The sequence below is a fragment of the Cynocephalus volans genome, chromosome 3 (assembly GCF_027409185.1).
Source record: "Cynocephalus volans isolate mCynVol1 chromosome 3, mCynVol1.pri, whole genome shotgun sequence".
Taxonomy (NCBI): domain Eukaryota; kingdom Metazoa; phylum Chordata; class Mammalia; order Dermoptera; family Cynocephalidae; genus Cynocephalus; species Cynocephalus volans.
The window spans coordinates 70,552,970-70,614,460 of record NC_084462.1 but is presented as its reverse complement, the minus strand read 5'-3'; the positions used below and the strand labels follow the sequence as shown (position 1 = coordinate 70,614,460).

General features: G+C 40.6%; 2 protein-coding genes and 1 non-coding gene across 3 annotated transcripts; all 3 read left to right on the top strand.

Annotated features, from left to right (window-relative positions):
- The first annotated feature begins 980 nt into the window (after positions 1-980).
- KIF23 (kinesin family member 23) lies at positions 981-30,257 on the top strand. Its single transcript, XM_063088932.1, has 24 exons — positions 981-1,050; positions 2,643-2,712; positions 3,890-4,018; positions 8,687-8,792; positions 9,037-9,173; positions 9,396-9,505; positions 9,932-10,102; positions 12,001-12,042; positions 12,714-12,826; positions 12,990-13,111; positions 14,535-14,637; positions 19,010-19,089; positions 19,177-19,296; positions 19,507-19,633; positions 19,940-20,098; positions 21,609-21,766; positions 22,704-22,877; positions 23,084-23,263; positions 23,538-23,842; positions 26,864-27,122; positions 28,039-28,121; positions 28,307-28,388; positions 29,061-29,131; positions 29,921-30,257. Exons 1-24 carry the CDS (start codon positions 1,040-1,042, stop codon positions 29,934-29,936), a joined length of 2,928 nt encoding a protein of 975 aa, XP_062945002.1. The 5' UTR covers positions 981-1,039; the 3' UTR covers positions 29,937-30,257.
- Positions 30,258-36,304: 6,047 nt separating this feature from the next.
- On the top strand, positions 36,305-38,909 carry RPLP1 (ribosomal protein lateral stalk subunit P1). Its single transcript, XM_063088933.1, has 4 exons — positions 36,305-36,517; positions 37,371-37,445; positions 38,446-38,563; positions 38,785-38,909. Exons 1-4 carry the CDS (start codon positions 36,446-36,448, stop codon positions 38,862-38,864), a joined length of 345 nt encoding a protein of 114 aa, XP_062945003.1. The 5' UTR covers positions 36,305-36,445; the 3' UTR covers positions 38,865-38,909.
- Positions 36,754-36,902, top strand: LOC134374395 (small nucleolar RNA SNORA57). The gene has a single exon (XR_010023244.1). It is a non-coding gene; the product is annotated as a small nucleolar RNA SNORA57 (small nucleolar RNA).
- Positions 38,910-61,491: the final 22,582 nt, after the last annotated feature.

The window sequence follows — 61,491 nt, the reverse complement described above, 5'->3', positions numbered from 1 at the left end:
TAGAAGGTGTGGAAGGACAGAGTAATATTTCTAGGTTTTATGACTTGCTTTGGGGGAGACAGGTTTTAGTTTCTCTGACTCACTTTGGGGAAGAAAGAGGTGCGGGAGACAGGAGGACAGGAGAAGTTCAGAGAGAGACTTTGCTTTTGAGGCCTTTCAGTCTCCTTTAGTTCAAAATACTCAGCATGCCAAAGCGCCATTCTTTGGGGTATCGCTTTCTGAGCCCCAAACCAACAATATGGGCCAAGGATAATAAATTATCACTCTCCTTACCAGTGCCCTGGTCCTGTAGGAAGTTGAGAAGGAGCTAGGGTTCCATGAAAGCGTGGATGTAGATGTATACTTGGTAGTCATCAGCTTAGGGGCAAAGGTTGAGGTGAGATAGAATTAGTTCATCTAAGACAACAGTAGGTTGTGGAACTTATTCCTCAAGGGCAAGGAGCACATTGTATTCATCTCTGGATGCCCAGAATCAACACAATCAAGATAATGTATATATAGAAAGAGATGGAGGAACCAGAGAGGGAAACCCAGGAAAGACGAATCAGAGGGAGAAAGGACGCCAAGATGATGTGGTGACATGGAAGCCAAAGAGAGAGCGACACTCCGAGCAGGGCACAGAACAAGAACAGAACACTCCTGCACCGGAACGACATTGCTGACCTCCGTATCAACCCTGGAACAGCCTTCCATTGAACTTCTAGTGATGCAGGAAAAGAAATCCTCAGTTTCTTCATCGGAAAATGAAAGGGGTTGGACTTCATATCTGATGTCTCTCTCCAGCCTAGGCGACGACCGTGGTGACGTCACTTCCTCCGAGGCCCCGCCCCTTCCCCGCGGACGGGCGCCGATTGGCCCGTTTGAAATGCGCCGGGCGCCAGCTCACCTGGGTTCGCAGCGGCCCCGCCGAGCATTAGGGAGCGCCGCGCCGGAGCCAGAGGCCGGCTGCCCGCGGCCCGTCCCGCCGTCCCGCCGTCCCGCCGTCTTCGCCAGCCCACCCCATTGAGCCCGGCGTTTGGGCAGCGCAGAGGCTGCTAACATGAAGCCAGCGTGAGTACCGGGCCGCCGAGCGGGAGGGCGGGCGGGGGCGGGGGCCCGCGTCTCTGTTCACGCCGCGCCGGCGCAGCCGTCTGCACCCGCCCCGCGGTCCCCAAAGTGGGCGTCTCCACGTGGGGCCGCGCCAGGTGAGCCCCGGCGTGGAGACCCCGGCCACAGCGGTCCCCGGCCCCCGCCGCCCAGAAAGGACGGCCCGAAGCCGGGGGTCGCGGGGTTGTGCCGTGACCCCGGTTCCTGTTAGCCGGGTTGTCATTCTCCTGGCTCCAGGACCGCCTTCCCCACCCCTTTCTCAGGTCTTCTCCCTCCCTGGCCGCCCGCGCTCCCAGATCTCATTTGGCAGAGTTAGCGTGGGTTGGAAGGCGACTGTGGTCGGCGGTCGTCTCGCGTGTGAAGCCGAGTGTTGTGTTCTGGGAATTGGGGTTGGTTAGGTGGTCTCAATCCCTGGAGAGCCCTGGCTTTCCTCTGCACTGCGTGCTTTTCTTAGCTCAGCACCTTGGTCTCGAGGCCGAGACCACGACCTTACATAGGGCAGTTATATTTGCTCTATTCTTTGGCCTTAAACAGTCCCCGCCCTCATACACAAATGCACACGCCCACATTCCTCACTGAGTTGGTGACATTTTTTGTACAGCATCATTCCTGTGTAAAGAAGTGTTTGTCACGTAAAGAAGAGGGTTGACTTTATAATTACTGCCATTTAGCTAGTTGTTTGCAAAAGGTAATTTGTTTTATTAAGAGGCCAAAGTCAAAATCTTTCTAATAAAAAATATATTGAGTTTAATTAAACCTACCACAATATTTTGCACTTAAGGACACTAAATTGCTTCTGTTTCATCTGAGAATATGTTGAGAAATATATTAATAATCTACAGTCCAAGCTAATTTCACTTAATCTTAGTGTTAAATGTTCATCTAGCCTATAGATAAATGTGAAGAAAAAAAGCGGTATGTTAGAGAAATGGTGAAATAAACCAAAATACCTTTTTCTTTTGTCCCTACTTAAGAGATCAATAAACTGGTAGTTTGGGACCACATTTTGTTTGGGGACAAAGGGTGATAGTTTTGGGCATTTAATGATTACTTTTTCCTTGAAAGTATAGACATAAATCTTGATGAAAGAATGTTCCTCCATGTGCCTTTTTATAATTTATTGAAGTTAATCGCTTGTCAGTCTGCCTTGGTAATAACTGTTGGCACAGTTGTGTGCTTGAACCATATAAATGTCTTTAAAATATAAGTGTGGGCAGTTATTTGTAGATTTTTCAAATTTGTAGTGCTTCTGTAACATTGTTGCTTAAGAAAATATGCAAGCTATTTTAAATACAGAACTTTTCAAAGACAAAGTCGGTACATTTGGTACCAAAAATGTATTCTAAATGAAATTTTAATTACTTTTGGATTACAAATGCCACAAACACTCTTCTAATGCAGTTTATTAGTCATGTTATCTGGATGCAGTGTTTTGGGAATGGCTAAGCAATAATTTTATAAACCCTAGAAAGGTTGTCTTTTAATGAGTTACAGGATAGGTTTTTGTATGTTAGTGTTGAACTGAATTTTTTTTTTGTTGTTTAATCTATGACCAGGAAGGCTAAGACACCCAGGAAACCTCTAGTGAAAAAAGGATCCCAAACGAACCTTAAAGACCCAGTTGGGGTAAGGTCTCCCTGTGGATTTGTGTGTGTGTATTCTTCAGTCCTTTCTGTCTTATGTGTATGCTTGGTAGGGAAGGAAGAAGAGATGGGGAAGTGCAGTCAAAGAACATTTAGCTATTTAAATGGATTTACTAACTTGTGTAAAACTGGTTCTAGCTGTGAAATTTTCTCTATAGAATTAATTAGTCTGGTTAATGAAGTCTTTGGTTATCGACTGCATACCTCCTATAATTATAATTTGAAAAATTAGGTAATTAAAAATCTTTAATTGGCTTTATACTCTCTGGGATGGAGGGAAACATTCTGCTCAGATGAATGTCCTCTCCCACCTGCATACAGTAACTGATGGCTTGCTTCAGGAGGAGAGTCCCAAACTCCATGCTTCTTGGGACCAAGGTTCTAAAGACTCTGGTATAGAAGAGCTTGATTCAGTCTAATGCCTGCTAAAAATTGCAGATACTTCACTAGTTTCAGGCTTGGGAACCTGCTTTTAAGAGAAAATGGCAAATAAAGAGGGTTAGTTTGCTCTGAGTTATTTTATTTTATTTTATTTATTTTTTAAAAGATGACTAGTAAGGGGATCTTAACCCTTAACTTGGTGTTGTCAGTACCATGCTCTCCAAGTGAGCTAACTGGCCATCCCTATATAGGGATCCGAACCCGTGGCTTTGGGGTTATCAGCACCACACTCTCCCAAGTGAGCCACAGGCCGGCCCTGCTCTGAGTTATTTTAAATCCCCCCACTCACTGCCACTGGAGTGGGTCTTGAGGGACCCAGGTGCTTTGCACACAACTGAACGGGTTTTCTTCAAACCCCCAGCCCCCTTTATTTAGCTTCCTTTTATATTAAGTATTAGATTAAGCTGGCATTTTTATTAGTAGTATAAATTTATTTATTATTTGTAGTATATTTATTATTTGTACATGATATAATAGTGAAGACAAGCTATACAATTGGACCCTTTTGTTATTAAAATTTATTTTAGGTGCATTTAAAATCTCATATCTAATAAATCTGTTTGCCTTTATCAATCTTGAATAGCAGATTTTGATTTTCATAGCTCTAGGTTTATACAGGTCTCCTAAATTAAGAGACTAAAAGTTCGAATGGGAAGCTTAAATGAAAAATCAGGCAAAGAGTCAACCTTTGTTCTTTAAGCACGTTCCTCTTTTTCCAGGTATACTGTAGGGTGCGCCCACTGAGCTTTCCTGATCAAGAGTGTTGCATAGAAGTGATCAATAATACAACTGTTCAGCTTCATACTCCTGAGGGTTATAGACTTAACCGAAATGGAGACTATAAGGAGGTAATTCCTATTGGTACCACGTTGTTTTTACTTGATATGTTTCCTGAATGGCTTTTACATTTTTATTTGTTTTTTTATTTTTTTAAATTTTTAAATTTTTATTATTTTTATTTTTTTAAAGATGACCAATAAGGGGATCTCAACCCTTGGCTTGGTGTTCTGAGCACCATGCTGAGCAAGTGAGCCAACTGGCCATCCCTATGTAGGATCCGAACCCGTGGCCTTGGTGTTATTAGCACCACACTCTCCCAAGTGAGCCACGGGCCGGCCTGGCTTTTACATTTTTAAATCTAACAAAAGTTCATATGTGATCCCACTTTATTGAAAAACTTAATTTACTGCACTATAACCACTGTATCTAAAGTTTTTGATTTCTGGGATGCACAGATACATCTTTGGTATGCTGGAATTAGAGGATTGCTTTTAGGAGATAATTTCTTATACAGGATATTTATTGTTTTTTTAGAGGTTACATTAGGGATAGTATAATGTGAAATGATATATGATTGTGCTGGGTAGTTTTACACACACATACACACACACACACACACTCACACACACACACACAAATTTTGCATGTGAAGATTAAAATAACATTTAATAATAGGCATTGTATACTTGTATCGACCTCTTATGAAGTGTTTTTATTTTCAGTAAAGTATTGAGCAAACTTAAAAATATTAAAAATTAAAAATATTGAGTTCAAATTCGGTTAAGTAACTCGGTTCAACAAAGGTTGCTCTAAGCTAGTAGCTGGAGGGTAGAAGGAGATTTTTTAAAAAAGGGGATAGGTGGTAAACAAAACCCTTATATAGATAAGACAAAGTCAGATGTGTTAAATGGGGGTGGGGTGGGGGGTGGGGTTTGAAACATGGGAATACCAAAGGAAGACTAATTCAGGCTGTCATTTCTACTTTCTAGCTGCCATTCATTTGTCTGTGCACATGACTCCAATGAAATTGCTCTTCAGAAGACCACCAGTGGCCTTTTTGCTGCTAAATTTGATGTATGCCTCTCTGTCCTCATTATAATCTATTTCTCAGCAGCACCCTCCTTCCTGAAGCACCCTCCTGTTTCCCCCTCCAACTCTTCATGTTCTCTTCTCTCACTGGCCACCCTTTGCTGGCTCCTCCTTTTCCATCCTCCAGATACTGACTTGAGCTACACCCAGGGCTCTATGGCTCTGTTCTCTACCTGCACTTTTCCATGGCTTTAAATGTCAATTATATGGTAAAAACTCTGGAATTTTTATCTCTAGCCTAAACCTTTTCTCTAGCTCCAATCTCGAGCATCTAACCACTTATTTGATATCTCTGCTTGGACATCACATAGGCATCTCAAAATTTACATGTCCAGAAAGGAGCTCTTGATGACTCCCCTTCCCATCCTCCCCCAAATCACTTCTTCCCTTGTCTTAAGTAATAGTGCCATCATCTGTCCAGTTGCTCAGGCCAGAACCCGGGTACCTACCTTTCACCTGCCCCTCCTCATATCTAGTTTGTTAGTAGATCCTGTAAGTTCTACTTCAAAGTACAGATGACTCTTGAACAAGGCTGGGGTTAGGGGTGCTGACTCCCTGCACAGTGAAAAAATTTGTGTATAATTTTTGACTGCCCCAAAACTATACTGCTATAGTATACTGGTAGACTGGAAGCCTTACTGATAGCATAAACTGTCAATTAACACATAGTTTGTATGTTAGATGTATTATATACTATATTCTTACGGTAAGTTAGAGAAAAGAAAATGTTATTAAAGAAACATAAAGAAGATGGGCTGAGCCCGTGGTGCACTCGGTAGCGTGCTGCGCTAGCAGCGCGGCGACGCTCCCGCCGCCGCAGGTTCAGATCCTATATAAGGATGAGCGGTGCACTCCCTGGCTGAGCACCGGTCACGGAAAAAAAAAAAAAAAAGAAACATAAAGAAGAGAAAATACATTTACAATACTGTATATTTATTGGGAAAAAAACTGCATACAAGTGGACCCATGCATTTCAAACCTGTGTTGTTCAAGGGTCAACTGTATATCTTGAAACTGTTCTTTCATTTCTGTCTCCATTGCCACCACTCTAGGCTGAGCTCCTTTAATCATTGAGACCCGTGCTTCTCAAACTGTCTGTAGCGAAGGAATAGCTTTTTTAGTTTCTGCGTATCACAGCTGGATACCTTTGTATAATTTGTGCTAGATGGAACTAACCATGAGTTAGACAACAGGGAATTGGTTTATAATCTGTTCAAGAGATGAGCCCATTGAACACCTGCTGTGAGGTTGCAGCAATGATAAATGGCCACAAGAGTTTCTGAACATTCAAGTTGACTGGTAACAGAGTTCTCAAACAGGCATTGGTTTGCTGACCATGCTTCCAGTAGCACTGATAAGACTGCCAAAGCCTTACTGGACTGCCTGCTTGCACTCTTCTTTAACCCATTTTCCACAGAGCAGCCACAGTAATCTTTTAAAGCTTAAATGAGAGCTCATAGTTTTCCTGTTTAAAGCCTTTTAAGGAATAAAATCGTTAAATGGGCAGAATCCTTCTTAATCTGTCTCCTGTCTATCTCTGCCTTCATCTTTTAGTACAGTACTCATCTAATCCTTTGAGTTCTGTGGTTAAGCCAGGCTCCTCCCTGACAGCCCTTGCGTTAGCCTGGATGTCTCTTTCCCTTGGATGTTAGCATGGATGGCTCCTCATCCTTGGGTTTCAACTTAAATATTGCCTCATCAGGGTGTCCAGACTACCGCATCAGAAATAATACCCCCACCATCCCTTTTCCCCTGGTCTGCACCCTGTGCCTCCTTTATAGCACTTTCCACAAATATTTACTTGTTATTATCGCTTACCATCACTCTAATGTACTTCAACGGGATATGCAGCTTATATGAGTATACTTCAAAAAGTTCATGGAGAGATTCGTATTATCTTTCAATTTTGTTTTTCCATGAATTTTTTTTTAATCCCCCACGCCCTCCATGAACTTTTTGAAGTGCTCTCATATATCCTGTTTGTCAAACACTTAATAAATAAGGGTTGATAATGAATGAATGAATGGTCTGGGAAGGCTTTATGGAGGAGCGGATCTTTCAGGATATAAGAGTTGAACACTGACTTAACTGAATTTCACTTCTTTATTGAAGTAAACTTCAAGGATGCGTAAATAAAGGTTTCAAGTAGGTATAAACAAAAGGTTTGGTGAGGATTAGAAATTTTCACTGCCTTTTGATGGAAGGCAATATTGTATAATGGAAAGAACACTGGAAAAGTCATTGATGCTAATGAGCTACATGGGCTTAGGCAAGTTCTTCCTTTGGGCCTCAGTTTTCTTTACCTTGAAAGTAGAGAGTTTGTTCATGAGGACTGGGAAGTCATTTGCCTAACCTCTCACCACTATTCTGTGTGCATCCTTTCAGTTATAAGATTCTTTTTGTGAACTCCAAAGCTGTTTTACAGGATTAGACTGAAAACTTCCACAAAGTGAGAGCTAGCCTAGCTGAAGTAGGTGTGTGGTCTTTGACAGATTATTTAACCTGTTTTCTCATTTACAAAATGAGCATAATAATTAACAGTATCTACATCAGAGGTTATAAGAACAAAATTATTCACTGTGTAGGCTTTGTCTGGGACATGGTCAGTGCCTGGTTTCAGCTGATATTATTATTATCATTATTATATTTGAGTGCTAACTTATACATGTCTCCTTTTAGTCAACAAAACTGCTAATTTTTTTCTTTATTTTAGTAAAGAGGTAAAAGCAAGGAAAACTGCTAATTTTAAAGATGTCAAGGGTCATGATATTAATATCTGAGCAGGTTGAATTTAAGGTAAAGATTGTAAAACAGGAAAAAGGACATTTTTGACAAAGGTTATAATCCATAATAAATTCTAATGGATACTCATGCACCACATAACTTCGTTTTGAAATTCATGTAGCAAAAACTGCAAGAAATTCAGGGAACCTGCAGAAACAATTGCAGTGTCTACAGTCCAATAAAACTAGAAATTACAAAAATAGAAATCACAGAAATCCAGCCCACGAAAAAGTAAGATTTAAATTTACATTAAAAAAATATATATTCCAGTCCAATTTTCCAAGTAGGAGTTTGGTAATATTTTTGGTAATGTAGTTATACTTTATAATAATCATATTTTGAAAGAGATTTGATATTAAAGTATTCTTGCTTTCTTAAAGGTCACAATTTATTTAAAATTTATTTTGTATAAGAACTCAGAGATTATATGTACTGTTTGTTTCTGGTTTTAAAATACAGTGTGTCAAAACATTTGGTATTATTCTGCTATGCCATTTTAAATGACATCTTTATAAAGAAAAAATAGAAAACAATGATATAGTGTATGGAGTAATGCTTGAAGATTTTCAAAAATCTTTGACTATGAATCATTATTATACCTTTTGATCTTCTTTGTCAGTTAAAACAAAATCAGCCTTAGCCTATAAAGCATTAGTGAACTTAAGACTTTTCTACATTCTCTTTAGTAGTTGTGACTGAAAATATTTACTGGTTTATAATTGGTGTACTTTAGGTATGACATGACTTTTTAGTGAGTTACTAAGAAAATAAGGATTCTAAGTTTAAAGATTAAACAGATATATTTCTAGCCTGGATATAGTGGAATTCCATTTAAGTTCATTTTATTTTTTCTCTCTCCACAGACTCAATATTCATTTAAACAAGTATTTGGCACGCACACTACCCAGAAGGAGCTCTTTGATGTTGTGGCTAGTCCCTTGGTAGATGACCTCATTCATGGCAAAAATGGTATGATTCTTGAAGTTTTGTTGTATTTTCCTTTTTCTCCTCTTCTGATAAAACCTTTTCATATTATATATTTGGTTTATGTTTGGCATTGAATTCAGATTTAATTTGTAAGGGTGGTGTTAAACCTTTTTTTGAGCTGGTTAATTTTTAGTGTTTTTTAATACAGTGAAGAAATATTACAAGTGGAGGACTTTTAAGAAAGTCCTCCAAACTAAATGACTCATTGTAACTTGCCACACTGTAGGTCTTCTTTTTACGTATGGTGTGACAGGAAGTGGAAAAACTCACACAATGACCGGTTCTCCAGGGGAAGGAGGGCTGCTTCCTCGTTGTTTGGACATGATCTTTAACAGCATAGGGTCATTTCAAGCTAAACGATACGTAAGTATGATTCTTTTGTTTGTGTTGTGACTATTTCACTGTGGACACGGGACTAAGTCACCTACAGATACAGTAGTATTAAGGAAAAACCAAAGCATTGGATCCATTCTGAAACCTTAAATATATTTAAATATTAAATGTTTCTTATTTTTTAAAATATGTTTCTTACTATTTAAGTCAAATTCTAAAAAAAGATGGTCTGATTTTTACCCCCCACTGCAGGTTTTTAAATCTAATGATAGGAATAGTATGGACATACAGTGTGAGGTTGATGCTTTATTAGAACGTCAGAAAAGAGAAGCCATGCCCAATCCAAAGACTCCCTCGAGCAAGTAAGTAATTTGGTTTGTATGGAATGCTGTCTTAAGTGGCACAGGATTCTGTCCTGTGCTTTCTCCAGGCATAGGGAATGGTGAACACTAAGGAGAGAAGGTGTTCTGACAGTTGACTTTTGTGAGATTAAAGCTGAGTAAAATATTTGCTCAGATGTTCTCTTTGGCTTTGAACATTGTTTGAATCACTGTTTTGAGAAGGTACCACTCTGGGTGGGGAGAGGGTATAAAAGTCATTGCTGTGTATCTGGAGGAATGGAGGTACTACTGGCATACCATGAGTAGGAATAAAGTTACTTTGTGCATTTCTGTGAGTAATGGCAGATAACTTATTTTATACTCGTATCTTTTAGTTTCCTCTTGTGATCATTTACTTTTGATGTTGACTTCACAATGTATAACATCAGACTTTTTAAATTTTTTTAGACGACAAGTAGATCCAGAGTTTGCAGATATGATAAATGTTCAAGAATTCTGCAAAGCTGAAGAGGTTGATGAAGATAGTGTCTATGGTGTATTTGTTTCTTATATTGAAATATATAATAATTACATATATGATCTGTTGGAAGAGGTGCCATTTGATCCCATAAAACCTAAGTAAGTAGTGAAGAGAGCCCCCTTATCTGTTAACCTTGGAGGAGTAACTTTTCCTTAATGAGCCTTTGTTTCTTCACCTGTAAATGGGGATAATGCTTGTGTTTGTTTTCAGAATGAAATGATATAGCTTGTATATCATGTGGTGGCATTCAATGAGTACTTTTATTATTAACTAGACATGTAGCTACATTAGGGAACCAGTGGGTTAAGGTCTAAGGAGAAGAGTGACCTGAATATTCATCTTGGAGATTACTTTTAAAATCTCTTGGCCCTGGGCTATGTTTTAAGAAAGACCTTACTTTATTGTATGAGGAAGTGTCCCTGTTGGTGCACTCTGGGGCTGCCTTTTAAGAACCTAAGACTTAGTGTTGGAAGTTTTGTAGCCTCTTAAACCGTCTCTCTCTTGATCTCTACAGAATGGAGCCTAAAGCTGTTGTCTGTATAAGTAATACTTGTAGACTTTCCATCATTGATTAATATGAAGTAACATCTGAATTATCATTCTGTCAGATCAAAAGACTGTTCCTTAGATTTCCTTGCATCTTGCCTTGCTGAGACTGAAGACCAATTACCACCAGACATCACAAACAATAAATCTACATTTGGGCCAGAGTTGACTCTGGAATCTTATGTTTAGTATTAATATCTTGTTCCTAGTTGATGGTTTTGTTCTCAAGCCAAAAGCTTGTCTTTAATACTGTCTTTATTAGGGCCTCTCAGGACATAAGTAATATGAAGACCTGTGTCTTATATTTAACTTTTGTGTATGTCTAATTGAACATTGGAGAAACAGCTAGATTTAGAAAACCATTAGACTGAGAACAGGTGTGAGTATATACACTTTTATTTACATGAAGAATTTATGTACTGTGATTGAGGCTATACTTGGTGAAGGTATTTCTGTGGTTCTTACTGAGTCACATTTCAATGCAGTTATCTTCATTCATAGTCCTTAAACTTTCATCTGTGTTGATTGGGAAAATAATTACAAAGTTGCTAAGCAAACTAAATATAAAAGTATTACTTCTAGACCTTTATGTGTAGGAAGACTGTCCTTTTTTCCTTTGCTCTACTTAACCCTTCCTAAAATGAGAACTTTGTAAAGGTACTTATTTCTGCAGTGACCTATGTTTATTTACCCTTGGAATGTTGGTATTAAGAAAGAAATACCTGGGCTAGGTTATAGAGAAATACATGAAAGAGTCAGACCTTATGAGACCAACTGCTTTTTATATCAGACTAATTACTTTCCTGTTTGTATCAATGTGTCAGCTATCTTGACTCTAGTTTTGCATCTATCCATTTTCCTAAACTTTGGTTGTCATTCATTGCTGCTAATTAGTTTCATGGCTGCCCATGTGCCAAGTTTTTGTTTGGTTTGTTCCAAATGATATTTTCAAAGGAGCTTATCTTGGTTCTATTTAGTTATACAAATGAAGACTGACAAAAGTGACCTGTGTGTCTTATAACCTTTCTGGATAACTCCTTGAATGAACTTACAAGGTGGCTTATTTGGCACTGAATTCAGATTTAATTTGTTAGGGTGGTGTTAGACCTGCTTTTTTGAGCTGGTTAACTTTTAGTGGTTTTTAGTACAATGGAGGGAACATTATAAGTGGAGGGCTTTTAAGATATGACTCATTTTGACTGTCACCTACTCTAGGCTGAACATGTTGCTATGAGATGGCTGCTGTAGAAACAGTAACTTCTGGGCCGAGCCCGTGGCGCACTTGGTAGAGTGCTGCGCTGGCAGCGTGGCGACGCTCCCGCCGCGGGTTCGGATCCTATATAGGACTGACCGGTGCACTCACTGGCTGAGTGCCGGTCACGAAAAAACGACAAAAAAAAAAAAAAAAAAAAGAAAAGAAACAGTAACTTCTACCTTATTTCTTTGGTAGGTGGAACAGTTGCAGCACACCCATGAGGAACACAGATTTTGTGTATGTGATGGTGTTGTTTCTTAAAGAGAAGGGTGCAGTTATACTAGTGGTTGGCATCTGTGGCATGTTTGTATGTAGGTTGTCTTGCATTGGTGCTGGGCTCGCTACTACCTCTAAGCCCTCCCTGCTTCCTGAAAAATCTGCCATTGACTGTCAGTGATGGTGGCTGACACCATTCACAAGACAAGCCAAACAGGCAGCACCCTGACCCAAGCCTCATACTACCTTACAGACTAAAACTTGACAAGCCACTTTGAAAAGATTGCCACTCCTGGTATATACCAAACTCTTTCTGAACTTGTTTTCTGCTGTTGCTGAGAAGGTCAGAACCACTTCTGTCTGTTGATATTTTAAAGTTAGGAAAATGCTAGATTTTGATGCTTAACCTGTGCATGTGATGTAGCTATAATACTACTTTGGTCTCTAATTTTTAGTAAGTGTTGTTTCATGTGCTTTGTTAGAGAAAATTGGTTCCAGTTATCCTGTTATGTAACTAATCTTGACTGTATATCTTTATATGTCTCATCCAAGTTTAATATTTCTCTGGGGTCTTATGTAAGCTTATTTCCATTTTAAGAATGGATGTCCTATTGCCTGGAATTTTAGTTCTAGTCTTAAATGAAGATAGTATCTTATAATTTAGGAAACTAACCTTTTTTTCTTCCCCATAGACCTCCACAATCTAAATTGCTTCGTGAAGATAAGAATCATAACATGTATGTTGCAGGATGTACAGAAGTAGAAGTGAAATCTACTGAGGAAGCTTTTGAAGTTTTCTGGAGAGGTGAGAAAAAACAGAGCTAGACTTAGAAAAATATAAAATGATAAATATAACCCGGAGAGTTGCTACTCTAATTTGACAGCAATCCTTTTTGACTTATTAGGAAGCCTGTATAATGAAATGACCGAGTTCAGGTTTAATCAATGTCATTTCTGTGTCGTCATAGGCCAGAAAAAGAGACGTATTGCTAACACCCATTTGAATCGTGAGTCCAGCCGTTCCCATAGTGTATTCAACATTAAATTAGTTCAGGCTCCCTTGGATGCAGATGGAGACACTGTCTTACAGGTAAAGTTGCAGTGTGGGGAGTTGTTCTAGTTCCAATTCCATCATTAATTTTTGGAGTTAGAGTTAAATTAGAGAGGTTTCATAGCAATAAATATTGCTGTAGAATTAATATAGATGTAGGTGATGACATTTTAAAAATATTTTTCCATTAGATGGTGTAGTTTTGGGAAGCTGGCTATTGAATCTTAGATCTTGGAATTTTGCAATGAAAAAGGTTTACAAATCTTTAAAACTCTTTTCAGTAGAGGGATTAAACTAAGAATACGTGATTCATTGTTTTATCTTTGAAGAATCAGCAATTCACTTTCCAGGGTAGGTGCAGTTCAGGAGGTGGCCACTGCTCTAAATTGTTCACCTCTTGCTGATGGGCCAGAAGGGCTCTGTGTCTGCTGGTCACTTTTTACTGCTGGGCCTGTCATGCTGCAAGGCTTATATCAATTAGTAACTGCATTTGAGCCCAAGTATATATAACTTAATAACTTTAAGTTATTAAAATTTAATTGTATTCAAACTGTGTCATGAAAATGTGGCATTATGAAGGTTTATAGGTGGTAGAAGGAGATGGTACTGAAGACCCCAGGATTTGAGTTTTGGAGACTTTATTTTTATTTTTTTACTTTTTGGTGGCTGGCCAGTATGGGGACTGAACCCTTGACCTTGGTGTTACAAGGCTACACTGTAACCATCTGAGCTAACTGGCCTGCCCCAGAATTTGAATTCTGATTCCTACGTATTTACTAGCTGTCTGACCTAACTATAATAGAACCTCCTCTTCAGGTTGTGCGAATTAAAGGAGTTAGTGCATATAAAGTTCTTAATACAGTGCTTGGCTTATAGTCAGCACTCAATAAATGTTAGCTAGAAGACGCTTGTAGGTCAACGTTCCATATACACTTGGTTCCTTTGAATCACATCTAATGTTACTATATCAGGTACCTCTTGACTTTCATTTCTTCTTGTAAAAATTATGTAGTTTTAGGATATTATTGGGTTTTTATAAAATTATTAAGTACCTGATCATAGAAAAATTTAGGATAGCCTTATTCTAGAATCACTTTTTACTCAGCAAATTTTTGTTGATTTCCTGCTGAGTGCTAGGCACTGTGCAGGGTGCTGGAGATAAAGCAATAAAAAGGCAGCATCCCTGCTCTCAGGGAGGATATAGTTTGACGTAGAAAGAAGATCAGACAAGATCAGACAATGGACACAAGTAATCATTAATGTCATGATTATATTTGTCATACCCTTAGCAAACTTTCTCTCCTAAAATATGTATCCTTTGCCCCTCCTTTGCATTTTTTATTGTGCAAATATTAAACTCATTAAGATGCAGTAACTTGCTGATTTGAATCTTTTTAAAGAATATTGTAAGCCAGTTATTATAACTAATTTTAGGTTATTGGCTTTGTCATCTTCCTTTCAGGAAAAAGAACAAATTACTATAAGCCAGTTATCCTTGGTGGATCTTGCTGGAAGTGAAAGGACTAACCGGACCAGAGCAGAAGGGAACAGATTACGTGAAGCTGGTGAGCAAAGCATAGTACTTATTTATTATTACAGCTTTCAAAAACTTGTAATGCCAGTTTATTATGTACTTTTCAATGGGAGGTTTAAGCACAATTGTCTTCAATTAGATACTTTAGAGGCCAAGTTTAATGGTCAGTGAATGCTATTTCTTTAGTTTTGCTGGTTGGTATCAACCTATTACAATACACTGATTTCTTTAAGAATGAAGAATGACTAAAATAAATTTAAGTTATATTCATATTAAGAGTCTGTTATATCTTTTGTTAGTATTGTAAGTCAGTACTGGGTTCTTGAAATTAAGTGATTTAACATTCCAAAATTCACAGTGGTAAAAATCATCTTCTGGAGATGGGAAGAATCTGAACACAAGAGCCAATTGAAGGGAAATCTATGTGTTTTATGTATTTATTTTTTAATCTTTCATTTGGGATACCATGCATGTTGTGTATTATGTTAATAACTATTTCTTGAGTACTACTGTGTGCCAGGAATTGAACACAGATATAAAGGATGAAACCTGGAGAAAACCCAGCCTAGTACAAGAGATTGGTAGATAGATAACTGGACCATTTGAATAGAGTGGAATGGAAGTGAGCTCAAGGTTCTGTGGGAGTGCAGAGCAGGGCTGTCTAATCCAGTCTGGGAGTGGGGAGGGGTGACACTTGAGTAGGAATGAGCTACATGAAGAACAGGATTAAAGACAACATCCTTGCCAGAGGAGGCAGTTGCTTATAAACAGACCAACTCCTGAGAATACAGCAGAGTCAAGGTAGCTGAAGTGGAGGGCATGGGTGGTGAACTGTGGGAACTGAAGCAAGAGAGTGAGCCAAGGTCATAAAGACCCTTGTCTATCGTATTAAGAAATTTGAATTTTATCTTGAAGGAATAATGGTGGCTGCCAGTTATTGAGGTTCTAGTGTGTGTCACAGTATCTACTAAACGTGCTTGATTTCTTGATTCTGACTTTCAGGACTGTATCACACTCATTTTTCAGATGCGGAAATGGGTTGTGGGAGGTTAAGTAATTTTCCCAAGGCTGGAGCCTGGATTCAAACTGAGGTTAGGTGGACTCTCAAAACTCGTATCTTTCTCCTACTACGTTATATAGCCTCCCCTTAAAGTCAAAGAAGGACTAATCTTTTAGAAAGATTATTTTGCTAGTGTAGAGAACTAATTTAGCAGGGGCAAGCCCAGAGATATGAAAGGACAGTTAGGAGCCTTTTACAGTAATGTGGATGAGCAATCGTGTGATCTGGAGGCAAAGATGAAATAAAACTGAGAGTTAGTTAGGAAGTAGGTCCACCTGGATATGGACAATAAGGAATCTCTCATTTGAGGAGAAGCAATCTGAGGAGCAAGTGTGGCCAGTTGAGTTTAGTGTTTGATATGTTGAATTTATTCAATTGGCAGTGCCTACTCGTTGGATGCAGAGGTACATGAATTTGGAAGGAAAGAGATTTGACTTGAGTTTGTAGGTTGAGGTTTTGCCAAAGGATAAATGAGTGAAGGAATGGGGGATAAGAGTACTCATGGAGAATAGAGAGGGACAAACCCTTGAGATTAATTTGAAAAGCTTAGGAAGGAGCGAGAGGGTGGTAACTAAAAGAGATTTGACGGATTATGAAATGATTTAAAAACACACACACACACACTATATACATATATTTATTAGAAAATAGTAAAAACGTGAGTTTGTTCACGTGCTGGAGAGATGAAGAAGTTTGAGTCCAGTGGTGTGAAATGAGGCCTGTTAGGCCTGCCACTAGCCCGGGCCAAAGGACTCTTGCTACTTATCTCAACTGCTTGAATCTTCTGAGAGTGGACTATGTCTGTGCTGTCTGTCATGTATCCCCAGTGCCTCATACTTACTAGGTGTTAATAAGTACGAAAGTGATGATTTACTGGTGGAGCAAGGTCCCAGAAGAGACAGAAGAATCTGGAAAGGTTAACTTTGGTGGGAAAAGAGTTATCTGGCTTGGGAAGAAAGTAAAAACCTGAGGGTTCTGATGCTTTGAGGAAAGATAGAAGGGACTGTCAGTGTTAATATGGATGATGAACAGGTGTGACAAGAGTTAGGGAGTGAGAGGGATAGAAGAAAAGGAGATTGTGATTGGGATGTCTGACAGAGACATCAGGTTTTCAGAGGAAATACAATTCTGAGTGATAAGGTTTGGGGTTAGGGTATGCTTGTGAGGCTACAGTGCAGCAGAGATTTACTGGAGGTGGGCAAATCGGGGCCCTCTAACCACAGCATGTGAGAGTGACTAGTCCAGGGGCTGGCATGTAGGAGGAGCAGTTGAAGGCAGCAAGGAGGAACTAGGAAAATGTTGCTTGCCTTCCTCTGCTCACTATCCTTGTAGAATGTCAAGCTTTCGGAAATAATCAGCTTTTACTCCAAAAGGCTACAAGGCTGCAGGGGGAAGCATTATCTTTCTGGGAAATAAAGGGTTAGCTTGCAGGGCTTTGTGCCATCTATGCAGGGGGAAGCCTGTGGACCCTTCCTAGTATAATACTTCTGAGTGTATAACGTACAGAGGATTACAAAGGAAACATATTATACTGAAATATGGTTTTAAAAGTATTCATCAAAGATTTGTCATAGTAATTAATGTGCTTCTATTAATGCCTTAAATAAAAATCCAGTAGCAGGCCTAATAACTAAATAATTGTATCAACCTGAATAACAGAGAGGCTCTCTAAAAGAAAAGGATGTTTAATCAGGAATAGGGCATTGCAATGGTAACACACGTACCTTAGTAAACTATGTGCGTATTCACAGAGGTAGAGGAAGACAAAATGTTTTAAGGAAAAAATGATGGATTACGTAACAGGATAATTATCCATGGCTGCAAGGATCAATAACAAGGTGACGCAGGTCCAAGGTTGGACAGACAGTTGCTGGGCAGATGTCCTTGCAGAAGTATTTTTTATTAAGTTTGCGATGGCTTCTTTGCAAGGTTATGGCTTTGCAGAGTCCTTCGTCATAGTTCTTGTTATCAGGCACGAGTGCTTCAGAACTACCCGCTTGATGGCCTTTCCCCGGCTCTATTTGTCAGGGATTTTAATACAAGTGACTCCATTTTGATTCTGAAAACTTTCACAATTGCAAAGTAATGATGAACATAAACTATCTTGGTCAGCAATAAACTAACTATATGTGCTATAAAAAATATCTGTGATTTCTTTTTTTTTTTAACTGACTCGTCAGTATGGGGATTTCAACCCTTGGCCTTGTTGTTATCAGCACCACACTCTTACTGAGTGAGCAAACTGGCCAGACTTCTGTAATTTCTGTTGATAAAAATCACAGGTACTACTAATACTGTGGTTTTGGCCTACATTCATAATTGAAGGAACTGCTAAATTCCAGTTAGAGATCAGTAAAAGTAAACATGTAATTTATTTCTCATTGAAGTATGCAGACTCCCCAAAATGTACCTCTGGACAACAGTGACTCCAGTTTAAAAACCCCTGGCCATTAGGAAAACAGAAAAATGGATCATTATGTGAGAGCTTTGAAGACGCAGGGAGATCTGTACACAGGAACATGAGTTCCTGAGAATACAGTGGGGGAAGAAAGAACATCAGGAGTTTGGGTCAAGGAAGAGAAATCATGAATAATGGAGTGTTACAGGGGTACAGATGAATTCTATATTTTGGGAGGTATATACAGGGATCCTCTGTATCCTTGCAAGGCTGAGGATGAAAACATGATGGAATTAGCTGACCTTAATCAAAGTTTCAAAATGAAGAAATTCTTACGTACATTTGGGGTCTAATCAGGTGAGATCTGCATTCCTGGAGACTTGATTGATCTATCAGACTTGCCTTGGCTCAGAAATCCAAATAAGAGTTGTCAGAAGTAACCACCTAAGAAACCCTTGTTGAGCTGTAGAGAGGACAGAATTAGCTGGTGCCTAAGACACTTACAACAGGAGCTCCTCTGGGTCCAGGGTGACTTCAGATGGATCCAATTGTAGTCTGAAATAGTCATGCTTTAGAGAAAATATTTTATTTTTTTGTTGCTTTTTGGAGAAAATATTATGAGCATATTAAACATCTGCATCTAATGTGCTCTTTCACAGAATTTAGGATTTGCAAAAAGCATTATGGATCATTAAGTGTAATGTTGCATTTTGTGGAAAATCCTTTTGATAGGCTTCCTGAAGGATGGCTATTTATTGTCTCTGTAATTACTGCTATTGAAAGAGAGCCTGGACCATGCGCAGACAGCTCTTTAAATTGAGCCAAAAAATCTGTTATTTATAATTTCTGCCTAATAGTTATAGGAAGATGAGATTTTATAGGCAAACAGAACACTTTGGCTACTATATTGTTTTCATATATATCTTGTGTATATTTTTCTGTCAGGTAACATTAACCAGTCACTAATGACACTAAGAACATGTATGGACATCCTGAGAGAGAACCAAATGTATGGAACTAACAAGGTAAGCAACAGCCTCCTTTCATCATCGGTATAACTTTGTTTGTGTGCATTTTTTGCCTTATGTGTTTGGATTTAACTGTATTTATAGATGGTTCCATATCGAGATTCAAAGTTAACCCATCTGTTCAAGAACTACTTCGACGGGGAAGGAAAAGTGCGTATGATCGTGTGTGTGAATCCAAAGGCTGAAGATTATGAAGAAAGCCTGGTAATTTTAATTTATTCATCCTGTAAAGGTTTGAGTTTCTGTAGGGAAAAGAACTATTTGGATGTGAAGAATGACATCTTGAAACTTTTAATTGACACAGAACCACTGGATACAAAAGTGAACTAATAATCTATTATAGCTTCATTTAGTAATTTTTGAAGGACTTTGATATGCTTATTTTTTTTAAACTCCATTTATTTTGTGTTTTAGCAAGTCATGAGATTTGCAGAAGTGACCCAAGAAGTTGAAGTGGCAAGACCAGTAGACAAGGCAATATGTGGTTTAACGCCTGGGAGGCGATACAGAAACCAGGCCAGAGGAGGTCCAGTTGGAGATGGTATGATTTGGTGTTATGACATTTGCCCCCGATCTCTCTTAAAAAAAAAAAAAAAAATCAGTTTCATATAAGAGAACTGTTTACATCCCTTCTCCTCAAGAACCAAGTGCAAAATAATTTTAACCAAAATATAAATGAAATTTCTTTTGTTGCATACTGTAACTCTCATTTTTAAAGAAGTAAAATTATGAGAGCTCAAGAAATTCCAGTTAATTGGACTGAGGCTCTAATTACAGTGTTTAACTTGTTTAAATAAGCTTGTTCCCTTCTTTGTAACTTTTTATAATTTTTTATAATTCTCTGCAGAACCATTGGTTACTGAAGTGGTTTTACAGAGTTTTCCACCTTTGCCATCATGTGAACTTTTGGATATCAATGATGAGCAGACACTTCCAAGGCTGATTGAAGCCTTAGAGAAACGACATCACCTGCGACAAATTATGATTGATGAGTTCAACAAACAATGTAAGGGCAAAACTATTTGCCATCATTTTAACTTCAGAAATTGAAAGTATTTGCAAGAGATCTGAGTTCTATGATGGGACGCATCTTTAAGGAAGTTATTTTGTCTCTATACCTTATAGTGTTCAAGTCATTGTTTAATTAGAATGACAATGCATTTTTCCCACAGCTCTTTATATAGTCTGAGAAAGTCAAACAAAAGAATTGGTGTGCATTCCCTCCCTCTTTTTTTCCTAACAGTGATGGACACAAAGGAGTATTTCTTAGTGTCTCTGTCTACAAAATGGGGATTGTGATTGTTTCTGCTTTGGGTGTGTTGTGAGGATAAAAGAGATAATAATGTATGAAAATCCTGTAGAACAGTGAACAGCCCTGGTGTATAGTTACTGAATGTATCTCAGTAAGTGTATCTTTTTTTTTTTTTGGTGACTGGCCGGTATGGGGATCTGAACCCTTGATCTTGGTGTTACCAGCACCATGCTCTTCAAGTGAGCTAACCAGCCAGCCCAAATGTATCTATTTTTATTTTATTTTATTATTTATTTATTTTTTGATAACATGGGTGAATTTATTTCTTAAGATTTGAGTGCAAACTTAAAAACAAGAACAAAGAAAGCTTTTCATCAAGAATAAACACAAAATCTAAAAAACAATCCTACAATCGTGCATTTTAACAGAAAGTACAAAAATGAATACATTATAATTTGTAATTACATTTGAAAATTAAAACACTTTTCTCCAACTCCAAAACACCACACAATCTTTAACCTGTTCTCATCTTGTTACCTTAGAGACATCTGTCATATGCTATCAGGAAAATATAGGCAAGGTACTAATCAGTTCCTATGATCTCTCTTTAACTTCTGATTTTTGAATCATTCATCTATATTTCAGTTCTGAATAGCCATACAATTATATACCTCCACTCTAGGAAAAACAAAAAATGAATACAAATATCGGAGGCAAGATACTTTCATGTAATTAAAGCAAAAGTCACAAGTGTTTGACTTAGAAATGCAAATATATCTATTTTTATTATCATCATCAATTCATTTTAATCTTAACAAAAAATTGTGAGATAAGTGGTAATAAATTTCTACATTGAAATGAAATTTGTTCAGAAAAGAGCAAAGAGGCCTGTCTAAATCATAAGTAGTAAGTGGTATACCAAAGATTTCAATTCTGGTCTAAACTGATACCCAATCTAGTGTTATTTCAGTTTTTGTATTTTGTTCTGAAGCAAGTTATTTACCTATAAGGGTTGGGGAAAGGATGCTATAGTGCAAAATGAAAAACTGTTTTTCCAGTATTAAATGGAAAGCTTTGGTGAATGTCTCTTGCAGATCTGAGAATCAAACTCCTTATTTCCTTGCAAACTTCTCTCATCATAGACTGATTCTCACAGAGAGATTTGCTGAATAGCTATATTTTATCTAGTGTCTGCTAATAAAAGTTGATTTCACTGGTTACTTTGGAATTGGAGTAAAACTTGGCTTGGATGCTTTTGTTTCAGCTAATACCTTTAAAGGTTTGTTACAAGAATATGACAGTGCTGTTTTAAACAAAGAAAACTACATTCAAGGAAAACTAAATGAAAAAGAAAAGACGATCTCAGGACAGAAATTGGAAATAGAACGACTGGAAAAGAAAAACAAGACTTTAGAATACAAGGTTTGTTTTGGCATTATTCCAATGGAAGTATGTCCTGGACATTTAGTGCTGTTCTCTGACTGAGCTGTTCTGCTCCATGGGCCTATAACTGATGCTTATTAACAACTATCACTTGGTTATTTACTAATCTTCATCCCACTCCAGGTAAGAGGAAATGTGAAAAAGCATAAAAGGGAAAAACAGGATAATATATTCTTTAATTTTGAGTTACACTTTAGCAATTGAAGAGAATCTTCTTTAGCTTAAACAAGTGAACTTTCTAGAAGACTTTCTGGAGTTTAGCTTTGGTTATAGCTTGCTTTTTGATTTATCAGAACTATTTCTTCAGTGTGCTTTTTATCAATAATCATATGAAATAAATGGTTAAATGAGATAATATAAAAAGTGCCAGCATACTGCCTTGGACATAGCAGATAACTCAGTAAATGCTAACTGGCTCTGTATTTGGTTTACAAATCAGACTGTAAAAGAGCAGACTCAGGATTAATTGCTATGGTGTAGAGGGAAATATTGTTTTGTTGGGGAGTGTTGCAGCACTTGGAACATGTTTGTTCTCTCATTTAAAGAGGATCATTTAGAGGTTTTTTTGGGGGTGAGGGGGTACACATTCATTCTAGAGAAAAGCTAGTTTCAACCAACACAGTATTCTCTATTCTGAAAATAGCCTAAAAAATTAAAATTTTAGGCCTTAGTTTTAGGGGAGAGCAATTTACACATGAAGTCAGTTATGACTTTTTCAGTGAGGTACTTGTTTAACAAGTTCTCATTTCTGGGAATAGAGGTGGGAATTTAGATAAAATATTAGAGGAAAAAAGTGCTTTCTCCACAGTTTTTCTTTACTCAAATATGCTTGCGTAAGCAGATTAAGAAATAGTATTTTATAGCTACATAAAATGTTTCCATATCAAATATTGAACATAACGGTCTACCTTTTCAGATTGAGATTTTAGAGAAAACTACTACTATATATGAAGAAGATAAACGCAATCTGCAACAGGAACTTGAGAGCCAGAATCAGAAGCTTCAGCGGCAGTTTTCTGACAAACGCAGATTAGAAGCCAGGTTGCAAGGCATGGTGACAGAAACAACGATGAAGTGGGAGAAGGAATGCGTGAGTGCCGTTCTTGTGGTTCTTATCTCACGTTGGATGATTTATTTCAAACTGTTGTTTAAAGATTTTGAATTACTGTACTTGTCATGGGGGGGGTTGGTGGTGTTTGTTAACTCTCATTTTTAGGAAAAAGTAATTAGGTAATCTGGTGCACTTTTGTTTGGTATAACTGAATTAGAATATAAATTGCTATTGATGATATGTAGGAGCGTCGAGTGGCAGCCAAACAGTTGGAGATGCAGAATAAACTCTGGGTCAAAGATGAAAAACTGAAACAACTGAAGGCTATTGTTACTGAACCTAAAACCCAAAAGCCAGAGAGACCCTCCCGGGAGCGGGATCGAGAAAAAGTTACTCAAAGATCTGTTTCTCCACCACCAGTGCCTGTAAGTTATTTGTAGTTGTGTAGTAACTTAGTACTAGAGAAAATTTGTTCAGATTAGATGACTGTTTCTATGAGAATCAATTTTTTTGTTTTATATTATTTCTGAAACTTGTTTAATAATACTTTAAAATTTAGTATAAACACAAATTTGGTACAAAAAATTAGTAATTTAGTACAAATTACTTATAATGTTAAATCTAAAATTATAGAAAAGTGATGAATTGTTTCTCTCAGTTTTTAAGTCTTGCTCATTAATTTCTCTCCAATTTTTCTAGCTTTCTAGTAACTATATTGCTCAGATTTCCAACGGCCAGCAACTCATGAGCCAGCCACAGCTTCATAGGCGCTCTAACTCTTGCAGCAGCATTTCTGTAGCTTCCTGTATTTCGGAATGGGAGCAGAAAATTCCTCCGTACAACACACCTCTCAATGTCACATCTATTGCAAGGCGTAGGCAGCAGGAGCCAGGACAAAGTAAAACTTGTATCGTGTCAGACAGAAGGCGAGGGATGTACTGGACTGAAGGCAGGGAGGTGGTTCCTACATTCAGAAATGAGATAGAAATAGAAGAGGATCACTGCTGCAGGGTTAGTGCCAGTATTATTTTAAAGCATCATAGCAATAAATTTTATCTTCTTTGTTTATTGTAACTGGGTTCTGAAAATTCAGTGGAATCATGGGTGGGCTCCACTGTAAACAAAGTCTAATTTTTCTTTTAGATAATTTAAAAGATTGAATTGATCAAAGGTTTGGATCCCCAAGCCAGCCAGCCGCCAAAAAGAAAAAGATTTATCACCCTGAAATTGAGGCCTAACTCTTCATATGAAAAACCTTAAATATATATAGCAACAGAAGTAAAGCCTTGTGTGTTCAGTGAATGCAGATCAATTTGGCGCATCACAGAGTAGTCTGTGCTTTTCAGTTACAAAAGCTAATAAGTGTCGCACAAAATCATTGAACTAGAGTGTCTTAGGGCACACTTTCCATTTTTTTCTTTTGGTTCCCCTTCCCCAAATTAAACTTTTTTTGCTGCTTTTCAACTCTAGTTTTTAAAATTGTTTTCCCAAACTTTTATTTTGAAAAATTTCAGACCCAAACAAAAGTTGAAAGAATGGTACAGTAATGTCTTTTCTCCCTTACCTAGATTTACCAATTGTTACTTTATATAGATATGTAAACCACTTTTTCCCTAACTTTTTGAGTGAGTCATAGACTTCGTGATACTTCATCTCTAAGAATAAGGACATTGTCCAATATAACCACATCTTTATCACATCTAAGAAAGTCAACATTTTGAGGGCTGGCCAATTAGCTCACTTGGGTGAGCATGGCGCTGATAACAACAAGGTCAAGGGTTTGGATCCCTGTACAAGCTAGCCGTCCCAGCCCCCCCGCCCCCTGCAAAAATTTAAAATTAATTGAAGAAGTATCCTCTAATTTCCTCAGTTGTCCCAATAATGGTTTTTCTTTTTTTCCATCCATGATCCTATCAAGGGGGATGCACCGTATGTGGTAATTGTCTCTTTAATCTCTTTTAATATAACATAGCTGCCCTGCCACCAATTTTTAAATTTTTATGACATTGACTATTTTGAAGAGTCCATGTCAGTTGTTTTGAAACTACCGAAAGTTTGCGTGTTCAATAAATTGCTTTTAATCTCGAGGCCTTTAATATCTGTAGGGGCTTTGCTTCCTTCAAGGATGTTTAAATAAATTCACTTTCATATTTTTCATGTTTTTCTTCTTATGGATTAAAGTAAAGTTTCTTTCGAATCTGAATAAATGGACCAAGTAAATATTGTGAATTTTATATTTAGTAAAACCTTGACATAGTTCTTTTAGGATTTTTCTTCTAAACAAATTAATCTTATAGTAAATATTTGCTTTAGATTTTCTGTTGTATAATTTAGGATGCAGATGAATGTTCATTTAGGTGGTCTGCATTCCCGATTATTAGGAGCTGGTGATGCATCCTAAGGTATTTACCAAGGCAACAGATCATTCTAAAGTCTCTTAAGTTTTTTACTTTGCAGATTTTCTCTTAGACCTTTATAGGGAACAAATTATGGTGAATGGTCTTTCTGATCAACTCTAGTCAATCCCCTTATCTCATGAATGTTTACAGATTGTAAACTATTCAAGGCCTGCTTGTGTCTGCTTCATAGTAATGAAATACCTAATTTGGCTATGAGATATTTAAGAGGATTTACTAGAGATACTTTAACTTCTCACTTGAAATCCAAATATCTTTAGAAGTGCAGCAGAAAAGTTACTGTACGGTTAGTATCTCTGCATCTAGTCAAAAATTGTCATCTTGGTCAAAAATTGTCAGGTGGGCTGAATTTATAGTTCAGTGAGGAAAAAATTTTAAATATTTATCTCATAAGTGCTACTAGATTGTAGACCATTGTCTTTCTGAAGCTTCAGAATGAATTTATTGCTCAATGTGTTCAAGAAAACTTTAACTTCTGCTAAGCAGTAGATCATAAGAGCCAGACTTACTTTCTTGTTCAACGTTAATTAAACCATTTTAAGAATGGAAAGTTTCCTGCTTGCTTGGAGGTTCAGCATGTTTAGTGGCAGACTATATTGACCATGTTTTGTAGTATAATGATTTGACCTGTCACTGTTGCTTCATCTGTTTCTTTTAACTATACAGGGAAAAGGATTCAGTTCTCTAGATATGCATTTTGAAATGGAAGGATTTGGCATGTGACAGACTGTTTCATTTGCTTTCAGTTTTACAAATAGCAGATATTCACAAAATTCCAGAGATAACTCATTGCATCAAACTGTTGACTATGTCATATACAGTATATTAAATATTTTTTCTTAGGCTGAATGTACTAAATTTAACTTTCCCAGATTTACATGACATTTGACCGGAAACAGTTTTTTTATCATATGATAGAGAATGATTTGATAGTATATTCTCTGTTTGATGCTTGGAACCTTTATGAAATGTTTGGAAAAAAATTAGTTGCTATATTTTAGCCATCGTTGTATTTGAACTTTTCATGAGGTTTGAGATTTAAAAAATTTTAACTGAAAGTACTCAAAAGTACTTTACATTCTTTTAATTGTTTTATACATAGGGTTCTTATTATGCCTTATGTTCTTTAGTATTATTACTTTTTTGTCTTTATTGTATAAGGAGTGTTCTCTCTTTTGTTTACAGGCCTAAGTCATATTTAAGGCTTTTATTGATCTTATTGAAACTTTTAATAATTGTGGACCTAATAGATTACCTCATAACAGCAGGCATAAATGTTAGCTTTTGGTTGAGAATGCAAAACAAATTGTTTGTCCTGAACAGGAAAAGACTAGCGGTGTTTCTTAAGCAGGAAAGATTATAAGCATTACCAGATTTTTCCTTTCATCCTTTGTTGAAAAGGAAGCTCCCAGGTAGAATGTATAATATACAAGCTGGTATCAGAAGATGTTTGTTGGTTTTGTGTTTAAATATGAAGAGAATGTTTAAATTGCTTGAATAACATATTTAGCTTTTGAAAAAGTTTGTTTTGATATTGTCATCAACTAATGTAGCCAAATCTGCTGCACTTCTAATAATACCCTTCAATTAATCCTGGGTTATGCTTGTTTCTCGATTACTCTTTCAACCTGATCAGAACCTACCACCAATTCGTCTCCGACACAGACGATCACGCTCTGCAGGAGACAGATGGGTAGATCATAAGCCCGCTTCTAACGTGCAGACTGAAACAGTCATGCAGCCACATGTCCCTCATGCCATCACAGTATCTGTTGCAAATGAAAAGGCACTAGCCAAGTGTGAGAAGTACATGCTGACCCACCAGGAACTAGCCTCCGATGGGGAGATTGAAACTAAAGTAATTAAGGTAAAAACCAATTTACACAGGTGGAAAAAATATATTAAAAAAACTTAAAAAACCATTTGCCTTGTTACTCCTTTGATGACAATACAGGCAGTGTCAACTGGAACATAAATGGGTATTTATGTAACCTGTTTGTTAGGAGAAAATTAAAGTAACTGTTTAAACTGTGAATCTGCTAAACTGGGACTAAATTTGCTTAAATAGGCTTAGATACTCAGGTTTCTTAGAACTCCAGATCTATAATGTACTTTAATTACTGTATATTTAGGTTTAAGCCCTACTTAAAAGGTAAACCTAAACAAAGAACCTAACTTTGCTCTCTGTCAGTTCAGGATAAAAAGCCCATGTTACAATTTGACCTATCAAAAGTATTCAGTATTGAGCTATATAAAACTTGCCTGCCTGTAGAAAAATTTTCCTTTAATCATAGAGTCAATGAATAATCAGGAAAGTAAGACTGGAAAAAAACCTTTTCATTTCAAATTCAATTTGGGGGATAATTCTTACGATAACTGTAACTACAAATAAGACTGAACTGTCATTTGAATATTGGATGCATAGGGGGAACACCCACAGAAGAAAGTACAGTGCCTTAGAATGTGTACCAATTTCCTGCAGATTTCTTGATCCCTAGTACAATTTAGTTTTTAAGTTATGGGTGGAACAAAAAGTATTTTTTATATTATGAATGTTACTGATTTATATTGTATTGGACTTCTTTTGTTTAGTGAGAGAGATGTTCTCAAATTTCTAAAGTATTTTGATAATTGAGACTCAGCAGTCCCAAGCACCATCTGGTTTTGTGGGTGGGAGTTTCCATAAAACAGTAGAATCTTGAGGTCAATTTGAAATATGATATATGTGTGTTTATCATTTGGAGGTATCAAAGTTTAACAGTAACCTTTTCTCTTGGCTTTAGGGTGATGTTTATAAAACAAGGGGTGGTGGACAATCTGTTCAGTTTACTGATATTGAGACTTTAAAACAAGAATCACCAACTGGGTGAGTGATCGTCGATGTCTTTCTTTAAAGGGCTGTTTTCTTAGCTGCTCATTCTTAAGGAACACAATATCCTGTGAAATTTATCATTAATTCTCCAAAAGGGTGTAGATGGTATTTCCCTATTTCTAGTATTTTTCCTGGTCTTAGATGCAGAAATAACTGTTGCATTGTTTTCCCTTTTTCAGTAGTCGAAAACGAAGATCTTCCACAGCAGCGCCTGCCCAGCCAGATGGTGCAGAGTCTGAATGGACTGATGTAGAAACAAGGGTAGGGGGAAAATTAAATATTTGTCTCCTTAATAAAAATTAGGTGTGTCATATTTTAAACCCCATAGCTGTAGCTTTTTATGCTTTTCGAAAATGTTGGGGTATGATCTCACATTGCCAGTGTAGCCTGTAGGTCTGTTTTAGCAAACCTGCAAAGGTATTTGTATTTCTTTAGGTCTGGTCTTCTGAAGCTCTTCAGTTCAAAGCCCTTGTTTCCAGTGTAGAGGGACAGGTCTCAAGAGTTGAGTCAGAGAGTATTGCTCTAGAATAACAAGAATTCATATCAAATTGATGGGAATTGTCTTAGAAGCAGCTCACCAGGAATTCTCCTTTATCTATTGTTCTTCAGGAGTGGCTCATGTGGAAAGAACATGGGAAAGGGAGGCCAGGAGGCCAAGCTCTGGCCCTCGCCACTAACTTTATCAAGAACTCTTCTTCCTTATCTAAAAAGAGGGAAGTTACCTGGATGACCTCTAAAGACCCTTCCAGCTCATGTTTGTGGCCTATGCCAGAAAAAAATTGCATATATCAGACTGGTATTTAACATAGGTGCCTTTGGTGAACTAGAAAGCGTTGTCGGATCGCACTTTGGTGGAGGCTCCTCTAAAGAGAACTATGTTATAGAGTGATGAGAGGAGCTGATCTTTTCCTCCTCCGTCATTTTCCCTCTCAGTGTTCCGTGGCTGTGGAGATGCGAGCAGGATCTCAGCTGGGACCCGGATATCAGCATCATGCACAACCCAAGTGAGCACTAATTTTAACAGGGGCCTTGCTGTGTTTTCCCTCTAATATTTCTACCACCACTCCTTCTCCCAAATATCCACTTGTTTTTGAGAGCAAATATGTGGTTTTCATTTTCCCCTTGAAATATCTAGGCTTTACTGACAAACTGCAGTAGGTAGCTGCAGTGCTGAGAACCTTGCGGGGCTGGATAAGAGCAGTCAGCTGCAAGTACAGAAGGTGATGGAAAATTGGTGGCTCTTGTTCATATTCTGTCAATGCTCATAAAGCTTTCTGAGGCTGAACTGAGAGCACCTGTAAGGAGGGAAGGCCAAAGGCTTTAGTTGGGATGATAGCTTTGTGTAATTCATTCTTTCCTGACTTGCTTCTTGGTCTTGGTATAGCAATAAGTGTTCACTAAAATAAATAGAAATGAATGGCAGAATTTATGGTAGGGAAGGAATCACACCTTTTCCTCTTCTATTAAACCCATACTCAGGAGTCTGGCCCTTTCTTTTTCTGTATTGTTAGTAAAACCCCTTCTATTTATTTATTTCATAAGTATCTACCTATACAACTTTTTTTTTTTTTAACACTTGTGTTCCTTGGGCAATTTGGAAAATTGCTGCAATGAGATAAAGATGGGGAGTAATACTAGATAAGCATATTTTATAACAGTTATTTGCTTTCTCAGAAGGACATGAATTTTTCCATGATAAAACAGCAATTCTCAGAGTCTTCCTTAAGATTCATTTGCTATGAATGTGTCACTAGTTGTAAAATTCAACACTAAATGCTGGTTTTTATGTTTAGGCGCAAGAAGCCATGAACTGACAGTCCCAGTAGCAAAAGAACATTTTCATTTGTGTTGATTTCTCCAAAGCCATGCCAGAAGCAGTCTCAGTCATCTCCTACGACTCCAGATTTGTTGAACATCCAGACATCAGCTAAATCATACACTGGCGTCAATCAAACCTTCCCCTATGGTTCTAAAGATATCTAGGATTCAACAAACTTTGTACATTATAAGCATTGCTGTATTTTATATTAATAGCAGAGAAAGACCTTTTCTTATGCTGTATGAACTCTTCTAATGCCTTTTTTTGGTATATTTCTTGTATACTTGTAAACTAATTCATGCAAGTGTTTGTCTTAGGTGATTAAGGAAAAATATATCTAGATCACGCTTCACTTTTTATTATGACTTTTCCAGCTCTGGTCTGAATATTTCTTGAGGTTTTATATACAAAATAAATGCTGCTATTGATTAGCTGTAAGAATGCACTTTAGACATATTTGACAATTCAGATTTTCAAAATAAAGACGTCAGTGACTGGCCAATAATAAAACCATTTTAGGAACTTATTTTGAATTTTGTATGTATATAGTCACTTTCTGACATTTAGATATGCCAAAAGAATTGAAATAAAACACTGAGAAATACTAAGTTGTGTGATGGTCATTCATTCAGGACATACTCCCAACACCTAGAATAGTGCCATTTAGATATGCCAAAAGAATTGAAATAAAAAAGCACTGAGAAATACTAAGTTGTGTGATGATCATTCATTCAGGACATAGTCCCAACACCTAGAATAGTGCCTTGCATTTACCTGGCACTCATTATTTATGGGACGAATTAAAAGAGAGTACTGGAAAATATGAGGAAAAATAGAATTACAAGATAAAGTTAATCTTTCATGAACTTTTTGAAGTACCCTCACATAAAGTAATTTGATGTTAAATGGACAATGCCTTTGTGTAACAACCATGATTTCTACATATTAAGCATGTTCTTCTAAGCATTTAATCAATAAATGTGGGTAGCAGACAACAAATGAGAAAAAGTCTACAGAAAATCGTGGTGAAATCTATTCTTACATGGGTGAACATATATTTTTCTCTAAATATGGATTTCTTTTGAGGCTGAGCTTTTTATTTTTCTTAACTAAAATGACAGTTTAATCTTTTTTATTAATAGTGAAGGTGTGATATTAGGGCTAAAAGCAGATTCAAACGTTAAGGAAAAAGACAAAATCCACTTATTTGTCACTTATAGTGCAATAGTAAACAGTCTTACATGTGTTTTTAGAAGGCTTCAGGGTACCCTAAAGGCTAAATCCTATTTCAGTAGACACTCCAGGATTTAATCTTTCCACTTCCTGATTTTTAAGATGGCATATTGGTTAGTCTTTTTGAAAATATATTTTAACTGAAAGTTTTACTATGATAAGGGAATGTGGGTTTGTTGAGTTTGTCTGAAGTAACAGTATATTGGATCCACTAAGTCCTTGGACAACACAAAATAAAGGGAAATGCATGGGCAATTAACGTTTTGCTTAGATATTTCTCTTAAATAGTTATGAAGAACAGATCTTGTTAATGTGCTCACTAATAATACCCTGTAAAGGTATCACCTATAATTTGCAAGTGAAATAGATTTGCTCAATGACCCCAAAGCCTGTTTAAGCCCACGTCTGACATCAAAACTTTTTATTACTTTGCCATGCTAATGATTGTTTCATCTTTATAGACTAAAAATTTCATAGCTTTAGGTGGTTAAATTTAGTTGAAAATTTCTGATGTTTTGCAAAACAGTTTGTTCAGTCATTGTACATTAGATTATTTAGTGTTTTTGTTTCCAAACTTTTCAATAATTATCAGTAATAGGAATTGCCCAGGGGCAAATAGGGCTTAATAAAAAAATGGGTCCAAAGAAGCAAAGTGCCCCAGAAAGGTCACATATTCAGGAATGGAGCCAGGACCAACTGGATTCCTTGTTCGACTTGCTGTTATCATTCAATTTTGGTTTTGAGACTTTCCGTATTGACACCTCACATTCACTGCTTTATCTTATTCCACACTTCTTTGCCTATCACTTTTGAGAGTTTCTAGTTTTCCCTATATACATAACTGCTGCAGGGAACAGCCTTGCACTTGGACCCTCATGCACATATTCCACAGCATCTCTAGGGTAGAAACCAGAACTGGAACTGGATTTAGGCTGTGCACCCAGGTTTTGCCAATTTGCTCTTCAAAGTGATTTGTCAATTTACATTTCCACTAACAACATAAAACAGTTTCATTCCTCCATCTTCTACACTTAGTGTCTTCAGACTTATTTTGCCAGTTTGATGGATGTAAAATTGTATCTCATTGATTTAATAAGTATTACCTGATAGTAGTGAGCTTGAGTACCTTCCTTAATAAACTTAATTTTTAGAACAGTTTTAGATTTACAGAAAAATTGTGAGGATAGTACAGAAAGTTCCCATATACCTCATGACCAGTTTTTCCTATTAACATATTAGCATGGTACACTGTTATAATAAATAAATCAATGTTGCCGTATGTTATTAACTAAAGTCCATATATTATTCAGATTTCCTAAAGTATTTATCTAATGTTCTTTTTCTGTTCCAGGATCCCATCCAGGCCAACACATTATACATTTAGTCATTTTTGTCTTCTTAGGCCCCTCTCAACTGTGAGTTTCTCAGACTTTGGTTATGGTATCTTTTGTCTTACAGTTTTCAATCTTAATGTAATCAAACATCCTTTGTTTTGTGCCTTGAAAATCTTCCATACTCATATCATAATACAACATTCTTTCCTGTACCTGCCAGCCACCAAAATAAATAAATAAAAACAGTATTCTATGTTTTCTTTCAAAATTTTAGACTTTTGCTTTTCACATTTTTGTATGGTATTAGGAAGAAATTAAGAACATTCTTTTGGGTTGGCTGGTCAGCTCAGTTGGTTAAGAGCATGGCATTAAAACACCAAGGTCAAGGGTTCAGATCCCCATACAGGGCAGATGCCAAAACAAACAAAAATTATTTCCCTTGTCCCTATCTCCATTTAACTAGAAAACCAATAGTTCCAGTATAGTTTTTTGAAATAGTGCTCCCCTTGGATTCGTAAAGCTATACTTCTGACATTACCAAGTTCCCATATGTATGAGAGTGTACTTCTTGGTTCTCTGTTCTGTTCTGCTGGTCTGTGTATCTATTTGCATGCCAATAACATACTTTTAAAAATTGATCCAGTAGGTATTTGAGTGCCTTTTCTGTGCCAGGCACTGTTTTGGGCACAAGGAATACAGTGGTAAATCAAAGTTTGTGTCTTCAATGGAATTTACATTTAAGTAATTCTTTAAAATTTTTTTCTTGGTTATTATTGGCCTTTGATCCTTCCATTTAAAGTCATCTTATCAAATTCTATTGAAAACCCAGCAATCCCACTTTTGGGTATATACCCAAAGGAATAGCAATCATCATGCCGAAGGGACACCTGTACTCCCACGTTTATTGCAGCTCTATTTACAATAGCCAAGAGTTGGAACCAACGTAAATGTCCATCATCAGATGAGTGGATAAGGAAAATGTGGTATAATTATACAATGTAATACTACTCTGCCATAAAAAAGAATGAAATACTGCCATTTGCAGCAACATGGATGAACTTAGAGAAAATTATGTTAAATGAAATAAGCCAGGCACAAAAAGAGAAATACCACATGTCCTCATTTATATGTAGGAGCTAATAAAAAAAAAACAAAGGGTCACAAAACCTGATTGCATTGTATAACGAATACACTAATTTTCCTGATTTGCATATCAAAAAAAAAAGGAAACCCTAATTGAATTTTGATTGAAATGACATAATTTGGAGATAATTACCCACTTCAGGATCTTCCCACCTGTAAACATGGCATATTATTCTATTAAGATTGTCTTTGATGTTGTTTCATAAAGTTTTATAATTAAAAAATAATGGTCATGCATATCTTAGTAAATTTATTTCTAGAAGCCATATTTGTTTTAGTTACTACTGTATGAGGTGTATTTGTTAATACTGCATTTTATATTTGACTGAGGCTGAGCACGTGAATGCTGCTGGTTTTTGTATTTTTTTTTTTTTTTTTTGGCAGGTGGCCAGTGCTGGGATCTGACTCCTTGATGTTGGTATTATACAACATGTATATTAATCTTGAGCTCAGCAACCTTTCTGAACTACTTATAAGTTTGAATTGTTTGTCCATGGATTCTCTTGGAATTTCTGGGTAAACAAATCATTACCTGTGAATAATGAGAGTTCATACGTTTCTAATTTTAATACTTTTATTTCTTTTTCTTGTGGTATGGAGGTGGCTAAACTCTAAAATAGTAATTGAAACAGAGCAGAGAAAGGAGGCATCCTTGTTTGTTCCTAATTTTAAAGAGAATGTTTCAAAAGTTTCACTATTAAGTATGACATTTGCTACAGATTTTTTGGTAGGTATACTTTATTAGGGTATGCAAATTGTCTTCAATTCCAGCTTTCTAAGAGTTTAATAGTTGTTGAATTCTGTCAAGTGGTTTTAATGAACCTGTAAGAATTCATACAGATCTTCTTCTTTTTACTTTTTTTGTTGGCTGTTACAGGTATTGAACCCTGGACTTTGGTGTTATCAGCACCATGTTCTAACCAACTGAGCCAACCAGCCAGTTAGATTCTCTTCAACTAGTTAATGTAATGAATTATTTTAGATTTTATTATGATGAACTATCCTGTTCAGCTGTGATATGCCACGTTTTTATATACAGTTTTGGATTCAGTATATTTATACTTTATTTTGGATTTTTGTGTTTACATTCTTAAGTGAGAAGAGCTTATAATTTACCTTTTTTGCAATCTAAGGTTCTGGTTTTGTTACTATAGATATAAAACAATTTAGGGAACAACATATTAATTCAATTTAAAAATATTTCTTATTAAAATGGGAAAATTTTTGTTTTACTGTGTTGATATATTTGCCAGATCAGTTTTTTTGTTAAATACACTGGTGTGGTGGACAGCATTTTAGATTGAGTCATTATGGGTGTGGAAATGTTTGGATTTTTAATAGCTTTACACTTCTCCATCAAAACCCCACCATATGGGGCCGGCCTGTGGCTCACTCGGGAGAGTGCGGTGCTGATAACACCAAGGCCACGGGTTCGGATCCTATATAGGGATGGCCGGTTTGCTCACTGGGTGAGTTGTGGTGCTGACAACACCAAGTTAAGGGTTAAGATCCCCTTACCGGTCATCTTTTAAAAACAAACAAACAAACAAAAAAACCCCCATCATAATTCCTTCCTAGATTTAGATGAAAACTCAAAACCATAGTTTTATTTTTAAGAAGTCTGATATCTTTATAAAAGCTTTTTTAAAAGTTTGGGATATTAGATGTATTTACATTTGTTTCTAAGATTGACTCAAGGGGAGCCCTAAATTAGGGGATTCCAATGGAAAAGTTTGGTCAGGGCTGATGATGAGAAAATGGCATTGACTGAATAAAGCAGGTTCCCGAAAAAAAACAAAACAAAACTGAACCATCTTTCCAACAAACTAGGCAAATTCCAATAGAAATGTAAAGGAATGTAAAGATTACCATTTTTGAAGGAAGGAATTAAACTTAGGTTTCAGATCATATACAAATACGGGTTGTAGACAATTTGACATATCAAAAATAGGGAAGAAGACAGTTTACCTATAATCCCATCCCCCCAAGCACGAGGCACTGAAGTTAGGGATTCTAGATTCCAAAAGCAGTCCCCAACGCGCGGTTACTCTGATCTTGGGCTAGTCACCAGGCCTACGACTTCGTTTTAGCATCTACAAAATGGAGATAATACTGTAGTACCCACCTCTTACGCTACGTGAGGATTAGGTGAATCCTTGCAGAGTGTGTGGCTCATTGCCGAGGACAAAGCACGTGCTCAAAGGCTATTACTATCCTAACGCTGGAATCTCTCCCGTTCTCCTGGATTCACCTACTTCATCCAAGCCACTGCGCTAAGCACTGGGGTCCCAGAATGTGACGTAGCTCCTGACCCCCAGGCCGTCACTGCCGGCTGGGGGAGGCGGTAATTAGGTGATTGTCCCAATGGCGTCACAAGGGCTACAGCGGAGCTCCTGCCAACTCAAGTAGCCCATGAAACCAGTGGAGGTGAGGTGCACTTACCCAGGTAAACTTTCCCTGAAAGTATTTTCGATTTTCCCAAGCCCTGCCTTTTACCCAAATCAGGGAGCTCGCACTTGTTAAGTGCTGAGAAACAACACAGAGCAGGTCACGCGCGGCGCGCAGGCGCCTCCAGTCTTTCCTGGCTCTGCCCCTTCCGCCCGGTGCGGGCGCCGATTGGTCTGCGTGGACATATAAGAAGCTGCGCGCAAGCGCAAACCCTTTTCCTCAGCTGCCGCCAAGGTGCTCGGTCCTTCCGAGGGAGCTAAGGCTGCGTTGGGGTGAGGTCCTCACTTCATCCGGCGACTAGCACCGAACCCGGCAGCGCCAGTCCCGCAGTAGCCCGCACCATGGCCTCCGTCTCTGAGCTCGCCTGCATCTACTCGGCTCTTATTCTGCACGACGACGAAGTGACCGTCACGGTGAGTGTAGGCCCGGGGCGGCCTGAGGGCGGCAGGCTCTCCGCTCTCCAGGCGGTCAGGTCCAGTCCTTCCGGCCGGGGCGAAGGCCGCGGTCACCCGGTGGCGCGGGCCGGGCCGGGCCCGGTGCCCGGCGGTCAGGGTCCTCGCGGCCACGTGCGGGCCCGGCGGCACTGGAGCGAGCTTGCGGCTGGGCGCTCAGGCGTCGAGAGGCTTTATTTAAGAATGCTTTTTGGCACCCTCCTTTTCTTGGCGGTGACGGGACGTGCGGTCCCGCTCCCCGCTATGTACGGAGGCAGAGGAAGAGGGCTCCGGCCTCCTCGGCGTCATGTCTTCGGTGCCGGCGGCTTCCCGTCCGCCGGTTCTATCCTCAAGCGCCGGGACACGGGCAAAATAAAGAGCTGTTGCGCAGCGCTTGGGCATCCCACACCTAATCTTACTCCGGAACACTTTTTCGTACTTTTACTCGGTGCATTGCCTTGAATTCCTTTGGTCTTTGTACGCCTGTGGGGCGAGGCAGCGTGGCGTGGAGGAAGGCACTAGAGCTTGGCTCCACCTCCCTGGTCTCGTAATGAAGTAGCCGAGTGACTCGGGCAAGTCCCAGCCTTGGAACAGCAGCGACGGGCTTGCCGCTTTGCAGGGCACCTGGCACACGTTTCTTCTCGTGATAACCGTAAAGGGTGTGAGGATAGGGCTTTTAAAATAAGCATGCCTGAAATACAGATGAATGTTTGTACCGGATAAACATGGTTCTGTACACGATTGGAGTGACTTGTATTTAAATTGCAGTATTTTGGAGATATTTACGAAAGCTACACTTTACTCTCTTATGAACTGGTATTTTTGTTTGTTTTAGGAGGATAAGATCAATGCCCTCATTAAAGCAGCTGGTGTAAATGTTGAACCTTTTTGGCCTGGCTTGTTTGCAAAGGTAAGGTGATAATGACAAAGTGATTTGGAAGACTTACTGAGGTGTAGGTGCTAAAGTACCCTGTATTCCACTGTACCTTTTCTCTTTCGTTGCATTTACTCTCTAGGAGTTAATAAGGTTTCAGTTTGTCATGTCTTAGGTGGCTCTATCTTGATCTCAGATTCTGGTTTCTCTGTCCTTCTGTTCTAAAACCGGGTTTTTTAAAAAAAACCTTAACCAGGAGATAAGTATCACCCATGTTATTTCCAGCAAATACTTCCATATGATAGTCTGTAATTTAATATGGATTCAGTGGTCTTTTATTGACCACTTAATGTGTGTTGGAATATAAGACTAATAAAGACAGAGTTCCTGCCCAGGGACCTTGCAATGGCTACTTTCCACTGTACAGGTTACTTAATCTCTGGCAAGTGAAGCTAATAATAGCATCTAACTCTTTGGGTTGTGTTCTCTAATGAGTTTTGAAAAATGGAACACATTGTACCTATGTCATTTTTAATAATTTCCTTTGGAAAAAGTCCTAGATTTGCTTAGCAGCCTGAAAATTCACTGCGAACAGGAGACATGGAACTGTGGAAACTATTCTCATTTGAGTGTTTCAGGAAGCTTGAATTATCTAACAAGAAATTTTAGGCCAGCGTTTTCATTTGTAAAAGGAAGCAATTCATTTAGCTGTATCTTACTACTTAAGTACAGCAATGCAAGTATGAGATTTAAAGCTGAATAGCTTTTTTGTGACTATTTATTTTTATAATGCATCAGTGTGTGTTGCCGTAAGTCTTGCTCTCAGAGAAAAGTCTTAAGGATGAAACGCCAAACTAAAAGTTTTAAGTCACTGGCAGGCAAAATGTAAGAGTGATTCCAGCATAGGAGAAGGAAGAGTAGTATAGTATTATGAACTGATCCCTAAGTTTGAAAGGGGAGCACTTATTTTTGGTTGGGCGAGTGCTGTATAACAAAAGGACCTATCTCAGCCTTTACCTATGCATGTGTATTGCAGGCCCTGGCCAATGTCAACATTGGGAGCCTCATCTGCAATGTAGGGGCTGGTGGACCTGCTCCAGCAGCTGGTCCTGCACCAGCAGGAGGTCCTGCCCCTTCCACTGCTGCTGCTCCAGGTAAGAAATATCAGATTTTTTGTATTGGTCAGGAAGGATGTGGCAATAAAAAGGTACTACAGGCAAGATTGTTCTTAATATGCTACCAGTAGATAATGCATGGAAATCCTAAAACTTTGATGCTGAGGGGAAGTCTTATGGATATTTTTGACCATTAACGTTGAAGGGCCTGGTGCTATTGAGGTAATGATTAACTCTTCTTTCTTTCTTTATTTTTTTAGCTGAGGAGAAGAAAGTAGAAGCAAAGAAAGAAGAATCTGAGGAGTCTGATGATGACATGGGCTTTGGTCTTTTTGACTAAATCTCTTTTGTAACATTCAATAAAACGGTGAACCCTAGAACCCTACTGGTATTGGTCTTGCTTGTAAATTGGGAATGTGCTCTATAAAGATGGTCTCTCCTAGCTTTCAGCCTTCTGCCTTGACATGAACTGGGTTTTTTCCTCTGCCACCATTGCCAGGTGGGAAGTCTTACACAGGCCTGACACTAAAGAGAATGCATCTGATATTACAGCATTGGAAACTGCACTGGGGGTGGGAGGAAAAAGGACCAGAACAGATGCCTTGTACACATTACCTGTGTAACTTTGATTACAAGGTTTGTCCCCTGTACTGGGGGTAGGGAGGTAATATATACATGAGCTTTTAGACTTCAGACTTTTAGTCTCCTTGGTAATTATCCTGTATAACCCTGGCTAAAAACCTTTGAACTGTGCTAAGGCATCTGAGGGAGATTGTTAACTGCTGTATCCTTGGGATGTAATTCAACAATACCTAGTATGTAGTGTCCCTCAGCAAACAATTAGAGTTTTATAGCAATATTGAAAGAGTGGGAAAAGTAAGTCCTCAGTTACTCAAAGTAGATAAAACCAGAATACAAACCCGTGTTTGAAAAACTAAAATGTAGACTTTTTTTTTTTGCCAATTAAACAATAGCATGAAGTGGAAATGCAATTTTCAAAGTGCCGGGGCACCTTAAGACCTAGGTTTATAAATATGAGTATTTTGTATTCAGAGTACCTATTATGTGCCACGCACTTGGGATGTGAACAAAAGAATCTTTACTCTCTGAAATAGGTGAGGACATTAAATTCAGTGACTAGCCATGACTCCACCCCAGTGTGCAGGACCATTTGTCTAAGTTACTACAATACTTGGGAAAGTGGCTGGTATGTCTTGCAGTTCCACTTCTGCGTATTACCCAAGAGAAACTACGTATGGACATCAGTTACATCTCTGGGAATGTTCAAAGCAGCACTGCTAAAATGGCCAAAATCAAAGGTCTGTCATCCAGGAATTGAGTGGTCCTAAATTATGAGTGAAAACAAATTACAGCTACAGATATGCAGGGATTCTTAATAAGGTTAGATTAAGAAAAGTTGCTGTAAATTAGAAATAGCACATTACGCTTTTCATTAAGCTGGGAAAATATATTAGGCATATGCACTATATAAAAGAAAGGGTGATAAACATTTTAGGACTGAGTAAGGTGGGGTTAAGATGGGGAGAAATACATGGGTGTTACTACCAATGTTCTGGTTTTGTGTTTTTTTGTATACTAAGAAGGGGCCGTTGTAGACCAATGGGGACAGTGTCAAAACCAAGATAATTGATCTATACCCACATGTTAAAGTGCCTGCTTTTCCTCTTAACCATTAACAGCTAACATCTAATGGAGGACCAGCACTGTTAATCTTATGTCAGTCTTCATAACAATCCCATTATGGTAAGACCCCATATCACAGATGGGGAAGCTCAGGTTACAAACCAGTAAGTGGGTGGGTAGACGATTAAAACCTGCTCTAACTCCCAAGCCTGTTCTCTTAACAGCATTGCCCCATGCTCCTTGTCCTTCCTCCCCACCTGCATCAGTTTCCTCATCTGTAATGATACTAACAGTTGTTCCTTGGTGTCTGGGGGGGGATTGGTTCCAGGACTCCTGAGGAACAAAATCCACGGATGCTCAAGTCCCTTACATAACCTAAGCACATCCCATATACCTTAAGTCATCTCTATTTATGATACTAATACAATGTAAATAGTGTATTTTAAAAATTTGTATATTGTATTTTTTATTTGTTTTTTTTGAGTACTTTCAATCCTTGGTTGAATCTGGATGCAGAAACCATGGATAAGGAAGGCTGACTATACTTACCTCACAGGGTTCTAGAGACAGATAACAGAATAGGAATTCCTAGCACTCAAGTGTCAGCTTAGTTGAGACATTTTGAATGGGTTAAAGAACACCAACAAGAAGGTAAGGGACAGGGCAGTATCTAGAAGAGCAGAAAATTAGTGTTAAGTTAGAGATATTATAAATATCAAATTCAGAGCCAGCCAGTTAACTCGGTTGGTTAGAGTGTCATATTGCAACACCAAGGTCAAGGGTTTGGATCCCCGTACCAGCCAGCTGCCAAAAACAAATGAACAACAAATATCAAATTCAGTTACCTAAATAATACAATCACAACTAAAACGTTCACTATAGACTAAAGTGTTAACTTAGTTTAAGTGTGTGGCCCAGATTTTTAAAAGAAATCTTAATAGAACTTTATGTGGCTAAAAACCTTTCAGAGGACGATCTGAAAATCAAATTAGATCCACATACACACATAGAAATGCTAACCTTTTATTCATTTGATATTGAATAAAGCCCTCCTAGTTCCATCTACTTTCTAGTTCTCCTCAGCCTTGATTTCCTCTTTGAAAAATGGGAATAATATCTTCATATTGGGGAATGAACCAGAGGTAAGTGAACATGCCCACCAATGCTTGCTGGAACACACATGTTACTTCCCTTCTGCATAAGGTACAAGGAACACAGCTGGCATCCCTGGCTCCCAGAATCCCCAGGTCCAGCAGGCCCAAGCCTTTTGCCCAACACCCCATTCCTCCATCCTTCCCAATCAGGAAAGATGGGTTTCTCATAATATTTCACACTTCTTGTTCACCAAGCATACATGTTACTTTGTTGAAACAGTTTCATTGTTCTCAAAATTGTGTTGGAATCTCTCCTATGGCCACTGGAAGCATGCCCAGGTCCATGGCTAGTGCACTTACCCTTTAATAATCTTATTATCAGCAGGAAGCCAGGATTAGACATAAGGGCTCTCACGTTCTAGAGAATTGTAGGAACAGACGTACTCATTGACAAACCATCTAAGAATGACCACACACATCCATGTGTCATTGAATGTGTTGCACAGTGAGATAAGTAAAAAAAATCCAAAGGTCCTGTCAACTATTTTATTCTCTCTTTTTGTTTCTTCTCAACTGAAAATGATAAGGAGAGAACCACATGTGAAATTGTAAAACCACCTTTTGGAAAAGATAAACACTCAAGTTAAAATGAAAATTCAAAATAATTTTTCAGCAAAACAACTTGGTATATTGCTAAAGATTCAAATAAAATGTGTCAAATCCTTTCTCCCTGATAATTTGAATGAGCATATACTGCAAAATTCTGAGGGAGCAATGTGAGCCAGGTGATTATTGATTTGGTTGTGTAGCACTTTACAGTTTAGAAATAACTTCTATATGTTCTTCCATGTCAGAAGAACTTAATTAGCCCTGTTTTTATATTAAAAAGCTGTTGCCCAGAGAGATCGAGTACCTTCCTTGCCAAGTTCACACAGCTAGTGCTGGGTAAAGTTGGCTCTGGCACCTCAGTTGTCTCAATCCAGCATTTCTTCTTTTTTTTTTTTTTTTTTTTTTTTTGTCGTTTTTTCGTGACCGGCACTCAGCCAGTGAGTGCACCGGTCAGTCCTATATAGGATCCGAACCCGCGGCGGGAGTGTCGCCGCGCTCCCAGTGCAGCACCCTACCAAGTGCGCCACGGGCTCGGCCCCAGCATTTCTTCTTATAAGGTCTAATAAGCCTAGCGCCCACGGGGCGACAGGGAGGATTCCCCCTAGCGCTGCCTGAGCCAGGCTTTTGGGTATGAACAGGGAACTCTCATCAGATGCACATCAGATGCAAAGAGGCGTGGCACCTGGGGGCCCACAAACTTCCAGACACGAGGACCCGCACATGCGGTGACCTGTCACCTTCTCCGTCACACCCGCATCACCTGGGATGAGGGAGAGGATGCAGGAAAGCTCAGAGACTGAGGTTAGGCAGCCGGATGAAGTGTTCTCATCCCAGCTCTTCCTCAGCACCCCAAAAACCCAGACACCTCTTTCACACCAGTGCGTAAGGGTCGCGCGCCTGCGTTCAAGATTTTATAGCCGCCGCTCGCCAATCAACGTCCGCGCTGGGAGGAAAAGGCGGGACGGGAGGCAGGGCTAGAAGACGAGCGCGGCCGAGGGAAGCCGAACTTCTCAATTGCGTTGATGCCTCTTAGCCGCTAGGGGCGCGAGCGGGGCCTCCGGCTTTTGCGCATGCCCATTATCATCTGTCCCAAGAGTAAGGACTTTTAAGGCTCATTTGGTGGTGGCGTCGCCGTCTCCGGCCGTGGTTAGGGGATTAAAGCAACTAATCTGTTGTAAAAACCTCTTTGTCAGGAGATGCCAGTGCTTTCGTTAACCAGCAGGAATGGGGTGGGGTATATTTGTCAATCGGGAAAATTGAGCATGGGCTGCTTTTTTGAGGGTGGGGAACAAGAGGTTTCGGCGTTCGGGCTTTACTAGGTAAGGTCACGCCCACTAGTTCCCTGTTCTTTTACTTTAAGCAAGTGTTTCCTGGCTGTTCGCAGCACCTTCATTTCTGGAAGGCGTTTTTGCCCAGAGAATAAAGCGGGAAGATTTGCTCTCCTTTGGGCTACTTATCATCTAGCGAAGTCACCTGGGAAGCTATTAAAAACAAAACAAAGAATGAAACAGACGACAACTAAGCAGCTTCCTGGGCCTCTGCACAGGCCACCGACCCAGGACCTCGAGGCAGGTAACACGTCTGTGTTTTATGGCGATGAGTCAGGGCCGGCAGCTCCTGGATCAGAGCCGGCCCGCTCTCCACCCAGGAGCAGGAGATGCGTCGTAAATACTGTTGGAGAGGATGCGTGGGCGAATATGTACATGAATGCGTGAATTAATAACTGTCTTCAAATGTTGGAGGAAGATTTAAGAGTTGGATAAGAGGCCGTGTTGACAAAGCTGGGAAAATGGACTGTTGGGCCGAGCCCGTGGCGCACTCGGGAGAGTGCGGCGCTGGGAGCGCGGCGACGCTCCCGCCGCGGGTTCGGATCCTATATAGGAATGGCCGGTGCACTCACTGGCTGAGTGCCGGTCACGAAAACTACAAAAAAAAAAAAAAAAAAAAAAAAAAATGGACTGTTGGTTTGAGTGTAAATCGCTATAACTTTTTAAGAAGTATAATTTGGTCCTCTCCATATTAAAAGTGCCAGGAATTTCACTTTTAGGAATCCATGCTATAATTATATGTACAATTTCATTGAAGAGTTGTTCGTAACAGAAAAAAAAATGTACCTCCCATTATAATAGGAGATAGGTTGAGTAAGTATTGATGCTTTCATGTAGCTATTTACAGAAATGCTGCAATGGAAAGCTATCCAGGACACCTTGTTAAGTGAAAAAGGCAAGTTGCAACCAGTATGCATAATACGACCCTATTTGAATAAAAAAAAAAAGATTCACATGCAAATTTTTATAGTATAGAGAAAAATTCTGGGAAGATTCAAAAGTAATTAGAAGTGAATACCTCTAAGGACAGGGGTTGGACTGAATGGGAGAAAGATTTTTACTTTTTAATTTATCGATTCCGTATTGCTTGAATTTTAAAAACCATAAACATGCATTACTTTTATAAATTAAGAACACTAGCTTTAGGGCTGGCGGGTTAGCTCATTTGGTTAAAGCACAGCGTTATAAAACCAAGGTCAAGGGTTTGCATCCCCATACTGACCAGCTGCCAATAAATAAATAAATAAATAAAAACTCTAGTTTTTTTGCAGAGGGTTTCGTATGGAAGAGAGACTAAGCTTCCAAGTAGGTTTAGAAGGAAGAACCCTGACCAATTTCGAGACAGTTTCAACTCAAAATTAGAAAAATAAGGAAAGGGCTGGTTGGTTGGCTCAGTTGGTTAGAGCGTGGTGCTGATAACACCAAGGTCAAGGGTTCAGATCCCTGTACCTGCTGGTACAAAAAAAGGAAAAACTTCGTTGGGTATTAGGCTGAGGCTGGAATAAGGAAGACAAGATCTCTTTTGGGAGAGAGTATGGGCTAGATGCCTCTTCCAACTATGAGATCGCATATGCCTTTTGAGGTGCAGGGTTAAATGCTCTGATGTCAGACTACCTAGGTTGACTCAAATTCCACTGCCACTAAATAGGGCTGTGTGACCTTGGCGAGTAGTTTAACCTCTCTGCACCTTAGCTTTGTCATATGCATGGTAGGGATCATGATGATACATATTTCATAAATTTCTTATAGGATTAAATGAGATGGTGCATGTAAAACACTTAGCACAGTTCATATCCCTATATAGAGATGGCCGGTTAGCTAACTTGGGAGAGTGTGGTGCTGACAACACCAAGTCAAGGGTTAAGATCCCCTTACCGGTCATCTTTAAAAAAAAAATGTTAACATTTCTTTGCTATCACATATGAAGGACTGATGCTTTAAAAATTAAGAAGGGAATCAGAGAAATGTTAGAAGGGCTGTTTTATTTTTATACCCTTTGAGTATTTATGGAAAATCCAAATATTGGATTTTCAGGATTAATGGAATTAGTAGATTGGTAGAATTGCATACATGCTGACTAGCTTCGCTTATGAAAGAAATTTTTGTCTTCCAAATTCTGGCTCAGTGCTGCCCCACGGTGGCCAATCATGGGAATGACTACTTGGATTGGCCTCTTCACGCCAAAGTGCTCCTAGAGTGGAGTGTGAGTCCTGCAGTCAGAGCTGTTGTTGGCTGCTTGGTAAGAAAAGGCTTGTTTGTGTACCCACCTGTGACCCAGGCAAGAGGAAAACAAGTGCACTTTAACATGGTCTTGCCTCCCTTGTAATTTACTTAGTACACTTGACTTTTCCTCTCAATACACTCAAGTTTATTTTTTGTCTAAAAACAAAAAGAGACGTCACTGAGCCACTGTGCGATCTGGTGCACCCTTGGCTTTCCTCCAAGATTGTTGGAGGAAGTGGCCACCTGTAAACCATTTCTGCTTTTGCCATAAACTTGTGCAGGCAGTCGTGTCCCCTAAAAAAGGTCTCATGTGAAAAATTCTTGTAAAATTTAGGGTCAAGAGAAAGTTTGCATCCTCTGGGGAAATTGGTAGCTATCCTTTTTTTTATAACAATGAGAGCTCTGTGACTTACCACGCTTTCTTTGCCTCAGCTGCTGAGAAATTCAGGGCCAGGCTGGATGCCCAATCTCAGAAATTAAATTGACCCAAATGGAGAAGGTATTTGCTTCCTCCTCCTTTTCTTGGTAGTGATTAAAAAAAAAAAAAAAAAAAAAAAAATTCTGTGGCTCTTTTATTGACTTTACTGCATATTTGTACTTTGATCTATGCTCTCAAATCCTTTTGAGAAAGAGGAAAGGAATCTGTAAATTAAATTAAAAGTGGAATATTTGAAGTTTTGTGGCAAAAAATAATTTGAGATGATTTAAAGTTAGTGGGTGTACAGGTTCATGGGTCAAAGACTTCAGGCCATAATGTTTCTTGGGAAAATGAGAACCTCATGTAAATAAGGCCATCAAGGAAGTTATGAGGTGTGGTTAAAAGATCAGAAGCTATTAAGGCTTGTTTCCTCGTCCACTACCACCAAGGATAATATTGAATCGGTGTGAACATTTAGAGACAGAAAATTGCTAGCCTATTTAGACCAAAAATATTTTCCCACTGCTGTCATTTCAGACATGCTACCATAAGGGCTTTATTTCCTTGTAGTCTTCTTTCAATGTAAAAGTTGTCCTGGGAAGTTTAAGACATCAGATTCTTGACACGGAGCAAATGAGATTGATTCCCGGGTCCTCCTTTCTGTGGATCCTTTCAAAGTCTGGGGTTTTAACCTCTTTACCATGAGAAATGGTTTCTTGGGACAGCAGAGGCTAAGAGAGGCCTGGTTCTCTGCTGCAACTAGCTGTGTGACACTAGAAAAGCTCCATGCTCTCTCTGTTCCCCAGTATCCCCACCTTGATATGAAGGGCTCAAGAAGACACAGGCTCGTGCATGGCCAATCCCAGCTCTTGTCCCAGGGCCCGTGAAGACGACTGCGGCCTGTGCCAGTGGAGGGAGTCACCTTCCAGCCCGCAGGCGTGCCTCAGCTCCTTCCTCTGTTTACTTTCAGTTAAGCCTTCCTTGTGTTTACTCAGCAAAGATTCTTTTAAGACAGGCTAAGCACACGGTTTACTCTGCTAACAAGCCTTGGCATTTATTGTGAGGACCTGTGTTGACTTATTCTTGAGTCTCCGTTGACATTCACTGGGAAACGTTAACGCAAATACAGGGAGACATCCAGGGAGCGCTGAGGCCTGACGCTGTGCTGGGGAAAGAGCTCCAGAAGGAGCCATTCTTTCTGCTTTGGTTAGAATGACCTTGGGAGTTAAAAATAACAATACTAAATGCATCATAAGTGATTTTAATGATCTCCTTTTAGTTTTTAGACTCAGTATCTGAACACTTTTGCTAAAGGTCTCTAGAAACCTCCCTGTGTTAATTCTAGACAAGACTATGTCTATGCCAGCAGCTTCACGAGCCTCTTCTGTGCACATAGTCGTGCTGCATTCTGGGGACCACTGCATAGTCGCAAAGTAGCTTGGGCTGTGCCTTCAAGTACAGCTTGGCCCCTAAGTGGCCATGTGATCTTGGGACAGTCACTTCCTTTTTCTGGCTCTCAGTTTTCTCATCTGTAAGGTGTGGGGAAGTTGTCATGTTCATCCCCAGCTAGACTGGGGCCTCAGGCCTGAGCCACGTCCTAAGCACTCAGATAGGTTTGTTGAATAAATGAATGAACAAGCCACACCAGCTGATCTTTGCAGTCACTTGCTCTGACTCTGGTGCCTGAATCCTCTGAAAGGCAGCCTCTGCCCTGAGTCAGAGGAAGATGAGATCTGCTAATGGGTCACTGCAGACAACCACAAACCCCCAGCTTCTGACTCAGACCTTGTGGCTGCCAAGTGGTTTCACCTGCCTCCTCTTCTCGCCCCCCATCCCCTCCTCCCTATCCAAGATAATGCTTGTAAAGGAAACATCTTTTCAGGTTGAGGGGACCGTGTATTTAGTTTGTCTTTGTTGCTTGGAAACTGTTGTCATCCTGAGACATTCTGTTGCTTTCACTGGGTAATGAAAAATTGATTACTTTGTTCTCTGTCAACATACTCACAGCAGCCCGTTCACCTTGGCTGGGAACCGGTGGGAAGAGCTTGCTCCTTGCTGTGCAGCTATTTTCCTTCTTGGGAGCAGTTGGGTTTGCTTTGCTTGGAGGCGGTGTGGGGCTCAGAGACAGCAGGGCAAGGCGAGCATGTCTGTGTGGGGCAGCTGCCGTGGAGCGGGCTCTTTTTACCTTCCTCAAGTGCTCCTTTAGTTGTAGCAAATGCCTTCTTTCAGCTGATCTGTAGCACCTCTCCCCTCTACAATGCACCCTCTACCCACCCCGCCCAGAAGCCTTCTCCGGTCTCTACAGCCCTGGATCCTCCTTGTCCTTGAAGAAGCACTGGGACGGCCTGCATTACGCACTTCATGCCCATTTCCATTCTGCTCGGCTCCATCTTGTTTCTCCTCTTGGCTGTGCTTTAGCCTGGCTGCCCTTACTGAGGGCGGGCACTAGATCCTTCCAGAGAAGCACAGCATGTTAGATTTAGAGGGGACCTCAGAGAGCATCCAACCTTCTCTTTTTTCACATTTGTGGAAGAGGAAGCTCAGAGAGGGCAGGTGGTGTTGCCGTAGCCACACAGCTAAGTGGTGACAGAGCTTGGCTTCTTAACTCCCAGTCCAATGGCCATGAACGTCACCAATTTGGCACGTCCCTAGAAGTCCCTGGTGGAACATGAAAGTCACCCCAGGAACATATGAAACACCCAGCAGGAGGGATGGGACATAGACTGGGTAATAACTGACAGAGGGCCTGGGCCATGTAGACTTGGCCACTTGGTGGGACTGGGGTGGTGGAGCTGAGCAGAGAGTTTTCAAAATGCAACATTAAGGGAACATTGAGGAACATATGGTCGGCTTTGCGAGGGTGGGACTGACGTGTAGGCTTGGCTCAGCTACCCTCCTCTCCAGCGCTGCATTGGTGGCACATGCATGCCTTGCTTCCTGTGGGGGAAACGGTGGGTAGGCCCCGTTGTGTTGTGCTTATGAGGGCCCCACAGCCACGGGACAGCAGACGAGCCCAGGGTAGGGAGTCACACAGCCTCAGGCCACCCAGTTCCCTGCCGCAGCCTTCCTGGCCCTGGGTCAGATCTGTAGATCACCCTTGTAGGTCTGGGCTCACCTCAGTCTTGGAGGAGCCGATGCCTGGGACAGGAGGGATTAGGGTTCTCTGGGATTCCCTGAGCTGTCACTCCCGGCTGGTCCTGATCCCAGGCCTGCCTTGCTCTGGGAACTGATCTCCACCTCATTCCAGGGCCCCAGGCCTGCCTGGGCATCCCTGGGTCAGCTTCAGGCTGTCATACCTTTAAGCCTCTGGTTCTTCTACGATTTTTGTATTTAGGAATTTCTTGAGTTCCTCAGTCACTTGGTCTCAGGCTGACTTGTGGGGGCAAACTGGGGATTTGCAGACATGTTTTGTGTGGTCTGCGTCAGCAGTGTACTGGGGGCGGGGCTGGCAGTGTTCCTTTTGCTGGGAAGGATGCTTTATCACTGATGTTATTTAGAATTGCCAGTGCCTGTTGAGAACAAAAGCAGACTGGAGACAAGGTCAGGGAAAAAAAGAAAAGCAGACTGACTTCTACTCAGTTGTAGAACTATTGTTAAATTCTGTACAGACTCATTGCCTGACCCGAGTGGATGGTCTGCTCCCAACCCTCTCCTCTCCTGTGCACCACTGGCACGTATAGATATTTTTATTCATTTGTTTTTAAAATAAACTTTATTTTTTAGAGCAGTTTTAGGTTCACAGCAAAATTGAGCAGAAGGTACGGAGATTTCCCATACACCCCGGCTCCCACCACACATAGCTTCCCCCACTATCAACATCCCCACCAGAATGGTCCATTTGTTACAACCGATGAACCTGCACTGACACATCATTATTACCCCAAGTCCATAGTTTATATTCGAGTTTGCTCTTGATGTTGTACATTCTGTGGATTTGGAAAATATATAATGACGTATGTCACCATTATAGCATCATACAGATAGTATCACTGCCCTAAAAATCCTCTGTGCTCTGCCTGTTCATCCCTCGCTCCCCCGTAACCCCTGGAAATCACCGATCTTTTTACTGTCTCCATAGTTTTGCCTTTTTCAGAATGTCATAAAGCTGGAGTTATACAGTACCTAGTCTTTTCAGATTGACTTCTCTCTCTTAGTAATATACATTTAAGGTTTCTCTATGTCTTTTCATGGCTTGATAGCTCATTTCTTTTTAGCAGTGAGTGGTGTTTGTATAGATGTACATACTGAAGGACATCTTGTCTGCTTCCAAGTTTTGGCAATTATGAATAAAGCTGCTATAAAAACCCACGTGCAGGTTCTATGTGGATGTAAGTTTTCAACTCATCTGGGTAAATACCACGGAGAATGATGTATAGAATTTTAAAAATTGGAAAACATCCTAAAAATTCTGGATTTCTGGCTTCCATTTAAAAATGGGAGGATCTACGTGGTATGTGCCTGATGATGTGGTCGGCCACCGCTGCTGCTTCTGTCCCTCTGGGTGGGGCATGTGCTGCTTCTCCAACTCCTCACAGCCCCCATCTCCCATAGTCTCCACCAAGGTTCGTCCTTATTCATGCCTGGCCTATCTGGCTGTTTGAGTTTGCAACCCCCGGAGGAGATAGTGCAAAGTCTCTCAGGTGGAGGGCCTTGGGGATTCTTCATCACTGTTTGTCCCTGGTAGTCCTGGATGTGGTAGATGTAGTTTAAGTGACCCTGAAGGTCTGTGTTGCAATATCTGATTTTACTGAGGCCTGGTTTTGAAGTGAATGTGCAGCAAGCAAGGTTGGTAGAAGGAAGTGAATCACTGGCACAGCTAGTGAGTGAGCCTAGCCTGCCACCTGGCATCTAGCTCTCAGTGCCCCTGCTGGGGTTGGTTTTGATCCCAGGTTCCAGTCTTGATATCCTGCCTGACAGTCTGGTCCTTTCTAGGTACAGGAGTTTGTTTTATTTTTCCTAGTTTTTCCTTCCGTGCACTAGATTCATTTATTCATTAACTCGTTAAGTCATCGAATCATTCAACATGTGTTCATTAATTATGTACTAGGCAGACACAGCTTTAGGCACCAGAGATGCAGAGATTAATAAGATCCAGCTCTGCCTCTTAGAAATCTCCTGTCTGGTGGAATAAAAGATGCTTCAAGTGTTTAACTGTCTAGGAGGTCTGTGTAAGGACCAGAAATTAAGTGTAGGCAGGGGCAGAGGAAAGGGGTTGGGCTAATGAGAGAAGTGTTAGGGAGGCTTCCTGGAGGAGGTGTTTTTTGCTGCAGAGAGAGCTTCTCTAAAGCAGCACAAAGTAGCTGTATGTTTCCATGGAACTACAGGAATGTGGTGTGGATGGACCAGAGTGAGTGAAGAGGGTGGCAATGGGAGAGGAGACTGGGGGCCAAGCTCAGAACAGCACTGTCTGATAGAAATAGAATGCAAGCCACACAGGCAATTTTCACCTTCTAGTGGCCACACTAACAAAAGTGAAAAGAAACATGTAAAATTAATTTTAATAATATATTTTGTTTAACCCAATATATCCAAAATATTGTCATTTCTACATGTGGCATTAGCCACATTTCAAGTGCTCAGTAGCCAGCCACATGGACTAGTGCCTACTGTACTGATGGTACATTCTTCTAGAACATTCTATATCCTCAAGCCCCAAGGGGTGGTCCATGGACCCATGCTGGCTCACTAAATATTGTTATCTGTCTGAACAGAGACAGGTCCAGTAAGTGCTTGTTGAATACATGAGAGAGTAAGCATTTAGAAACTTTCATAGCAATTTGACATTGCTGCATCTTTCAAGCAGCATTTTGTATATATATATATGTTTTTACTCATTCATTTTTATTGCATTTTACAAAAGTATTGGTCCACAAGAGATTGGAAATTAAAAAAACAGTGGCAGTATATATACACAATGGATACTATTCAGTCTTCAAAAAAGAAGGAAATTCTGTCATTTGCGACAACATGAGTGAAACTGAAGGACATTATGCTAAGTGAAATAAGCCAGGCACAGAAAGACAGATACTGCATGATCTCACTTACACATGGAATCTAAAACAATCGAACTCATAGAAACAGAGAGTAGAATGGTGGTTGCCAGAGGGCGGGGACTGGGGAGATGTTGGTCAAAGGGTACAAACTTTCAGTTATGAGCTAAACAAGTTCTAGAGAGCTAATGTACAGCTTGGTGACTATAGTTAATAATAATGTATATTTCAGAATTGCTAAGAGTGTACATTTCAATTGTTCTCACCCTGAAAAATGGTAAGTGAAGTGATAGACATGTTAATTAGCTTGACTTAATCATTCCAGTTGTACACATATATCAAACATCACCTTGTACCCCCATAAATATATACCGTTATAATTTGTCAATTAACAATAAAAACAAAACAAACAAAAAACCAATGGCAACCTGGTTCTTCTTTACAGGTGGCATGGGAAGCACTGCTCAGTGAAAGGACAGCCCGCACTGGGGCACTCTCCAAGGGCAGCGAGCCCATGGAGTTCTCCTTTGGGGCAGGAGGGAGCAGCAGAGACACAGATAATATGTCCTGAGCAGGACACGTTTGTTCCTTCTCCCAGCGTTCTCCCTTTAGCACCTTCTGGGTGCTGGAGACACAGGGAGAAAGATAGGCTCCTTCGTCCTGTTTTGCTTTAGCTGAGAGAAGGTCGCTAGGGAAGAGCATCCATGAGGGCCGACTTCGTGGAGATGGTGGGAAGCTGAGGCTCCCTCCTATGGGCTTTCTTCCTGTGGAAGTGTAGCTCTGAGGATTGGGTGCAAAACAGAGGGCTCTAAGTCAGGCTGCCTGGGTTCGAATCCTGGCTCCTTCTCCAGGTGCTGTGAGACCCTGGAAAAGTCAGTCACTCAGAAGTCCAGTCTCCTCAAATGTAAAGGGGGCACATTATTGGTACCTACTCCACAGGGCTGTGGGAAGATTAGAGGAGATAACCCGAATAGGGCACTTTTTATTGTGGCTGGCCCATATAGACACCCAATCAATTTGTTCATTATTGTGACAGTCCCATTCTGCCTTATTTTCTTTCAGCTCCTGTGAGGTTAGGAAATGTCACCCTTTCCAGAGGGCAACCAGTTCCACCAGTCACTCTGACTGCTGGACCCTATGATATGGTGAGATTTGGAGTAGTCCCCATCTCCTCCAGGAAGACTGCAGAGATGGACCCAAGCCTCAAGAGCTTTCTCATTGTGGCCTCATTTTTCTAATGACTAATTCCTAATTTTTCTAATTCCTTTCTCCTCCATGTCTCCCCCGCCCCATACAGACTATGTATATTTCATAGTATACAAGCCATTGTCATATCCATCCTGCCACTGGACGACATGGTGACAGGTGGTTGCAAGCCTGACACCTGGAGCCAGGCAGCTGGGGTTGAAATCCTGGCTCCACATCTTGCCAGCTGTGTGACTTTGGGCAAGTAGTTTGACTCCTCTGAACCTGTTTTTCTATTCTACCTCATGTATTACTGTGATAATTGAGTGAAGTAATGCAGGTGAAGTCTTGGTGACTGCACTGAACAAGCTCCTAGTAACCATCAGCAGATGAGGAAACTGAGGCTGGGGAAGGAGAGGAGCTAAATTATCAGGGATCTGGCAAATGCTTGGCTCTAGACATACACCATCTCATTTTATTCCTCCAGCAGAGAGGTAGACACTCTTGTCTCCATTTTGCAGATGAGGGAACCAAGACTCAGTTTACGCAAGTGTGCAGGACTAAGAGGAATTGGAGTGAGATGTCTCATACAAAGTTCAGAGTTCCTCTTTGCCTGCTTTATGACAAGAGAGTAAGAGGATGTGGGGTTTTTTGGGGCCTCTTAAGCATAGACCTAGAAGGCCAAAAATCACTTATTTTTCTCTCTGCTTTTCCTCAAACCCCAGGAGGGCTTTCAAGAGGATAAAAGTGTTAGTGAGAAGGTGGGGTTCCCATTTGGGGAACCCTTAGAGCCCCTGGTAACAGGCAGCCCTTAAGCATTAGATGATCTTGCAGAATAGAGCGGGAGTGAGCAGCAGGGGGCGCTAGAACATTGGTGGAGAGACGCGGCTTTCCTGGGAAACAGACCCCGGACACTGACTGCTCCAGAGCAAAGCTCAGCCTGCATCAGACAGGCAACAGCACACCAGCCCCACTCATCCACTCAGGAAACTTCTCCTGAGAGCTGAGAACTAGAGGGTTCTCCAGAAATCAGGGTCAGTATGGGCATTATGAGCACTGGCTTTGGAGTTCATGAACTTGGATTTGAAAAACTGCTCAGCTCCTTCTAGTTATGTGACCCTGGGCAAGACACTTAACCTCTTGGAGTCTCAGTGGCCTCATTGAGCAAAAATTAATATCTGTCTCATGGGGCTGTCAGGAGGGTCGATGTAAAGGATGCATGTAAATTTCATAGCATAGCATAGCACCTGGCACCTCTTAGCACTCAGTGAATAGCAGCTATTACTGTTATTAAGGGTCATATGATTTACAGGGTAGTTCCAAAGACAGGAGGCCCCTGCCCTCCAAGGTCTAGGGCCGTTGTGCTGCTCTGGACCCCCTGCTGTGGCCCTTCAATGGGGCTCATCTGCTGAGACATTGACTTAGCTGAGCCTCTTTCTGTCCAAACAAACTGTCCATGCCCCGAGGGCCCTTCTTGTTAGATGCCTAAGAATCCAACATGCTCCCTGGAGGTCAGTGGGGAGGAGGAAGACAGTGTGGTCCCTGCTGTGCCATGAACTCCCTGAAGCCTGTGTGGCCTGGAATAAATCTCTTGCCCTCTCTAGGCCTTGATTTCTCCATTTATAGCTAGAGGGGCTGCAGGAGATGAGCTTCGAGATCCCTCTCAGTCTAATGTCAGCAATCTGGGAATATGTCCTCATCCTGAAAACGTGTACGTTCTAACAGGGCCCTTCTCTGCCTTTCTCTTGCTCCTCCTTTAACCCTCTACCCATGTGGAGCCCACCTAGACCTCATCATTCTCAGGGTTCAGGGTAGCCACACTCTTTTCCCACCAGCCAGCATGGTGTGCTATTAGGAAAGGGTCTGTAGACTAGTTTTCACTAAGCATGAATGTCTGGTAGGGCTGGTGCTGCCTTACTGTGGATTGAACACCCCCCTAAAACTCATTGAAGCTTGACCCCCATTGTAACAGTGTTGAGAGAGTGGGAAATCCGATTATGGTATTTGAAAGGTGGGGTCTTTATGAGGTGATTGAATAGGGAGGACTATGCTCTTTTGAATGGATTCATCCTTTTATGGAGTAATGGGTTAATGGTTTAGTGGGTTACAGGGAGTGGTTCTGATGGCTTTATAAGGAGAGCCAGTGAGCAAGTTATCTCTCTCCCTTATGCCATTCTTGCTATGTGACATCTTGCACTGCCATGGGACCCTGTAGAGAGTTCCCACCAAGAAGAAGGCCCTTGCCACATGTACCCCCTAGATTGTGGACTTCCCAGCCTGCAAAACTGTCAGAAATAAATTTAATTTCTCTTACAAATTACCCAGTTTCATGTATTATGGTGTAGTCAACAGAAAACAGACTAATACATACTGCTCCTAAGGGGATTTGTACTTGGTCAGGGATAGAGCTTTTATGCGGAGAAATTGAACTTGATTTATAGCATCTTAGCAAGAGGCTTTGACACTGGAAGGCGTTGTCTACATTCAAGTCACAGCAGCCTCCATTCCCTGGCCCTGCTCAGTGGGACAGGGCTGCTGGGACAACTGGTTCAAAGGCCCCTGGCACACAGCAACTAAAGAAAAATAGATAAGTTGGACTTAATCGAAAGTAAAAACTTTTGTGCCTCAAAGGACACTGTCAAGAAAGTGAAAGACTTGTGCACAGAATAGGAGAAAATATTTGCAAATCATATATCTGATAAGGGACTTGTATCCAGAATATATAAAGAACTCTGACAACTCAACAACAAAAAGACAAACAACCCAACTTTAAAATAGGCAAAGGGCTTGAATAGATATTTCTCTAAAAAAGGATATATAAATGGCCAACAAGGACATGTAAAGAGCTTAACATCATTAGTTATTAATGAAATGTAAATCAAAACCACAGTGAGATACCACTTCATGTCCACTGGGTGGCTGTTATAAAAAAATAGATAGTAACAAGTGTTGGCACGGATGTGGGGGAACTGGAGGGATTGCAGCCACTTTGGAAAAACAGTTTGGGAGTTACTTAAAAAGCTAAACATAGAGTTACCATATGACCCAGCAAATCCACTCCTAGGTGTATACTCAAGAGAATTCAAAACATGTCCACACGAAAACTTGTACATGAATGTTCATAGCAGCATTATTCATAATAGCTAATAAGAAGAAACAACCGTCTATCAACTGATGAATCAATAAATTGTGGTATATTCATATACTGTATAAATAAATGAATTCATCCATAAAAAGGAAAGAAGTATCAATACATGCTACACCATAGAAGAACCTTGAAAACATTATGCTAAGTGAAAAAATCAGACACAACAGGCCATATATTGTATGATTTCATTTATAGGAAGTGTCCAAGAATAAGCATATTTTTAGAGATGGAAGTAGATTAGTGGTTGCTGGTGTTTGAGGTAGAGGGGGATGGGGAATGACTACTGATGAGTACAGGGCTTCTTCTTGGGGTGATGAAAATGTTCTGGAGTTAGATTGTGGTGATGGTTGTACGACTTTGTGAATATGCTAAAAATTACTAAACTGTACACTTCAAAAAGGTGAATTTTGTGGTATGTGAATGATATTGCTAAAATACAAGCTCATGGAAAGAATGATGGGGTCCTTGAGACCTTCAATAAATACCAAATGCCCCATGCCCATGTCCCACTGGCATTCACCCTACTGTATGTGCTGACTGTTCTTTAGGGCAGAGCTTCTCCATGAAGGTGAGAATGCCCCAGGCAGCACTTAAAAATGCTGGTGGGGTGTATTTCTGGTGGTCACAGTACTGAGGGGTCACTGTTGGCATTGCTAGGTGGGCGGCCATGAGGAACCAGCCATGCTGGACATTTTGCAATGCATGGACATTTCACAATGAAGAATTGTCTCTCATTCCATATGGCTTTTGAATGTCTCTCAGGACACTGATGTAGATGATTATCTAAGCTAAAAACTAAACTCTGCTTTACATGATAAACACCAAGTATATTTGCAAATGGACACCAAATTTTCCAGGAATACAGCTACCATGTAAATTGGGAAGACTACACAGCATCTCATATCTAATGTCAGTAATCTGTTGTCAAAAGTGAGATGTTCTGTGTGAAGACGCTTCTGGGAACATATTTTTTTTCTTTCATCTTTTTTTGTTTATTTTCTTTCCCTTATTTTTAAAGGGTAAAAATTATGTTGTTGCCTGTCAATCCTAGTACCTTAACCAGTTTCTTAAAACCAAACTAAAATACGGTAAAATGCTTATATGTGTAACAAACGATCATGCTAGGTTGTAAGATGCTTAAAGCTTTTCTTCCTGGTCACCCTGTAATTAATAGGGACATTAACAGGCAGTTGCTCTGTATACAGGACTCTGGCCTCTCTTCGTGCCAGCAATAGCCAAGAGGCTTCATGGACACTTTCTTGTTCTTCAAAACACAACCTGATTCAGACACTCTACTAACTGCATTTGGAATGTTCCTTGCTTCTTTTCCTGCACATTGTTTCAATTAAAAATGTATTGAATTTTAGAGACATGCAGATACCTTTTCCCTCATGTAAAGACCAGGCAAAAGGTGTTGTTTCGAAGATACGTGTGCTCTAGTAAGGAGTGAGAATGTAGACCTGAATTTGTTTTCTGTGAGCACTGGAGGGAGCACAATCCTCTGGAGGAACTTGGAGAATGTCTCATCCTTCCTCAGTTTACAGGGAGGAGGCCTGGGGACTTCTCCAGGGTCACACAGTGCTCATGGCATGGTTCAGATGGGAGCCCAGCCTCCTGGTATCTGAGCAGTGGCTCTGTGGGCTGTGCACCAGGACCTCAAGCTGGCATTGGAGCAACCTGTGGAAATACAGGCCACTGGACAGGTTTGGTGGATTGGTCCATCGCTTTGCTTTTGAGTAAATCAGCCTTCCAACATCAAGTAACTAATGTATTGTGTTGTCACTGCTATTGGAAGGTCAATGTATGCACTCTTGGTAAACACACTGACTGGCTATTTGTAGATCTCAACCTGGGGATGAGACTGGGCATCCTAACACGGTCACATCAGCATATGGGAGCCAAGCAGACAGGCTGGGAGGTGGGGCCAGTGGTCTGCAAAGCCTGTCTGTGCGCGTGTTGCTGGAGATGGGGAGGCCAGGGCATCCCGGCTTCCAAGAATGCCAAGCCTGTGGTTCCAGGGTGCTTCATCCTGGGTGGCACTGCACATTCATCCTGATGGGGGGCGTGTTAGCCTGGGTTCCCCACAGCAGAGCTCAAGTCAAAGGCTTATGTGGGATGACTTTCTCTGAGAACATTACCAGGAAGTGGGAGAGCAGGATGGGGGAGTGAAGCAGGGACGGGGACAGCCAGTGCCAGGATGCATGATGGAATTGCCTCTGTCCCATGCCAAGGAACCTTCTGAGAAGCCTCATGACATGGGCCTCAGAACTGCCTGCCCAGGGAATGAGGGGTACCATTTATTCATCCCCCTTTGATCAAGGGTAACCTATGGGGTCCTCACACCATGTTGCATTCATGTGGGCACCAGGTGGGTCCCATGGGTGTCCTGGTCTCTCAGGCAGGAAAGCCTGGGCAGGATGAGAAAGGAGAAAGGAGCCAGGAGGTGAGACTTGTGCAGGTTGCACCTTCACAGCACTGAGCAGGACAGTGTGGAGCTGGCAGGACTGAGGGGATGGCCCTGGGATAAAGCAGCAGTTGGCAGGAGTCTGAATTCCAGAACACACGCAATGCACCTCACCCAGCGTGCCAACACAAGGGCATGAGGGGAAACATGTTTCAGGTCCTGGAAGGCTCCATACTCCGTCCTTCCTTGAGGTCTTTGCAGACTTCTCTCTCCTTCCTCCTCCTCCTTCCTTCCCCTTCCTCCCTCTCTCCCCTCTTTCCTTCACTTTCCCTTCGTCTCCTTCCGTCATTCTCTCTCTTTTCCTCCCACATGCCCTTTTCCACTCTCCTAAGCTTGCTGTGAGCTTGCCTCATCTGCCGAGTTATACTGGGCACTCTCTGAGGGCAGGAGACACCTACATCCACTTTTGCCTCTTCTCCCCTCCCCTTCAAACATGTCTGGCATGAGCACCTGTAACTCAGATGGCAACCAGTGTCCCCAGCCCCTGAAGATCTAAATGAGAGTGGCTGAAACCTTCATTTCATGCCCTAGGGAAACCCAAAGCCTCTAAGATGCACATTTCTGCAGATTGTCACCGGCACTTTGGCTTCAGACTCCTGCCTCTGTGGGATCTAATTTTCCTTTCACTGTAAATTTCAGTTGTTCCTTTATCTCATCCCTGAAGTTGACTCAAACACAGGGCCCAGGTCTTTCTCCTTGATCTTCCCACTCCAAAGTCACTGCAGGTAGTAGAAGCGCTACTGAAGATTCCTGGGTCACCAGGAGGTGTCTCATGGTACTCTGCACAGTGATAACGTCAAAAACATTTCATTGCACATTTTACTTTAAAAAGTTCTGCCAGCCTCCATGCCAACTAGCTGTTCTTCCCCCTCTCCCCTGGTGGGGCCAGCCCCGCCCCACCCCCTGGGTACAGGCTCTCCCACTCAGGAGCAAACCAATCAGGTTCCTCCATTCTAGACCAGTTCTGCAGGACAAAGGACACCTGGGTTCTCAGCAAACTTGGGGGTCTGGCCTGTAACAGAGTCCACCCTTGGCAGAAGGTGTTGGAGCCACGGCTCACAGGCGACCCCAGAGTCCCTTCCATGGTCCTCCTGGGATTCTGGAAACCCACCCTTTTAGGTTTGGCCAGAGGTCTACTCTCTTCTCCCTGCTGGAGAGGCCTTCTCTCTCCTCGTGTCAGCTCCACTGGGACCTGGCACGGCTTCCTCCCGTGGACTGGAGTCAGATCTCAAACAAACCGCCTTTCTCATGGAGACAAGCACCCCGAAACCCACTAATCTCTTTCTCCAGCAGCATTGTGTTGCTCTTTGTGATCTTAATCTCTCCTGGCAGGCCAAGCTCGGGAAGCATCCAGGGGAAACCAGATCTTTCTGGGCAAAGACACAGCTGTTTCCCTGTCAGCTCCCCTGCACCACTGGGTATGCCCTGCCCAGGGGAGAAGCATCCCTCCCCCCAGTGTTGCCCAGCCCACACCCCACAATCGCAAGCTCTCTAGCTCTCTGAGCACTCCTTTCCTCTGGCTTGGCCTGCCTGGTGCAGGGCTCTGGGCCCTTGGCTTCAGTGAGAGGTCTCCCAGCTCACGCCCCCCTGCATGGAAGAGGCTGTCAAGGAGGAGGGAAGAACTGGGCTCACATTCCCGCTTCACTAGCAGCTGCCCAGGCAGGGGAGGTCACCCTGAAGCTTGCTATGTGACCTTGGGCACATCTTGCAACCATTCTGGGCCTCACTGTTACCCATCTGTAACCCGGGCGTAATGATGGTGCTGCTGTCTCACAAAGCTCTAATGAGCACTGAGTAAGAGGAGGTTGGGGAAGCACCCCATGAACTTCAGTTGTTCATTCAATTGCTCCTTGTTAACTGCCCTAATTCACTGCCTGACCTTGACCTTGGAAAAGCCATTCCACTCTCTAGGCCTCAGTTTCCAGATGTGTAAAGTAAAGGAGTGGATGAGTGATTTCAAGGAGGGTCTTTCTGGTGGAGAATATGATGTGATGTGATTTTTGTATCAACTTTGCCAAGGCATAACATATATAATAAAATGCACCCATTTTAAGTACACATTTCAATGAGTTTTGATAAATGTGTACATCCACAATCAAGGGATAGAACATTTCAATCTCCCAGTAAAGTTCTCTTGTGCACCTTTGTAGTCAGTGTCCTCCATCCCCCACTGCTTTCTGTGCCTGTAGCTAGAATGTCCCACGATGGAATCATACGGATGGACTCTGCTGTGTCTGGCTTCTTTCACTCAGCATAATGTCCACGAGACTCATCCGTGTTGCTGGGGACCTCAGACGTCTGTGCCCTTGCAATGCTGAGTACTCCATTGCATGGACAGACCACAATTTGTTCATCCATTCACCCGTCATTGGGCATTTGGGCTGTTTTTGGCTTTTTCCAGTTTTTGCCCATTATGAACACAGCTCTATAAACCTCTGAGTACAGGTCTTTGTGTGAACATAAATTTTCATTTCCCTGGAGTAAATAGCAGGGAGGGCAACTCCTGAGTCATATGTTGAGTATGTGTTTAATTTTATAAGAAATGGCCAGATTGTTTTCTAACTGCTTTGCATTTCCACTGGCACTGGATGAACATTCCAGTTGCTCCACATCCTCATCAGCACTTGGTATTGTCTGTCCAGGTCCTTCCTCCTCCTGTCCCCACCCCAGCTACTCCCAGTGACTCCAGGCCTATGAATACTTCCTTCCTATCCTCCCAAGCTCTCCCACTCTCTCCCAGCCCCACTTCTCAGGCCTGGCATAGGCTTTGGCTTGGATGGGGGACCCGGGGAGATGTAAAAACTTTCAGGCTCAACTGTTTTTCTAGACCTGGCCTGAGATGTAAGTTTAAATGTGGGCTTTCA

What these genes read in the sequence shown, in the direction of transcription:
- KIF23 (XM_063088932.1), top strand. An exon ending in AAATGTATGGAACTAACAAG is followed by an intron (nt 19,090 to 19,176) that starts GTAAGCAACAGC and finishes CTGTATTTATAG; the next exon opens with ATGGTTCCATATCGAGATTC. An exon ending in AGGAGGTCCAGTTGGAGATG is followed by an intron (nt 19,634 to 19,939) that starts GTATGATTTGGT and finishes AATTCTCTGCAG; the next exon opens with AACCATTGGTTACTGAAGTG.
- RPLP1 (XM_063088933.1), top strand. Translation starts at nt 36,446, where the DNA reads ATGGCCTCCGTCTCTGAGCTCGCCTGCATCTACTCGGCTCTTATTCTG. An exon ending in ACGACGAAGTGACCGTCACG is followed by an intron (nt 36,518 to 37,370) that starts GTGAGTGTAGGC and finishes TGTTTGTTTTAG; the next exon opens with GAGGATAAGATCAATGCCCT. An exon ending in TTCCACTGCTGCTGCTCCAG is followed by an intron (nt 38,564 to 38,784) that starts GTAAGAAATATC and finishes TTATTTTTTTAG; the next exon opens with CTGAGGAGAAGAAAGTAGAA.